Source organism: Nerophis lumbriciformis, linkage group LG28 (assembly GCF_033978685.3).
Source record: "Nerophis lumbriciformis linkage group LG28, RoL_Nlum_v2.1, whole genome shotgun sequence".
In the NCBI taxonomy this organism is placed as follows: domain Eukaryota; kingdom Metazoa; phylum Chordata; class Actinopteri; order Syngnathiformes; family Syngnathidae; genus Nerophis; species Nerophis lumbriciformis.
In genome coordinates, this window is record NC_084575.2 from 35,015,756 (window position 1) to 35,087,844 (window position 72,089).

At 42.4% G+C, this 72,089-nt stretch overlaps 3 protein-coding genes across 5 annotated transcripts in view; 2 read left to right on the plus strand and 1 right to left on the minus strand.

The window, feature by feature from the left end:
- rpgrb (retinitis pigmentosa GTPase regulator b) overlaps positions 1 to 13,533 on the plus strand; it is a 24,913-nt gene extending 11,380 nt beyond the window's left edge. Inside the window, exons 7-14 of the mRNA XM_061923518.2 lie at positions 2,173 to 2,331; positions 2,407 to 2,562; positions 2,637 to 2,761; positions 2,829 to 3,020; positions 6,289 to 6,475; positions 6,637 to 6,731; positions 6,825 to 6,884; positions 11,265 to 13,533. Of these exons, the coding sequence (XP_061779502.1) occupies positions 2,173 to 2,331; positions 2,407 to 2,562; positions 2,637 to 2,761; positions 2,829 to 3,020; positions 6,289 to 6,475; positions 6,637 to 6,731; positions 6,825 to 6,884; positions 11,265 to 13,142 (2,852 nt within the window). The 3' untranslated portion in view covers positions 13,143 to 13,533. The remainder of the gene's footprint in view (positions 1 to 2,172; positions 2,332 to 2,406; positions 2,563 to 2,636; positions 2,762 to 2,828; positions 3,021 to 6,288; positions 6,476 to 6,636; positions 6,732 to 6,824; positions 6,885 to 11,264) is intronic.
- Positions 13,534 to 21,774: 8,241 nt separating this feature from the next.
- Positions 21,775 to 36,319, plus strand: LOC133570780 (dynein light chain Tctex-type 3-like). Of its 3 annotated transcripts, XM_061923495.2 has the most exons (6): positions 21,777 to 21,875; positions 22,078 to 22,139; positions 25,378 to 25,419; positions 28,047 to 28,170; positions 35,887 to 35,964; positions 36,034 to 36,319. In XM_061923495.2, exons 2-6 carry the CDS (start codon positions 22,119 to 22,121, stop codon positions 36,105 to 36,107), a joined length of 339 nt encoding a protein of 112 aa, XP_061779479.1. In that variant the 5' UTR covers positions 21,777 to 21,875; positions 22,078 to 22,118; the 3' UTR covers positions 36,108 to 36,319. The 3 variants fall into 3 exon arrangements, with proteins under 3 accessions (XP_061779480.1, XP_061779479.1, XP_061779478.1); XM_061923496.1 differs by lacking the exon at positions 25,378 to 25,419 and having other exon boundaries at positions 21,775 to 21,875; XM_061923494.1 differs by lacking the exon at positions 21,777 to 21,875 and having other exon boundaries at positions 21,955 to 22,139.
- Positions 36,320 to 41,397: 5,078 nt separating this feature from the next.
- cybb (cytochrome b-245, beta polypeptide (chronic granulomatous disease)) lies at positions 41,398 to 58,479 on the minus strand. Its single transcript, XM_061924128.1, has 13 exons — positions 58,321 to 58,479; positions 57,983 to 58,075; positions 45,151 to 45,261; positions 45,009 to 45,093; positions 44,787 to 44,935; positions 44,545 to 44,726; positions 44,343 to 44,475; positions 44,177 to 44,269; positions 43,856 to 44,109; positions 42,676 to 42,838; positions 42,302 to 42,448; positions 42,110 to 42,234; positions 41,398 to 42,025 (listed from the first exon to the last, which is right to left on the minus strand). The coding sequence occupies exons 1-13, from the start codon at positions 58,363 to 58,365 to the stop codon at positions 41,908 to 41,910; spliced, it is 1,698 nt and encodes a 565-aa protein (XP_061780112.1). The 5' UTR covers positions 58,366 to 58,479; the 3' UTR covers positions 41,398 to 41,907.
- Positions 58,480 to 72,089: the final 13,610 nt, after the last annotated feature.

Genomic DNA, 72,089 nt, shown 5'->3' on the forward strand with positions numbered 1-72,089 from the left:
ACTGTTTAATGTTGCACTTTTTACATACCTGCCAACTACTCCGGTTTTCCCGTAATTAGTACGGTTTTCATCAACCTATTCCGGGTTACGGTTGCAGTGATAAAAAATACGGTTTTTCATTCATTAAAAAAAAAATTTTTTTTTTAAGTTTTATTCACGGAATCGCGTAACAACAATGACAATCGACACTGCTTCCCGTAACTTCCCGTCGAGCCATTCCGAATGCCATGCGCGAGGCTATTTATAGCACCGCTGCCAAGCACGAGGCACCAGTTGCCATTGTTTCCAAACGAGCGAACGATCATGGAATCAGCCGGAGAAAAATCGCAAACGAGTCTTAAACCGAAAAGAAAACTGCAGTCATTCCGTGAAGAATATTCAAAAGCCTATCCGGGAATAATTATCCGTTCCAAAAAGGGTGAAAACTACGCGAATTGCACCTTGTGCAGACAAGATTTTTCGATCGGACACGGAGGAATTAGCGATGTAAAAGACCACGTTGGGACAAAAAAACACAAGTCTAATGCCGTTGCTAGCGATACAAGTGGAAAACTTTCAACGTTTTTCGGATTTTAGCCACAAAAAGGTAATGACACCAATGTTATCTATTGGAATTGTTTAGTACTGTTATACTGTTAAAAGTGTTTATACTATTTATGCTTTCAAGTCCAAGTTGAAGAAATCTTGTTAAATGTTGACAGCATAACTACCAAAATACAGAAGTATGTCCTTAATATTTTTGCAGTGCTATTTCTGTTGAAAAGTTAAAATGATTACTCAGTGGCCTAGTGGTTAGAGTGTCCGCCCTGAGATCGGTAGGTTGTGGGTTTAAACCCCGGCCGAGTCATACCAAAGACTATAAAAATGGGACCCATTACCTCCCTGCTTGGCACTCAGTATCAAGGGTTGGAATTGGGGGTTAAATCACCAAAAATGATTCCCGGGCGCGGCCACCGCTGCTGCCCATTGCTCCCCTCACCTCCCAGGGGGTGATCAAGGGTGATGGGTCAAATGCAGAGAATAATTTCGCCACACCTAGTGTGTGTGTGACAATCATTGGTACTTTAACTTTTTAACTTTTTAGAGATGTGATGTGCCACTTTTCAAGTGTCTGATGGCTTAAATTAATTTTCATTAATTTTTCATATTTTGAATTCTTTTGAAAGGCTTACGAAAAAACTACATTTGAATTGTAATTCCATGCTATTGACAGGACTATTAATTTTAATGAAGTTAGCTTACCATGTTTACAGTATGATAATTGTGATAGAAATGTGAATTTTAGGCACAGAATATTTTTTACAATTGAACAAGGCAGTAGATTATACAAGCTTGGACAGAAAGTTAATAATGACACCAATTTTTTTTTTAATGGAATTGTTTAGTACTGTTTTACCATTTGTTTACTGTAAAAAGTGTTTATACTGTTTATACTTTCAATTAACAAATTGAAGTCTTGTGAAAGGTTGACAGGATAACTGGCATTAACTGTCAAAATAATTTCAAACTATTGAAGTTAGCTTACAGAATAAACATGTCAATCAACCCATATGATTTTTGCTGTAATATTTTTGTTTTGAAAAGTCACTGTGACTGATAGAAAAGTGATGGTTTTAGCAACATTTTAACCTGTCTGAATGCAATCAATCATTTTGCGACTTTGTCCTGGACCTACCGGGGCCTGCGGCCCCTGGACCCTGGCTACTAGGTTTTTCTGATTTCAAAAGTTGGCAGATATGTTTTTATATGTAGAAGAAAAGTTTTGTCATTTTATTTAATCTGAGCAACAACTTGAGGCATTTTAATGTTGATTAACGTGGGCAGAATTATTATAGTGTTCCCAATGTTAAAAGGATGAAGCCATTTGTTTACAAATTTGGTAAATAAATAACCAAAACATTTATATTTTGTTGTTTTCTTACTGTACCGAAAATGAACCGAACCGTGACCTCTAAACCGAGGTACGTATTGAACCGAAATGTTTGTGTACTGTTACACCCCTACTAAATGGTAACACCCGAATAAGTTTTTCAACTTGTTTAAGTCGGGGTCCACGTTAGTCAATTCATGGACCGTGCAGGATAGCCACTGTTACACTAGAACATCTGGAAACTGTCAGCATTTGAATAATATGCTGTTTTTCATGCTCTATCGGACCTTTGGGACCACCAGAGGATGGAGCTTTGTACACATTTGGGGAACGTGACAGCGGTAAACTGGGCCTGGGAACAGACCAGCTGCCCCGCCATCGAGTCCCTCAGCTGTTGAAGACCATCCCCGATCCTGTCACTCAGGTGGCCTGTGGTGGTGGGCACACAGTGGCCATCACAGGTAGGACACATCTCAGTTATGTGGTTTGAGGACTACTGAGTTGTACCAAAACCCGTTTTTATCCTTCCATAACAGAGAACGGCATCTACACCTTTGGCTTGGGTCAGTTCGGTCAGCTCGGCCACGGGACATTCATATTCGAGTCCCCGCGACCACGCCCAATAGAGCACTTTAAGAAAGGCAGAGTGTCCCAAGTGGCGTGCGGAGAAAACCACACAGCTGTCATCACAGGTCTCTGACACCTTTGCTTATTTCCAGTTCATCATGGGAAGTGACTCTGGGGTTTTTTTCTTTGCTTTTGTCAGACAGCGGTCTGCTCTACACATTTGGCGACGGGAGACACGGAAAACTGGGTCTGGGAGAAGAAAACTTCACAAACCAGTTCAAGCCAACTCTCTGTCCACGCTTCCTTAAGTGCCACGTCCAGGAAGTGGGTGTTTGCCTTCACGTTGAGTTGCACGTTTGTTTCAATTGCTTCATGACGCTGTTGTTGGCAGGCTGTTTGCGGTGGCTGTCATATGGTGGTGCTGGCTCGACCCAGGGATGCGAGCCACAGGAACGTGTTGCTGGAAGACAACGATGTGGCAGAGGATTACCTGGAGAGGCCATATGTGGAGCTACTGGGAGACACGACAGACACCTCCACCTTGCAACGCAGCGTCCCAGCCCGGGTCCGCCGGAGGGAGAGGGTGTGTTCATTAAATTGTGACGACCTAGGGCAGGGGTGTCCAAGCTACTCCCCGTACTTGCTTTGGCCCGCAAGATGTCACAGGTTTTTTTAGGGAATCAGGCCCGCGGGGTGAGTCCAGCTTAATTTTGAATATCTGCCGGTCTAATTGCTATAACTTTGCCGTCATTTTTTTTAGATTAGATTTATTGGTCCCCTTGGGGAAATTCATTGTCACTGCCGTACATTTAAACACTAGACATTACACATCACACCAAAAAAAAATAACAAAAAGACATCATACATGACTAACACACATTTACAGGCTTGTCAGACAGGTCGGCCGGGCCTGCTGTTAAGGGCGGCTATAGCTGCAGGGATCAGGCTAGTGGACTTCGTCAATAAATGCGATCAATGACCATGAATTTAATATTGAAGCGTTTACTTATATGACCCAATACAAACAACCTTTCCCACTCAGTGCAAAAAACCTGCAACCATTACAAAAAGGCAACACAAAAGGTCACGCATAACCAGTGTTGGGTTAGTTACTGAAAACTAGTTACAGTTACTATTTACTTTATTTCAAAAGTAACTCAGTTACCAACTCAGTTACTTACACCAAAAAGTAATGCGTTACTGTGAAAAGTAACTATTTAGTTCCTTTTTTTTTTTCTTTTTTTTTTTTGAAAGCTCTCATTAATGCCCTTTTAGCCTTCATTTCAGTACTGTTATTGCACTGGAGAATAATACAATGTGTTGATCAACTTGACATGCATTTGCATCACTGAACTCTGCTAAGCAATGTGCTCTACATTCAACGCACAAAGACAAAGATATGTTTTAAAGGGCCAATTTGTTTCAGGCCAGAACAAATTGACAAAACTATTTTAAATAGCTGTAACATAACATACATAAGTAACAAACAGCATAATAACAACATAGCTGTAAACCTGGCTTCACCTAAGGAAGGCACACGTGACATACACAGAGCCTAACCAGGCAGATTTGAATTGTTGTTTTGGGCAGTAGACGGGATCTTTGATCCAAGACACAACTTACATTTAACTAAAATGTTCTTTTCTTTGTGCTCGACAAAAGAAAAGAAGTGAGAATATCTCCATGTTAAGACATTGGACTGCGGCTCCGTTGTTAGTAAACACAAACACGCCCCCCCGTCGCCTCTCCTCCCCTCCCCACACCCACACCCAGACACACACAGAGCGCGCCTCCGGCTTGTGACACAAGAAGAATCAGAAGGACGACACTGCAACGCTCCAATAAAACACACTCAGATCTTCTGTTTCTAGCCGATACTACATAAAAAAATAACGTGAAATAACGCAGTAATGCATCATGTAGTAAAGGTAACTGAGTTACTGAATATAAAAAATAACGTGTTAGATTACTAGTTACCGCCGAAACTAACGGCGTTACACAGTAACGCGTTAGTCCCAACACTGCGCATAACACAACCTACTCATGGAACATTGTGGATAAGACAAAAAAAAATCCATGCGATATACATTTTTCAAAATTACATCAATTTAAATCCTTTACAATGCAGAATGCGAAAAATGCAAAACATTCTCTCCACACTTCTCTATGTTTGGTGCATTTTAGCTGCTTTAAATTTCTGATTTATTTACCAAACTTTAATGAGGTCGTCACGGAAGTAAACAAAGTAGGAGTCAAACTTTCACATACTCTAATAATCCAATTATATTAATTATATATCCATTACATTAATACAATATGTATGTATATATATATCTATATATAAATATCTATATATGTAAATATATACACGTATGTGTGTATATATATATATATATTTTTTTTTTAAATATATTTCTATATTTAAATACAAATATGTATACTTGTATAAGCTATATATATATGTGTCCATATATATTGTTACTTTACATCAGTGCTTCTCAAATATTTTATGTTAGGCCTTCCCTTCACCCCAGGAAGAAGAAAATATTTTGCGCCCCCCCCCCCCCCCCACTCTTAACCGTGACTATAAATAGTATAATTTGTCTATAAAATTGTTGTAACTATACCTTTGCAAAACATTGTAAGCTTATTAACATTAGTGGAAACCACACACCGGCCTTTCCTCGTCTTCCACCGTGGTTACAGTGAAGCCAAGTGCTACATACTGTCAAGACTTGCTCTTGGGTGTTTGCTTTTCCGGGATGCAACGGAAAGTTGGCACGGGTGAGACGGGAATGAAGGTACATGATTTATTTATTATATCAAAAAAAAGTGCAAACGAAAAGCCTCCCGTCCAAAGACAAAACCCAGTAACTCAATTTTGGTCAAAACTGAGCTGATAATAATTTTGGAGTTACTAGGTGATATGCTGAACATTCTGAACGAAAATTGCAGGCTGGAATTGCGGATACCAATTAACATCAACAAAGCAGAAATCAAATCTCTGTGAATGGATGGGACTTTAATATAAAATAGATTGGTTTTCGTTTGTTTTATCAAAATCAGCTAGAAGTGAGTTACTAGGTTCTGCTTTTGGACGGGAGAAGCGCGCACAGTGGCGGAGAATAAACTATGAAACCAAAAGACTATAGCAAAAAGTACAAACGAAAAATACGCACAATGGCGGAGAACAAACTATGAAACCAAAAAGACTATAAACATGGAACAAAAACGTACTTGGCTTGGACAAAAATAGTTGCATGAAGAATGGACATGGAAAGAAGTGTCAGGCATGGACAGAGCATAAATGTGGTGAGGTCGTCCGAAAGACAAACTGAAAAACACTGAACTTAAATACTACAGATATGATTAACGAAAACAGGTGCGTGACTCAAGACGTGAAACAGGTGCGTGACGTGACAGGTGAAAACTAATGGGTTGCTATGGTGACAATCAAGAGTGCACAATGAGTCCAAACGTGGAACAGGTGAAACTAATGGGGTAATCATGGAAACAAGACAAGGGAGTGAAAAGACAGAAACTAAAGAGTCCTATAACTAAACAAAACATGATTACACAGACATGACACATACGCTTCATCATATTAGATGTGGGGGGGTCAAACCCCCCCCCCCCTCTGGCATTGCGCCGCGCCCTGTGAGGAGGGCCCCACTAATTGAGAAGGACTGCTTTACATGCAGTCAGCTTTTGGCGACCGTCCACATTTTCTTTAGCCCAATGCGGCCGCCAAGTCAAACGTTTGGACACCCCTGCCCGAGGGCTTCCAGTGTACCTTCTGTAACACATTGGTTTTGACATTTTGTGATTTTTCAACCGCCTCCCCCTCAAAGGAACAATCACCGGACCAGTTTGGAACCATGTTCAGTACGCTAAACACTATGACATCAGGCTACCTGCAACCACCGCTTCCTGTCTCCGGCGACGCCATCTCACCCAGCCCGCCTTCATCAGAGCCGGCCCGCAGAAAGGTGCTCCATAGCGCTCATCAACACGGAAACGCTGGGTCGATCAGCAAGGGTAGCTACCTCACTTCATTGACTTAATAGACGTGCTCCGAATATTCTACCGGTGGCAGAATGGATTATTGTTTTCTATAATGTTTTCATCTCTCTGGCGACAATCCTCATGGTTCTTATAGTTAGAATGTCAAAGTAACATGTTGTGTTGTGTGTGATTAGAACTGGCTAGTGGCAAGTCTGACAACCTTGTGGAGAGCCTGAGTGACACAGACAGCGTGAAAGGTTTGGGAGAAACCACCAACTTTCTTAACATGGTAAGATCGACCCCCCGACCTGCCAATTGATTGTGTTTTAAACTGTGCTGGCTCTGCTCATGTCTCCTCTTGTCTCTTGTCTCTGGCTCATAGACACATGTGATGAAGATGGACCCTGGAAATAAAACCCTTATACTTTCTCCAGTTCACAAGGTATACAGTCAATGTATTTATAAATACTGCAGGGGTGTACAATCTTTTTTTCACCGAGGTGTGCATAGAGAAAATCATAGATTTCAGGGATCATTTTGATATTCAAGTGTTGTTTAAACACTAAAACCAAAGGTGTATATTTATGTACCGTATTTTCCGCACCATAAGGCGCCCTGGGTTAAAAGCCGCGCCTTCAATGAACGGCATATTTCAAAACTTTGTCCACCTATAAGCCGCCCCGTGTTGTAAGTTGCATCTAACTGCGCTAAAGGAATGTCAAAAAAACAGTCAGATAGGTCAGTCAAACTTTAATAATATATTAAAAACCAGCGTTCTAACAACTCTGTTCACTCCCAAAATGTACGCAAATGTGCAATCACAAACATACGTATATCAACATGGACAGAGCTGCGTGAAAAAAGCCACCCGGCCTCTTCGCGTAAACTTAAACTTACCTTAACCACTCGCTCATCTTTTCTTCATCCATCCCTTCGAGTTAGCTTTTATGATGACGCCGGCTGGAAAGGTCTCTTTTGGCAAGGTCTTCCTTTTGAATATCACCATGGGTGGAAGTTTCTGGCCATTAGCATGGCAAGCTAGAACCACAGTGAAGGATGACTTCTCATTCCCTGTGGTGCGAATATTCACCGTACGTGCTCCCGTTGTATCCACAGTGCGGTTCACAGGAATATCAGTTGCTGTGAAATAGTAATCCGTGTGCGGATGGAGAGATTGCGTCTTTTCATGAACCGGATCCCTGACGCTTAGTAGGAGCCATTTTGTGGTCTTTACAGATGTAAACACACAAAGGAAATGAAACGTACGGTATATCCGCGCTCTTTTTCTTCTTCTACGCGGGCGGGTGGTTGCTTACAGTAGAAGAAGAAGCGCTTCCTGTTCTATGGGGGCGGGTGCTTACCTTGGCGGTTGCTTGCGTAGAAGAAGAAGCGCTTCCTGTTCTACCGGGAAAAAAGATGGCGGCTGTTTACCGAAGTTGCGAGATCGAAACTTTATGAAAATGAATCGTAATATTAATCCATATATAAAGCGCACCGGGTTAAAAGCCGCACTGTCAGCTTTTGAGTAAATTTGTGGTTTTTAGGTGCGGCTAATAGTGCGGAAAATACGGTAAGCCTGCGAGTCAGCTTTGTGCTATGGGTGACGAAGCATATTATCATTAGTGTTGTTAGTTCAATCATTTAACTAATTCTCTAAGTTTTACTATGTCTGTTTGCTCTTATTTTAACGTTTGATAGTAATTGTTAGTTGTATTCTTAGAATGTGTCACAGGCCAATAAAAAGAACAAGTTGTGGGCCAAACTTGGGCCCCAGGCAACACTTGTGCATTCTTTGCATAAAGGCTGTGTCTCAATTCAAACTTGTCAGTACACCATACTTGCCAACCCTCCCGGATTTTCCGGGAGACTCCCGAAATTCAGCGCTTCTTCCGAAAACCCCCCGGGACAAATTTTCTCCCGAAAAACTCCCGAAATTCAGGCGGCGCTGGAAGCCACGCCCCCTCCAGCTCCATGCGGACCTGAGTGACGTCAGGTGCGCAACACCACGTAAATCGTTGGCCAACCAAAAAGTAACTCCAGTACGCTATAGCCAACATTCACCAGGAGATGGCAACAGACAAACATAGATCACTATTACATTCCTCCCCTTTTAGAAATGTATAGAAGTTACTCAAAATAAATAAACAACCCAACCAAAAAATGCAGCAGCTCAGTTAAAAAACTGTACTTAAGCCACATTCTTTTATTTTTTTTTTAGTACTGAACTCTTAACCCTTATTTGTAAAAAAAAATAACATGCTTATTATACAAACAGTATTTGTACACCTTTAACACAGATTTTTATACTGTCTTCAGAGATTCCGTTTTTTTGGTGGTACTCGAAACCTTTCTGGGTACCTGCGAAAGGGTGTTCAGCATGGTTGGAAAAATAGTGACAGAGAATAGAACAAGGATGGACAATTCAACCCTTAACTCAACAATGAGTAGATGAGTGTTATGTGTGTGTATATGTGTAAATAAATGAACACTGAAATTCAAGTATTTCTTTTATTTATATATATATATATATATATAATATATATAATAAAATAAATATATATATATAGCTAGAATTCACTGAAAGTCAAGTATTTCTTCTTTATATATATACAGGTAAAAGCCAGTAAATTAGAATATTTTGAAAAACTTGATTTATTTCAGTAATTGCATTCAAAAGGTGTAACTTGTACATTATATTTATTCATTGCACACAGACTGATGCATTCAAATGTTTATTTCATTTAATTTTGATGATTTGAAGTGGCAACAAATGAAAATCCAAAATTCCGTGTGTCACAAAATTAGAATATTGTGTAAGGCTAATACAAAAAAGGGATTTTTAGAAATGTTGGCCAACTGAAAAGTATGAAAATGAAAAATATGAGCATGTACAATACTCAATACTTGGTTGGAGCTCCTTTTGCCTCAATTACTGCGTTAATGCGGCGTGGCATGGAGTCGATGAGTTTCTGGCACTGCTCAGGTGTTATGAGAGCCCAGGTTGCTCTGATAGTGGCCTTCAACTTTTCTGCGTTTTTGGGTCTGGCATTCTGCATCTTCCTTTTCACAATACCCCACAGATTTTCTATGGGGCTAAGGTCAGGGGAGTTGGCGGGCCAATTTAGAACAGAAATACCATGGTCCGTAAACCAGGCACGGGTAGATTTTGCGCTGTGTGCAGGCGCCAAGTCCTGTTGGAACTTGAAATCTCCATCTCCATAGAGCAGGTCAGCAGCAGGAAGCATGAAGTGCTCTAAAACTTGCTGGTAGACGGCTGCGTTGACCCTGGATCTCAGGAAACAGAGTGGACCGACACCAGCAGATGACATGGCACCCCAAACCATCACCCAACCATGCAAATTTTGCATTTCCTTTGGAAATCGAGGTCCCAGAGTCTGGAGGAAGACAGGAGAGGCACAGGATCCACGTTGCCTGAAGTCTAGTGTAAAGTTTCCACCATCAGTGATGGTTTGGGGTGCCATGTCATCTGCTGGTGTCGGTCCACTCTGTTTCCTGAGATCCAGGGTCAACGCAGCCGTCTACCAGCAAGTTTTAGAGCACTTCATGCTTCCTGCTGCTGACCTGCTCTATGGAGATGGAGATTTCAAGTTCCAACAGGACTTGGCGCCTGCACACAGCGCAAAATCTACCCGTGCCTGGTTTACGGACCATGGTATTTCTGTTCTAAATTGGCCCGCCAACTCCCCTGACCTTAGCCCCATAGAAAATCTGTGGGGTATTGTGAAAAGGAAGATGCAGAATGCCAGACCCAAAAACGCAGAAGAGTTGAAGGCCACTATCAGAGCAACCTGGGCTCTCATAACACCTGAGCAGTGCCAGAAACTCATCCACTCCATGCCACGCCGACGCAGTAATTGAGGCAAAAGGCGCTCCAACCAAGTATTGAGTATTGTACATGCTCATATTTTTCATTTTCATACTTTTCAGTTGGCCAACATTTCTAAAAATCCCTTTTTTGTATTAGCCTTAAGTAATATTCTAATTTTGTGACACACGGAATTTTGGATTTTCATTTGTTGCCACTTCAAATCATCAAAATTAAATGAAACAAACATTTGAATGCATCAGTCTGTGTGCAATGAATAAATATAATGTACAAGTTACACCTTTTGAATGCAATTACTGAAATAAATCAAGTTTTTCAAAATATTCTAATTTACTGGCTTTTACCTGTATATATGAAATACTTGACTTGGTGAATTCTAGCTGTAAATATACTCCTCCCCTCTTAGCCCCGCCCCCAATCACGCCCCCACCCCCCACTGCCCACCTCCCGAAATCGGAGGTCTATGAAGTATGCAGTACACTTCAACAAGTATGCTGTGTACTTTGTTCCCGAGAGCGCAAATGTTGTGTGCTGTCCTAAATCGATCATTGTCAATGTGCAACTTTCTGGAAATGATGATTGAAATATTAACCCACTTCTTCTGCTATTCCTTTTGTAGACTAATTCTCAGCTCGGCTATTGTTATTTAGAGTTACTCCCATCCCAAGTTGGCCATTTTGGTTGCAATGTCTGGGTGCTGACGGTGCACTGCATTTTACTGTACCTCTCAGTGTGAGGGGGTACGGTAAGTGCACAAATTGAGACACAGCCACAGTGTTTTGTAAGCTGTCACCTGTCAGCTCTTCATTGTATCATTAGTTGAAATTCATAGTAGCATGCTAACTAACTTAGCCAGAAGAGAACCACTGAACCCTATTCTTCAGGTATAAAACTTAATGTCCATTATTCTGTACTTCATTACTACACTCATGCATGCCTCTTTTCTATCCTCTTGCCTTCTGGTTCCTGTGATAGAAGAAGGGTAAGGATGGTAAGACTTTAACCGTTCAGAAAGAGAAACCACTAAAAGATGGAAAGGCACCCACCAAGCTTCTGAGGAGCCCAAGCAGTCACTCCCAGCAGATGATGACGACCAAGCGGAACAAAGAGAATCATGCTGAGAAGCCCAGGGACATCAGGAAGGCACCATCCAGACAGCAGCTCCAGGCAGGGGCCTTCAGGAGTCGGCAAATTGATGCTGACAGGAAACTGGAACCAGACTGTAAAGCAAGTTCTGGAAAACGTATGCGAGGTCAAAGCAAACCGACCACAGTCACGAGTCAGTCACCAGTCTTCACTTTAGAAGATGCACTTGAAAGGAGTCCTCAGGTTAATAATAACTCAAAATCCAATAATATTTCCTCCAATGATGCCAAAGCATCAAAGAAGGAGAAAAACCAAAAAGAAGCCAAGTCCAATAACTGTGAAGAAGCACAAAGTTTGCACCTACTTGCTGGAGCTGCTTTGTTAGTCCAGGGGGTGGCGACGTTCAGCCACCCAGGAACCACAGACAGACTCACCCCATCAGCCAGCAGCAAATCTAACCAAAGCCTCAGCAGCAGTCCTGCCACGGAAAGTCAAAGAGGAAGACAACAAATGAAGGACTCTGTTACTCAGGATCAGAAGGAGGAAGACCAATATGGGCAGACAAGTACAGATGCAAGCGAGGAAGAGGAAGACCAGAAAGGGAAGGGATCAAGTGCGGATACAAGCGAGGAAGAAGAAGAAGAACAACAGGAAGGGAAGGGATCAAGTGCGGAAACAAGCGAGGAAGAACAGAAAGAGAAGGGATCAAGTGCGGATTCAAGCGAGGAAGAAGAAGAAGAACAACAGGAAGGGAAGGGATCAGGTGCGGAAACAAGCGAGGAAGAAGAAGAAGAACAACAGGAAGGGAAGAGATCAAGTGCGGAAACAAGCGAGGAAGAAGAAGAACAGAAAGCGAAGGGATCAACTACAGATGCAAGTGAGAAAGAGGAAGACCAGGACGAGAAGGAGTCATGTGCTAATGCAAGTGAAGACGAGGAGGAGGAGGTCAGTCAGAAGAAAGTGACAGATGAAGATGACAGCAACACTCTTCAGCCAGATGAAAAGTCAGGAAGTGATGACGAAGAAGAAGGCGAAAGTGCTCAAGAAGAAGAAGAAGAAGAGGAGGATGAAACATCTGTAAGGGAAAGTGAGAAAGAGAAGAAAGATAGCCAAGGGGGGACTATCACAGAAGAGACTGTGGACAATGAGGGAGAGTCCAGCCATGAATCAGAAAGTGAAGAGGAAGAGTCTGAAATTGATGGAAGTGAGGAAGAAAAGGACAGCAAAGAAGAAGATTCTGCGTCTTCGGCGGGCAGTGTTGAGGAGGAGGAAGAGGAGGAATGTACTGAGGAAGCAGAAAGCAAAAATGAAACTGAAGAAGAAGAGGAGGAGGAGGAGGAGGAGGAGACAGAAAAAGAAGAGCAGAGCGAGGAGGAAGAAAGTGAAGAAGAGGAGAGAGAGGAAGACGATGAAGAAGAGGAAGACGATGAAGAAGAGGAAGACGAAGAAGAAGAAGAGGACGAAGTAGAAGAAGAGGACGAAGAAGAAGAAGAAGATGAAAATGAAGAAGGCGAAGAAGAGGAAAATAATGAGGAAGAGAGCAAAGAAGAGCAAGAAAGTGAGCAAGATGAAGAAGATGAAGAAGATGATGAAGAAGAAGAAGAAGATGATGAAGAAGAAGAAGAAGAAGAAGAGGTTGTCAAAAAGAAAAAGTCTGCTGATGTCAGAAGTGTAAACAAAGCAGGGAGACCAAAGTCAGGGGTCAAAGGTCATGGAGGTGAAGAGTTCTGGGATGATGTTCTACCTCAGTACCTCAACCTGAAATAAGTACTCCTTCTTTTTGAGTGTACACACAGTACTAATGTACATGATATATGGAGTTTGTGATAAATGTTCTTTTCTTGTCATGTGACGTACAATCCCTGTTTAATAAATGCCACTAAGTCAGTCTGGAGTCACATGCTGGCGCTCTTAAGGTGAACACGTTTGATCAGCAGCAGGTGGGACTTTTATTTTGTCATCCTCCAACCAGATGTGTGTTAGTTATCCTAGCCCCCGTTTGTATCAGCACTGTACTGCTCCATCAGTCCTTGTCCTGTGCTTCTAGGAATATGTTTGCTCTCTCCGTCCTTCTGCGTGAAAGTAGCTTTAGCTCCGCCCCTCAAGACTGCTTGTGTGTATTAGATCAAACTACTCCTGCTTCTTAAATGTACCATTTTTGCAGGATTCCACCGAACAATCTGCTCAGACTGGCAGTGAAGGTGGGGAAGATGATGAAGAAGATGTTGCTCAGACCGATGATGATGACGAAGACGATGACGACGATGATGATGATGATGATGATGAAGAAGATGAAAAGAAGGATGCAGAGGACATGCCCACACAGAAGTTGGAGGAATGGCTCCAGAATGCTGACAGGCTGCCTGAAGAATCAGCCGATGACGGTGATGACCACGACGACGCACTGAAGAGGGCAGCGGAGGTCAATGAGGCTGACCCCTCAGCTGAAGAAAAGAGTGAGGGTGACACTCAACCAGCCAATGGGACAGCCGACGTCTTCTCAAAGAGTCAATCAGGCTCCACCAAAAAGGTGCAGAAATATAATACGTATCTGTGAATGCATCTTACAGAGGACCAACCAAAATGGTCAACGCTTGATTTCCGTTAGTGTTTAACTTTACGTTGACCTTTACTGAAGACTCTGGTTGGCAAAGAGAGCGATGAGTGGAGAGGAAGGAGGGCCTTTTGTACTTTGCTATGAGTTCAATAGTGTTTATTAAATATTTACACAAAATGGGGCATATGAAAAATGAGGTCCTACTGTACATACTACTGTACATACTACTGTACATACTACTGTACATGCTACTGTGCATACTACTGTACATACTACTGCACATACTACTGTACATACTATTGTGCATACTACTGTGCATACTACTGTGCATACTACTGTACATACTACTGCGCATACTACTGTACATACTACTGTACATACTACTGTACATACTATTGTACATACTACTGTACATACTACTGTGCATACTACTGTACATACTACCGTGCATACTACTGTGCATACAAATCTTACTGAGCACAAAGAGGGACGATTGTTGTGCTATGTCAGACCTGGGCAAATGAAGACCCGGGGGCCACATGCAACCCGTTAATCTTTTCAATCTGACCCGCCGGACATTCCCAAATAATAGTTTTAGATGTTTAAGATGTAAAGTGTAGCTGCACTCATCTTTCATAATGACCTTCAACTATACTAAGTCTTTACATGCTTGGAATCTGCATCATATACTAGTTACTATGCTCATCTAATGAGCTACTATGGTATTAGTTACTATGGTTTTCTAATTAGTTGCTATGGTATTAGATACTATGGTAGTATAATTAGTTGCTATGGTAGTATAATTAGTTACTATGGTTATCTAATTAGTTACTATGGTATTAGTTGCAATGGTCATCTAATGAGTTACTATGGTATTAGTTACTATGGTCATCTAATTAGTTACTATGGTCATCTAAATAGTTACTATGGTCATCTAATTAGTTACTATGGTATTGGTTACTATGGTCATCTAATTAGTTACTATGGTATTAGTTGCAATGGTCATCTAATTAGTTACTATGGTCATCTAATTAGTTACTATGGTATTGGTTACTATGGTCATCTAATTAGTTACTATGGTATTAGTTACTATGGTCATCTAATTAGTTACTGTGGTCATCTAATTAGTTACTATGGTATTAGTTACTGTGGTCATCTAATGAGTTACTATGGTCATCTAATGAGTTACTATGGTAATGCAATTAGTTACTATGGTAATGTAATTAGTTACTATGATCATCTAATTAGTTACTGTGGTAATATAATTAGTTACTATGGTATTAGTTACTGTGGTCATCTAATGAGTTACTATGGTCATCTAATTAGTTACTATGCTCATCTAATTAGTTACTATGGTAATGTAATTAGTTACTATGATCATCTAATTAGTTACTGTGGTCATCTAATTAGTTACTATGGTCATCAAATTAGTTACTATGGTCATCTAATGAGTTACTATTGTAATGTAATTAGTTACTATGGTAATGTAATGAGTTACTTTGGTAATGTAATTAGTTACTATGATCATCTAATTAGTTACTGTGGTAATAGAATTAGTTACTATGGTCATCTAATGAGTTACTATGGTCATCTAATGAGTTACTATGGTCATCTAATGAGTTACTATGGTAATGCAATTAGTTACTATGGTAATGTAATTAGTTACTATGATCATCTAATTAGTTACTGTGGTAATATAATTAGTTACTATGGTCATCTAATGAGTTACTATGGTCATCTAATGAGTTACTATGGTAATGTAATGAGTTACTATGCTAATGTAATGAGTTACTATGGTAATGTAAGTCACAGCAGCTCAGATGAGGTACCAAGCAGTGTGGGTGGGGAGTGTTTCCACAGAGTGTTTCCACAGAGTGAAATGTGGGTGTCAGGGACAGACGTGGAAGGAGATTTTGACAACAAAGTAGTAAAGCTTAGTGATATATCACATATATCAGATTGTAGCTGGGTTTGTTTACCCTTCATGTTCATATTTCACTGTGTTTGTTGCATTTTTCTTGTGTTTGGCTTGATTGTAAAATATGTGGATGGAGAGGGGGTGTGACGTTCATATGTTGTCAATATTCACTGTTTTATCCTTCATAGTTAATATTGTAACATTCTTTATTTTCATGTACATTCTGGCTGTCTCATTTAGTGAAAAAAAAGGTAAAATTCCATTGCGTTTTTAAGGCGGTCTGTCTTAACGTTTTTAGCTTTCAATCAGACATTATTGTGAGGTTTTGTATTAGTGTTCCTAAAGATAGGACCCAAGCACACCTACTGTACAGCAGATTTTCACAGCTTGTGTGTGTGTGTGTATGTGTGTGTGTGTGTGTCGTTCCCCAGACACATTTCTTTCTCTATATTTAGCCCCCTGAGTCAAAATAATTGCCCAGGTCTGTTCTATCTGAAAGTTTGATGGGTGACTCTTGTGTGGTCTGTTCCAGCTTTCTCTCTTCGGGCGGCTGTCAATCTCCAGGTCGCAGCAATCCCGGACAAATCCTCCATCCCTGGCTGAAGTCGCTGCTGGTGACTTGCACACAAACCCGGCAAGTAGACAATCTAGTAACAAAGACCCTCGCTCCGGCGCCTGCAACGTCCTCTGATAGAAAAAGTTTGAAGGGCAATTGTTGACCTCATACCAGGTTTGAACTTTATATCCAGCATCCTTACTTACAATTACTGTAACCACTCTCTCTCTCTCTCTCTCCACCACTCAGCCACCTTGCACATCAGGGTGGTCACATTGTTACTGGTGGCGTTTTTATTGTTGTGTGTGTGTGTGTGTGTGTGTGTGTGTGTGTGTGTGTGTGTGTGTGTGTGTGTGTGTGTGTGTGTGTGTGTGTGTGTGTGTGTGTGTGTGTGTGTGTGTGTGTGTGTGTGTGGTATGCTTGACAATGTTTTTGAGCACATTGCACTTTTAAGCTGTAAGCCAACAATTTTAAACAACCTGACTAAAGATTCTCAAGCCATTTTGCTCAATGTGGTTTTATTTTCACTTGTAATATTACCAAGCGACTTTGAGAGCATTTTATAGAGTATATGTACTAGAGATGCGCGGATAGGCAATTATTTCATCCGCAACCGCATCAGAAAGTCGTCAACCATCCGCCATCCACCCGATGTAACATTTGATCAGAACCGCACCCGCCCGTTGTTATATATCTAATATAGACGATGCAAGGCATAAGTGAGGTTATAAAGCTTTTGCCTGTTAAAGTTAAAGTTAAAGTACCAATGATTGTCACACACACACTAGGTGTGGCGAGATTATTCTCTGCATTTGACCCATCACCCTTGATCACCCCCTGGGAGGTGAGGGGAGCAGTGGGCAGCAGCGGTGGCCGCGCCCGGGAATCATTTTTGGTGATTTAACCCCCAATTCCAACCCTTGATGCTGAGTGCCAAGCAGGGAGGTAATGGGTCCCATTTTTATAGTCTTTGGTATGACTCGGCCGGGGTTTGAACTCACAACCTACCGATCTCAGGGCGGACACTCTAACCACTAGGCCACTGAGTAGGAGACTGATCCAATGCAGCACAGACATTCGCGTGCCACGCTGTCACGACCCAGACGCACACCAGTGCGCAATCATCTGGGAGCCGCGCTGAGCGCACCTCCAAGCGCGTCTCGCTGCCGGCGACGGCCGGGTATGGGGTTAAGCAGCTTACCTGCCCGCCACCCCCGTGGCCGGGGGCTCGTAACAGGGGTCACTCCGCGCGCTCCGCCCGCGCAGCTTACCTGCCCGCCACCCCTGTTGCCGGGGGCGCGTAACAGGAGTCATTCCGCGCGCAGTGCGCTCACGAAAGGGGTGGGGCTCACCCTGGTTGATATAGACAGCAGGACGGTGGCCATGGAAGTCGGAACCCGCTCTTCTGTTGTGGCATATGCAGCAGGTGCCTGCTCGTTTTTCGTATGTGGGTAACAACATTTAACTATGTATATATATTTACCAATTGGTTTAACTGCCACCCGCCTGAATCTATTTAAAATCTAATTTTTTTTTATTTCAACCACCCGACCCGACCCGACCCGCGGATAAAATCTAATTTTTTTTAATTTCATCCGCCCGATCCGCGGATAATCCGCGGACTCCGCGGTTGTGCCCGCAAACCGCGCATCTCTAATATGTACTAATATTATTATACAGTGCTATCTCGGTTTTTATGTGCCACACTTTTTACATGACTTGCTTTTTGATGAAAAAGTTTGCGTAAAGCAGACCTGGGCATTCTGCGGCCCGCGGGCCACATCCGGTTCTTTGTGCGTCCCTGTCCGGTCCGCGTGAGGCCAATCGTAAATTACAAAATACATTTAAAAAAGTATCCATGTCGAGTGTGCAATACAACGGTGCTGCTTTTGTTTTGAAAACCGTGTGGATGTATGCTCGTGCGCAGAGGTGGGTAGAGTAGCCAGAAATTGTACTCAAGTAAGAGTACTGTTACATTAGAGATGTATTACTCAAGTAAAAGTAAGGAGTAGTCACCCAAATATTTACTTGAGTAAAAGTAAAAAGTATGTTGTGAAAAAACTACTCAAGTACTGAGTAACTGATGAGTAACATACACACACATATCATATATATATATATATATATATATATATATATATATATATACACACACACATATATATATATATATATATATATATATATATATATATATATATATATATATACATTGATATATACAGTATATAATTTATATTTATTTATTTTGCCGTTTTTGTTTACATGTTAAAGGTGTTTTAATGAATATACATGCATGTTTAACACATATAGATTCCTTTCTTTCATGAAGACAAGAATATAAGTTGGTGTATTACCTGATTCTGATGACTTGCATTGATTGTAATCAGACAGTAGTGCTGATAACGTCCTCGTTTTCAAATGGAGGAGAAAAAAAGTTCCTCCTTTCTGTCTAATACCACATGAAAGTGGTTGGTTTTTGGCATCTTATTTGTCCAGCTTCCATATTCGTTTTTATACACTTTACAAGAAATACATTGGCGGCAAACTCCGTAGCTTGCTAGCTTGTTTGCGCTGGCTTTCGGAGACTCTTATTTTGAAAGCGCAGGCGCGATGGAGCGGCACTTTTATTGTGAAGACAGGAACTATACAGTCAGTCTTTAGGCTTTTGACGGGATGGACGGTTGAAATAAAAAAGGGTCTTTTTTCCTTCACACTTTTGATTGATTGATTGATTGGAACTTTTATTAGTAGATTGCACAGTACAGTACATATTCCGTACAATTGACCACTAAATGGTAACACCCGAATATGTTTTTCAACTTGTTTAAGTCAGGTCATGTGACCGCCTGGCTCTGTTTGGTTGGTCCAACGTCACCAGTGACTGCATCTGATTGGTGGAACGGAGTGAACGTCACCAGTGACTGTATTTGTTGAAACGCAGGCACTATGAAGGTCTGTCTGACAGACCAAAACAAACAAAGCGTGCATTAACAGATCGATTAAAATTAGTAGCGAGTAGCGAGCTGAATGTAGATAAAAGTAGCGGAGTAAAAGTAGCGTTTCTTCTCTATAAATATACTCAAGTAAAAGTATGTTGCATTAAAACTACTCTTAGAAGTACAATTTATCCCAAAGGTTACTCAAGTAGATGTAACGGAGTAAATGTAGCGCGTTACTACCCAAATCTGCTCGTGCGTGATAGTGAGTGAATGTGAACAGCGGCAATCATAAATTTAAAAAAACATCTATGTCGTGCATGCAATACAACTGTGCTGCTTTTATTTTGAAAAGTGTTATTTATGGGCGTATGTCCGTGTGTAACCTGTGAGTGAAGATGCACAGCGACAAGTGATGCACGGTTACCGCCGATACGCTAAAAAGAGAAAAGTTGATGAGGAATGGCGTGTTTTCAACAAGACATGGACTGCCAAGTATTTCTTTACAGAAATTAAAGGTAAAGCCGTGTGCTTAATTTGTGGTACACAGGTTGCTGTGTTTAAAGAATATCATTTGAATCGCCACTACACCACGAAGCACGAGGAAAAATACCGGAATCTGTCTGATGAAGCGCGCGCAAGGGAGGCTGATGCGTTGATGGTAAAACTGCAAACCCAACAAGGACTTTTTGCCAAATTTCACACCCCCAGAGATGCAGCCGTCAGGACAGGTTTCGTCATTTCTCACAAAATCGCCAGAAAAAGTAAGGTGTTTTCTGACGGAGAGTTTATTAAGGAGTGCTTATTGGACTCTGTTGCGCTAACATGCCCGGAGAAGAGGGGCGCATTTCAGAACGTGTCACTCTCCCGACGCACTGTAACGAGGCGGGTTGAGACCATCGCTGGAAACTTGGAGCGTCAGCTGAAGAACAGAACGGCCGACTTTGACTGTTTTTCTTTGGATGAGAGCTGCGATGTACGTGACACCGCCCAGCTGCTCATCTTCTTACGTGGGATAACTGCAGACTTTCAAATCACGGAGGAGCTGGCAGCCATGCAGTCAATTAAAGAGACAACCACAGGTAATGACTTGTTCACAGAGGTAAATGCGTGTTTGGACATGTTAGGACTGAAATGGGACAAGCTGGCAGGTGTGACAACAGATGGTTGTCCAAATCTGACGGGGAAAAATGTTGGACTTTTAAAGAGGATGCAGGATAAAGTGGCAGAAATGGACATTTTTGCATTGTATTATACATCAGGAAGTGTTGTGTAAGACAGTGTTAAAAATAAAACCATCAAAAGCAATCTGCTTTTGTATAAAGTTAAGTTAGGTTAAATGAAATTATTATTATCATTAATATTTATCTTACGGTATATCAAAAATAATTTGAGCAAAATTGAATTGAAATATTGTCGGTGTGGCCCTCCAGCAGTGCTCGGGTTGCTCATGCGGCCCCCGGTAAAAATGAATTGCCCACCCCTGGCGTAAAGTCTGGTTCGGTTTTTGTTGATCCATTTTATTTGTCCTTTGTTTTTTTCATTGTTGACTGCAGGTAAAACGATGAGTATTCTCTATGAAATGTGTGCTGTGTTTATATTTGTGGGTGTCTGAAATGAATTAAAGTTAAAGTTAAAGTACCAATGATTGTCACACACACACTAGGTGTGGAGAAATTATTCTCTGCATTTGAATTGAGTACATTCACCTGATTTCTTAGGGTAAACATTTTTGAGGGTTTTCATTGGGCCTTTTGGAACGCACAACTGACAAAAACATTGTCGTCCACCATCGTGTGCAAAGTTTTTTTTAAGAGAAAATAAATGACGGCTGTAGGGGCCACTTTGATACATAGCATTACAGATGCTGATATCAGCAGTGTTCTCCTTAGTCAATGGTAAGCTATCTGTCAACTGTCAGTTTAGCATCTTTGTTTTCTACCCGTCAACTGTCAGTTTAACATCTTTGTTTTCTACCCGTCAACTGTCAGTTTAGCATCTTTGTTTTCTACCCGTCAACTGTCAGTTTAGCATCTTTGTTTTCTACCCGTCAACTGTCAGTTTAGCATCTTTGTTTTCTACTTGTCAAGTATCAGTTTAGCATCTTTGTTTTCTACCTGTCAACTGTCATTTTAGCATCTTTGTTTTCTACCTGTCAAGTATCAGTTTAGCATCTTTGTTTTCTACCAGTCAACTGTCAGTTTAGCATCTTTGTTTTCTACCCGTCAACTGTCAGTTTAGCATCTTTGTTTTCTACCCGTCAACTGTCAGTTTAGCATCTTTGTTTTCTACCCGTCAACTGTCAGTTTAGGCTGCTCGCCGGCTCCTCATCACCACTTCAAGATGGCGGCCCAATTTCTCGCGTCACAGCAGCCAATGCTGCCTCTACTTAGAACATGTCTATGGATTCGAGACACTGGCAACACGCATGCGCAAACCGACCGGGACTTGCGCCTCAGTAAATGTGCGACACGCTCGCTAGAAATGTTTGTCTCTGACTGTGGCGACACATGAAGACAACACAATACCAGTAAATACTAACAATATTCGTTTAACAGCAGAGTCTTGACATACGTGTCGTAAAGAGTGAAAGGAAGGTTGAAACGACACTTAATGACGTTCTCCACTAGATGGCAGTACTGAGCATGTGTCCTGCTTCACCGCGGTCTCGTTGACTGTTTGCAATACTCTTCTTTTCTCACATCTTATATCCTCCTTTTTTCTCCTAACAGCGAATTGTTTCACTTACATTTGAACTGCCGAAGAGGACAGGATGGACGAATATCATAACGAGGTTCGTATTTGTCTGTATTCTCCCTCACGGTGGAAAAGCTAATAGCTTGCTCGATAATTGAAGCTAATGTCGCTAGCCATCAAAGTTGATGTATTAGCTCGCTATCGGCGTGAAAAAGACATCATTTTAGGTGTCAGCTCGCCATCAACATCATCTGTCTGCAATCTACATCATGTCAAATGCACACTCTTGTGATTAAAACCGTACTCTACCTCAGCGTTTTTCAACCACTGTGCCGCGGCACACAAGTGTGCCGTGAGATATGATCGAATTTCACCTATTTGGGGTAAAAAATATTTTTTGCAAACCAGTAATTATTGTTTGCAAATGATGTGTTGTTGCTGAGTTTCTGTGCTGTCTAGAGCTCGGCGGAGTAACCGTGTAATACTCTTCCATATCAGTAGGTAGCTAATTGCTTTGTAGATGTCGGAAACAGCGGGAGGCAGTGTGCAGGTAAAAAGGTATCTAATGCTTAAACCAAAAATAAACAAAAGATGAGTGACGCTAAAAAAAAGGCATTGAATCTTAGGGAAGGCTATGCAGAACAAAACTAAAACTGAACTGGCTACAAAAGTAAACAAAAACAGAATGCTGGACGACAGCAAAGACTTACTGTGGAGCGAAGACGGCGTCCACAATGTATAACCGAACATGACATGACAATCAACAATGTCCACACAAAGAAGGATGAAAACAACTGAAATATTCTTGATTGCTAAAACAAAGTAGATGCGGGAAATATCGCTCAAAGGAAGACATGAAAACTGCTACAGGAAAACACCAAAAAAAGAGCGCAAGACAAGAACTAAAACACTACACACTGGAAAACGGAAAACAACTCTTACGGCGTGATGTGACAGGTCATGACAGTACTTTGAGACAAGAGCTATAGTGATGCATGCTTGGTTATGCTTTAAAGTCATATCCGACAATTGCGACGACGACTTTTTACTGTCAACCGAGTTTCGTTTTTTTAATGATTTCTGCTGGTGGTGTGCCTCCGCATTTTTTCAACGCAGAAAATGTGCCTTGGCTCAAAAAAAGGTTGAAAAACACTGCTCTACGTGTCAATTATCCATCCGTCCATCCATTTCCTACCGCTTGTCCCTGTTGACGTATTCGTGTCATCCGGAGCCAGAAGATGTTTTTATTTATTTATTTATTTTATAAACCTTTATTTATAAACTGCAACATTTACAAACAATCGAGAAATAATAATAATCAAAATAAGTACAAAAACGGTACAAATCAGTGCCAGGGGGTTGTAAACTCAATAAAGTAACTAAAATAGAATGCAATATATATATATATATATATATATATATATATATGTATATATATATATATATATACATGTGTGTGTGTTACAAAGTGCAAAGCCATAGGCTCACACAAGTTCAATAAATAATTTAATTTGTAACACAGCATCATAGTTTTCACAGCTTTTTGGTTGTTAGAGGTAGAGAGTGTTTTAATGTAGAGCATACTTGCCAACCTTGAGACCTCCGATTTCGGGAGGTGGAGGGTGGGGGGTGTGGGGTGGGGCGGGGGGCGTGGTTAAGATATATATATATATATAAGAAATACTTGACTTTCAGTGAATTCTAGCTATATATATATATATATATATATATATATATATATATATATATATATATATATATAAATAAAATAAATACTTGAATTTCAGTGTTGATTTATTTACACATATACACACACAACACTCATCTACTCATTGTTGAGTTAAGGGTTGAATTGTCCATCCTTGTTCTATTCTCTGTCACTATTTCAGAACACACACATTATACAAATATACATTATAAAATCAATAAGAAAACGGGAGCTCTAATTTGGGAGTCTGAATTAGAATCAGAAGTTCCTATATAAACATTGCGCACTCACGTCGCCTTTTTGTATTGATTACTGCAGCTGTGCACTGGGTTCATTCACAAATACAAACTACAACTCACAAGCACTTTAGAGTTAGGCTCCACCATCAGAATGTGTACTTAAACTTATAAAGATCACATGGATATTATTCAGTGAGTTGATTCACCAAAACTAACCTGTTATACAGGAGGAAAAAGCACACAGGATGTTTCAATTGTTCACAGACTGGTCGCGCTCATCAGAATGACAAGACACTTCCGGTCTGCAGGTGATAGCATTCAATTGGGAAGAAACGCCATACTGCTCCCTACTGACCAATGTGAATACTGATAAATGTGGAACGACAGCTCCAAAAACGAATTCAAACCACAAAATAAAATAAATAAATCAACACAAAAATGTGACACATTATGGGTGGGTCACATATGCATGTACAGTAGATGGCAGTATTGTCCTGTTTAAAAGTGTCACAACATTGCTGTTTACGGCAGACGAACTGCTTTACGGTAGACAAAATTTGACTGCTGTTGTTGTGTGTTGTTGCCGCGCTGGGAGGACGTTACTGAAACTGCCTAACAATAAACCCACATAAGAAACCAAGAACTTGCCCTGATGATTAGCTGTTTATATTGTGGGAAAGCGGACGTGTGAACAGGCTGTCAACACGTCATTCAGGTCCGCATGGAGCTGGAGGGGGCGTGGCCTCCAGCTCCGCCTGAATTTTGGGAGATTTTCGGGAGAAAATTTGTCCTGGGAGGTTTTCGGGAGAGGCGCTGAATTTCGGGAGTCTCCCGGAAAATCCGGGAGGGTTGGCAAGTATGATGTAGAGTTCTAATTCTTTTTTTAAAGGCACAAAAAAAAACAGGTCGGGTATTGAGAAACTTACATTTATGAATATAAAACTTAGCCAATAGTATCATGAGGTTGCAAAGGTAAAATTCCTTTTCAAATTTGTTTTCATACAGTGTAAAACCAAATAGCACATCTTTAAAACAAAGCACACGTTTGTCATGAATATTGTCCAGGATGAAGAGCCAGAAGATGTTTAAAGAGGACAATGGCAGGCATATGTCGCTTCATCCTATCTCAGCTCCGTGCGGGCGGAAGGCGGGGTACACCCTGGACAAGTCACCACCTCATCGCACAGATAGACAACATTCACACACTAGAGACCATTTAGTGTTGCCAACACTGACTTATAACTACCACTACCGGCTACATTCCTCTATGAGTTTAGCTTATGACGTTTTACTTTTGCTGTGTCCTTCGTCGTGCATAAAGAAAAGCCATCCGTAAGATCCTATCAGAAACATCTATTTTTATTCACCTGATGTCTTGCTTTCCTCAGGCTTCGTTCAACGCAGAAGAAGCTGACAATGTTGTCAAAGAGGTAACTTCAGCCTACTATATTGCATGTTGCTGGTGTATACATAGATGCATTTATACATTTCAAGAGCCATATTGAATATTTAATCAATAAATTATGTAAATATGTCAGTCTACTCTCAAAATTGAGGCACTTTCTTCCTCTTAACGCTCTCCTAATTCTGTATCAGACTCTATTAGAACCACATATCAACTATTTCAATGTCATATAATGTAACATGTGTCCCAGTTATCTTTAAAAAGTGAGGATTCTTCAGAAGAAAGTCAAAGGTGTTATATCATGGGCAAACTTTAATGCTTCCATCATCTTTTTTATGGGTACAATCTCCTGGAGCTTGCACAGTGCTTGTACTATGTAGGGTTGAGTTCTAGACTCTGCCAGCTCATTCCAGTGACCACTACTTCTCATAGATACATACCTGCCAACTACTCCGGTTTTCCCGTAATTAGTACGGTTTTCATCAACCTATTCCGGGTTACGGTTGCAGTGATAAAAAATACGGTTTTTCATTAATTAAAAAAAAATTTTTTTTTTAAATTTTATTCACGAAATCGCGTAACAACAATGACAATCGACACTGCTTCCCGTAACTTCCTATCGAGCCATTCCGAATGCCATGCGCGAGGCTATTTATAGCACCGCTGCCAAGCACGAGGCACCTGTTGCCATTGTTTCCAAACGAGCGAACGATCATGGAATCAGCCGGGGAAAAATCGCAAACGAGTCTTAAACCAAAAAGAAAACTGCAGTCATTCCGTGAAGAATATTCAAAAGCCTATCCGGGAATAATTATCCGTTCCAAAAAGGGTGAAAACTACGCGAATTGCACCTTGTGCAGACAAGATTTTTCGATCGGACACGGAGGAATTAGCGATGTAAAAGACCACGTTGGGACAAAAAAACACAAGTCTAATGCCGTTGCTAGCGAAACAAGTGGAAAACTTTCAACGTTTTTCGGATTTTAGCCACTAAAAGGTAATGACACCAATGTTATCTATTGGAATTGTTTAGTACTGTTATACTGTTAAAAGTGTTTATACTATTTATGCTTTCAAGTCCAAGTTGAAGAAATCTTGTTAAATGTTGACAGCATAACTACCAAAATACAGAAGTATGTCCTTAATATTTTTGCCGTGCTATTTCTGTTGAAAAGTTCAAATGATTACATTAGAGATGTGATGTGCCACTTTTCAAGTGTCTGATGGCTTCAATTAATTTTCATTCATTTTTCATATTTTGAATTCTTTTGAAAGGCTTACAAAAAAACTACATTTGAATTGTAATTCCATGCTATTGACAGGACTATTAATTTTAATGAAGTTAGCTTACCATGTTTACAGTATGATAATTGTGATAGAAATGTGAATTTTAGGCACAGAATATTTTTTACAATTGAACAAGGCAGTAGATTATACAAGCTTGGACAGAAAGTTAATAATGACACCAATTTTTTTTTAATGGAATTGTTTAGTACTGTTTTACCATTTGTTTACTGTAAAAAGTGTTTATACTTTCAATTAACAAATTGAAGTCTTGTGAAAGGTTGACAGGATAACTGGCATTAACTGTCAAAATAATTTCAAACTATTGAAGTTAGCTTACAGAATAAACATGTCAATCAACCCATATGATTTTTGCTGTAATATTTTTGTTTTGAAAAGTCACTGTGACTGATAGAAAAGTGATGGTTTTAGCAACATTTTAACCTGTCTGAATCCTAATAATCATTTTGCGTCGGGGGGCGAACCTGAACACCCCACCAGGACTTTGTCCTGGACCTACCGGGGTCTGCGGCCCCTGGACCCTGGCTACTAGGTTTTTCTGATTTCAAAAGTTGGCAGGTATGTAGATATAACATTAGAAGTAAACCTTTATTAGGAGGGAAAAAAGGTCATCGGAGGTGTACAAGCTTTAGTAGAGCCTGTAGAGGCTTGGTGAACTGGAATGAGATTGATAGCTTTATAAAAGAATCAAATTCTTTAAAGATTTTTAAAAAGCATTTTAAGCTAAATTTATGTCGACGTTATGCTTAGTACTTTCAACACACCGCTTATGGTTGAGGAATTTACATTAGTCACATAATTTTGGTCTTGACCTCTGTATTTATGATGAGATTATCGCAGATCTTCAAGAAGCAAACCTTTTAATCACATTTCAATAATAGAATATTGAAACTGATTTGGTGGATTTAAAGATTCATTTTTTTATTTTATTTATAAATGAAATTGTTAATGGGTATTTGGTGGGTAGATGTTGAAATGTATTGTATTGTATTTTGTACATTATATGATGATGTGTATTTTAACTGTCCATAAGCTGTGTGCTTCTAGGGATGACCTTTTTGCAGAACGGACTCTGATATTAACAAAAGAAAATAATGAAATACAAAACTGTCTGTCTGTAAATAAATAAATATTGTGGTCCTCTGGAGCTCACTGTATATAAGAGAGGTAATCACCAGGACTATACATTGTGTTAAAGGGAGCATAAAGATGGGTTAAAAGTCCACAGATGATGGAAGAATGAATTGAGTGTTGGGACTTCATGCAAAGCCTGTGGTGAAATGCACCCTGTGACTCTTACATGATGCTGTCATGTGACTTGTGTGTGTGTGTGTCTGTTTCTTTCAGTGTATCGAGAATGTAGTGGGTGGCGACGACTACAACCAAAATCTGGTGAATAAATGGACCTCGGCTATAGTTGAGCGCTGCCTCACACAGCTGGTCAAACTGGGGAGACAGTACAAGTTCATTGGTATGTTTTGATTGATTGATTGATTGATTGAGACTTGTATTAGTAGATTGCAGAGTACAGTACATATTCCATACAATTGACCACTAAATGGTAACACCTCAATAAGTTTTTCACATAAATCAATTCATGGTACAAATATATACTATCATCATAATACAGTCATCACACGAGTTAATCATCCGAGTATATACATTGAATTATTTACATTATTTACAATCCGAGGGGTGGGATGAGGAGGGTTTGGTTGATATCAACACTTCAGTCATCAACAATTGCATCATCGGAGAAATGGACATTGAAACAGTGTAGGTGTGACTTGGTAGGATATGTACAGCGAGCAGAGAACATAGTGAGTTCAGATAGCATAAGAACAAGTATATACATTTGATTATTTACATTTGATTATTTACAATCCGGGGAGGTGGGATGTGGAGGAGGGAGGGTGTTAGTCAAGGGTTGAAGTTGCCTAGAGGTGTTCTTTTAGTGCGGTTTTGAAGGAGGATAGAGATGCCCTTTCTTTTCCACCTGTTGGGAGTGCATTCCATATTGATGTGGCATAGGAGAATGAGTTTAGTTTGATTATGAATACCTTGGTACCTGGGTTCTGTTGCGTTTTGGACCAGTTGTTCCTCCCAGGGAATTCAAGTCACAATTCGCTCCCAAGTTCTTTACGACACTTTAAAGCTGAGTTGAAAAACCACCAGAGACAGAATAGGTATTTTGTTGTATATTCTCAAAGCTTTGCCAATATACATTTTGAGACCAGTCTAACCCTAGAACATTCTATTGCGCCTCCCAAAATGGTCTGTGCTCCCAACGCCAAAAAACCCCTCTTTCCTTCCCCCTCCCTAGCCATAATACAAGCACAACGTCTCCCTAGCCATAATACATTCCAAAGAACTCAAGGTTAACACACACAGTATACTTGCTGACAGAGCGTCAAGAGAAGAAATGGAAAACACGAGCTGTTTTCAAATATGACAAAGAAATGGAAGAAGTACAACTTAAATTCGGATATACCGTATTTTCCGCACTATAAGCCGCCCTGGGTTATAAGCCGCGCCTTCAATGAACCGCCCTGGGTTATAAGCCGCCCTGGTTATAAGCCGCGCCTTCAATGAACCGCCCTGGGTTATAAACCGCATCTTCAATGAACGGCATATTTCAAAACTTTGTCCACCTATAAGCCGCCCCGTGTTATAAGCCGCATCTAACTGCGCTAAAGGGAATGTCAAAAAAACAGTCAGATAGGTCAGTCAAACTTTAATAATATATTAAAAACCAGCGTTCTAACAACTCTGTTCACTCCCAAAATGTACGGTAATGTGCAAATGTGCAATCACAAACATAGTAAATATCAATAACTTAATGTTGCTCGAACGTTAATGTCACAACACACAAAATAAACATAACGCTCACTTTCTGAAGTTATTCTTCATTCATAAATCCCTCGAATTCTTCTCCTTCGGTGTCCGAATTAAAAAGTTGGGCGAATACGGGATCCAAAATGGCCGGCTTATGTTATATTCTCTTGCTGCTGCTCTATTTCCGTGTTCTTCGGCATGACTTATTGCCTTAAGTTTAAATTCTGCGTTATACGCGTGTCGCTTAGTAGGAGCCATTTTGTGGTCTTTACAGATGTAAACACACAAAGGAAATGAAACGTAATACCCGCGCGCTTCTTCTTCTACGGGGGCGGGTGGTTGCTTACCGTAGAAGAAGAAGCGCTTCCTCTTCTACGGGGGCGGGTGCTTACCTTGGCAGTTGCTTACCATAGAAGAAGAAGCGCTTCCTCTTCTACGGGGAAAAAAGATGGCGGCTGTTTACCGTAGTTGCGAGACCGAAACTTTATGAAAATAAATATTTATATTAATCCATATATAAGGCGCACCGGGTTATAAGCCGCACTGTCAGCTTTTGTGAAAATTTGTGGTTTTTAGGTGCGGCTTATAGTGCGGAAAATACGGTATGTAAATATCTGCCTCCGACAGTTCTCAGCCGTAATCCGTTCCAAAAGGTCAGATGAAAACCACCACAATTTTTCCCTTAACAAATAATAACATTGAATTAATCTTTTCCTGATACTTACAACTATGAACACAAAACACATTTTATAGAGTATAACAATAATTCCACAGGAAAAAATAGTGCAAAATGAATAACGAATACAATTGCTAAATGAGCATTTAAAGTGTAACTCTTGTTGGCCAAGACAGTGATAAGTGGAGAGACCCTATTTACTACACCCCACACCAAGTCACATGTTTTGCCCTCAAGTGACACAGATCAAATATTTTTTGCCAGTCTAAATGCTCCAATGTTCTTCAAATCTGATCTTTTTGGATCAGATTTGAGCCACATCAGGACCAAGTCCTCCGAATTCCATTGGAGTTTCAACTGAGGACATCAAAGACACCATAGATAAAAATCCCAACTCAATGTTCCTTACGAAAGGGACACAAGATAAAATAGTTAAAATCGTGACAAAATGCAAATCCAAGACTTCAAACGATTGTAATGGAGCTGATATGAAAACAAAACAAAAAAAGTTATTAAAGAGATCTCAGGACCATTAATGTATTGTAATTAGTAACCTAGCATTTCAAACAGGACAAAATGAAAATAGCTATAGTTGTACCAATTGATAAGACTTAAAACAAATACCAATTTACAAATTATAGACCTGTTTCTTTACTTCCACACTTTTCTAAACTCATTGAAAAACGGTTCAATACCAGATTGGAGAGTTTCATGAACAAGTATAGAATACTCGCTGATAATCAATATGGATACCGAACTAATATTTCAACTCCGATACCTTTAATTTTAATAATAGAAGAAATGAGCAATGCAACAGATGGTAAACAATGTGCAGCAGCAGTCTTTATGGATCTAACTAAAGCATCTGACACAATTCATCAAAACATTAGAACGGTATGGCATCAGAAAGTTGGGTCTTGGATTAGAAGCTATTTAACCAACAGGAAACAATATGTAAAGCTAAATATATCATGTGGCGTACCTCAGGGATCAATACTGGGACCAAAATTGTTCAATCTTCATATAAATGACATTTGTAAAGGTACAAAAGATTTTAAGTTAGTATTATTTGCGGTCGATACAACTGTGTTTTGTTCAGGAGAGAACACACAGAAGATAATACAAATAATAGCAGAAAAAAATGAACATATTAAAAAGATGGTTTGACAAAAACAGACTATACTTAAACTTCAATAAAATAAGTAAAATAATGCTATTCAGTAACAGTAAAAGGGGAAATCAAACCCAAATACAAATGAGACGTAGTAGAAATTGATAGAGTAAATGAACTCACATTTCTAGTTATAATGATTGATAATAAAATGAACTGCAAGTCTCATATAACAAATATACAACATAAGGTGGCAAGAAACACGTCAATAATGAATAGAGCTAAATATGTATTGGACCAAAAAACACTCTCCATATTCTCTACTGCTCACTAGTGTTACATATCTGAATTATTGTGTAGAAATATGGGAAATAACTACAAAAGTACACTTCATTTATTAACCGTGTTACAAAAAGATCAGTTATAATAAGCTGTGGCGCAGGCAAAACAAGGGCAGTGGATGACATGGGAAGGAGTAGAGAAGAGGAAGATCTCCTGGAAAGAGCTGTGGGAGATGGAGGCATTTAGGGCAAGCTTTACCATCAGGGCTGCCTACGATGTCCTGCCTTCTCCAAAAAACCTCAGCCAGTGGTATGGTGAAGACCCCACATGCCCTCTGTGTCCGAGTCCAGCAACACTGAAGCACATCCTGGTGGGCTGCAAGACCAGCCTCACCCAAGGCCGTTACACCTGGCGGCACAACCAGGTGTTAAAGTGTCTTGCAGCAGTGCTGGAAAGTCGACGGACAAGTGTCAATGCCCTTCCTCCCCCGTCATCCCGTTGGCAAGCAACAACATTTGTCCGGGAGGGCGAGGGTCAAGCCAACCTCACCCCCACAAGACCAGACACTGGACAGTTAGGCGGGGCACGGGACTGGAAACTGCTGGCAGACCTGGGCCAGAGACTCTGCTTCCCAGTTGAGATTGCGTCCACCAACCTGCGGCCAGATCTTGTTCTGTGGTCAGCTTCGCTCAGGCTCGTGTACATCATAGAGCTCACGGTGCCCTGGGAGAGTGCAATGGAGGAGGCCTACGAGCGCAAGAAGTTGAGGTACACTGAGCTTGCAGCCGATGCGCAACAACAAGGCTGGAAAGCGAGGGTACGCCCAGTGGAAGTAGGCTGCAGAGGGTTCGTGGCCACCTCAACATCCAGGCTCCTCAGGGAAATGGGAGTGCGAGGGAAGGCCCACCGGCAGGCAGTGAAAGACCTCTCAAAAGCCGCTGAAAAGGGGAGTCAGTGGCTGTGGGTCAAGCGAAGGGACTCCACCTGGGCTTTCAAGTGAGTGATGGCATCTAGGGAGTGATCCTGGGACGCTGGGACTCACTGCTGAACCCTCTGGAGGTGTCGTGGGCCTATCAGCGAAACACTGAGGAAGGGGGGCGCCCACTTGATAACCCAGAGGGTTATCAAGTTATCACTCACTTGACCATCCCACAAAGTCACATAGGTGTCTCAAGTATGCATTAGGGGATTGTAAAATCTAGTCCTACACAACAGATCATGTTGGATATAGAGAACATACAAACACTTTATTTATTGAATCAAAAATACTGAAATTCCACCACATAGTGAATTTGCAAACAGCTCAAATGATGCACAAAGCAAACTATAACCTGCTAGCCAAGAATGTACAACAATTCTTCTCAACAAAAGAGGAGAAATATAACCTTAGAGGAAAATGTAATTTAAAACATTTGTATGCACGTACAACACTTAAGACCTTCAGTATATCAGTATGTGGAATTAAATGATGGAATGGATTAAGCAAAGCAATCAATGTACTATTATGATCCACTTCAAGAAACTCTTCAAACTTAATAATAATAATAATAATAATACCTGGGATTTATATAGCGCTTTTCTAAATACCCAAAGTCGCTTTACATGTGTGTGTGGGGGGGACGATAAAAACAACTTTATTAGAAAAATAAAAATAAATAAATAAGAGACACCTAGGGCAGGGTCAGTTTGGAAAGGCTAATGTGAAGAGGTGAGTTTTTAGGGTGGCTTTGAAGGTAGGGAGGGAGGGGGCATCTCTGATGTGCCTGGGGAGAGCGTTCCAGAGAGAGGGGGCAGCCACGGAGAAGGCCCTGTCGCCCCAGGTTCGGCGCCTGGTCTTGGGGACCTCAAGGAGGCCGGCATCACTAGACCTGAGGGAACGGGACGGGACGTGTGGCTGGAGGAGGTCAGAGAGGTAGGGTGGTGCCAGGTTATGGAGTGCCTTGTAGGTGGTGAGGAGTATTTTAAAGGTGATTCTGTATTTGACAGGCAGCCAGTGGAGGTCATGAAGGACAGGTGTGATGTGCTCTCTGGAGCAAGTTCCGGTGAGCAGGCGGGCAGCAGAGTTCTGGACGTATTGCAGTTTGTTGAGGGTTTTGGAGGTGATGCCGTAGAGGATGCTGTTGCAGTAGTCTAGCCGGGATGAGATGAAGGCGTGGATGAGGGTTTCGGCAGCAGAGGATGTGAGGGAGGGCCGGAGACGGGCAATGTTTCTGAGGTGGAAGAATGCAGTTTTGGTGATGTGGTTTACATGGGGGAGGAGTGAAAGGGTAGGGTTGAAAATTACACCTAGATTGCGGATGTGGGTGGAGGTAGTGACAAGGGAGCCGTCGATGTTTAATGAAAAGTCCTGAGTGGAGCAAGTGAGGGAGTCGGGGCCAATGATAATTATTTCAGATTTGTTGCAGTTGAGTTTTAGAAAGTTTTTTTGCATCCAGGTTTTTATGTCTGTGAGGCAGGTGGTGAGGGTGGAGTGGGTGGCTGTGGTGATGGTCGTGGTGGAAATGTATAGTTGTGTGTCGTCGGCATAGCAGTGAAATTGAAGGCCGTGGTGTCGGAGGATCTGACCGAGGGGTAGGAGGTAGATGGTGAAGAGTAGGGGGCCAAGTACTGAGCCCTGGGGGACGCCGTGGGTGACTGGGGCAGTGGAGGAGGTGCAGTTGTTGGTTGAGATGAATTGCTGACGGTCAGAGAGGTAGGATTTCATCCAGGAGAGGGCAGTGCCGGATAAACCAAGGGAGGAGTGGAGGCGTGTTAGGAGGATGGAGTGGTTGATGGTGTCGAAGGCAGAACTGAGGTCGAGGAGGATGAGGATGGAGAGGGAACCAGAGTCGGCGGAGAGGAGGATCTCATTGGTGACCTTGAGGAGGGCAGTTTCTGTGCTGTGGAGTGAGCGGAAGCCGGATTGGAACTTTTCGTATAGGTTATTGTGGTGAAGGTGGGATTTGATTTGGGAGGCAACTGCACGTTCGAGAATTTTAGAGAGGAAAGGGAGGTTGGAGATGGGCCTGTAGTTGTTGGGGCAGTTGGGGTCGAGACCGGGTTTCTTGAGAATGGGGGTGATGGCAGCCAGCTTGAGGGCAGGAGGGACAGAGCCAGTGGATAGGGAGGAGTTAATTATAGTGGTGATGAGAGGTGAGAGTGAGGGGAGGCAGGCTATGACTAAAGTGGATGGGATTGGGTCGAGGATGCAGGTGGAGGCTTTCATACCAGAAGTTATGGAGGATAGGTCAGTTGTGGTGATTTCGGAGAAGAAGTTGAGTGGGTGGTTGGAGAGTAAAGGGGGGGCATGATCAGGGGTAGTGGAGAAGGTGGGAGAGGAGGCGGCCAGTTCAGAGTGGATGGTGTTGATTTTTGATTGAAAAAATGATAAAAATTCTTCACATTTGCTGGTGGTGAATGAGGTGGTGGTGGTGTCCATGGGTTTGAGGAGTTTGCTTACGGTAGAGAAGAGTATCTTGGGGTTGTTGCTGCCGGATTGTATGACGGAGGAGTAGTGGGAAGTGCGTGCATTGTTGAGGGCATCTCTGTATTCCTGTTGGTGTAGTGTGTAGATGTCCAGGTGAACAGTGAGACCGGTTTTCTTTGAGAGCCGTTCAAGCTGCCGGCCCTTGGCTTTTAGGTGACGGAGGTGGTCAGTGTACCAAGGGGCGGTGTGGGTGTAGGAGACAGTTTTGGTTTTTATGGGGGCGAGTTGATTGAGACAGGAGGAGAGTGCGCTGTTGTAGCTGTTAACCAGTTCAGTGGGGGAGGCGTTCAAAGTGAGGGTGTGATCGGAGGTAGTGTCAGTCAGTAGGGCAGAAAGAGAGGGGGGGTGGATTGATTTCATGTTCCGGTATGATATGGAGCGTTGCTTAAACTTAAAAGTATGTGTGTGCGTTTATCCTGGCGTCTGATAAAGATCACATTTTACTTGTAATCTGTCAGCTAGAAAAAATCAGATTTTTGGTCCACTTTGGTGTGCAGAGTAAACATAGTCACCTTCATACTTTGCCACCATTTGTTTCTTGAATTCAATAATGTTTCTCACCTTTCTCTGGCCCCATGTTGTTATTTTGCAGTCGTACCCAATTAAGGTCACCAACAAGTGGACTATTTCATAATTGTATAATCTGGCTGGTGTATGAAAACGGGGAAATATGATGAAAAATTCAGTCTAAAAGCAAATGGTATAAAACGTGGGGCGTACTGCTAAAGTGTAATACTTGAATGATCCTGCTTCATACTTCCTTGCAGGGTGTACTGAATTCAATGTTTGACTTTTGTATTTGTCCACGGGTGTGCAGTCACGTGCGCCCTGATGCAGAAAACTGGTGCCGGGCTCCACACAGCAAACTCCTGCTACTGGGACACGACCATGGACGGTACTTGAGGAGAATCCGACATGCTGGTGAAACCATACATGCATTTCTAACAAGCACCTGTTTCTACAGGGAGTTGCACCGTGAGGTGGGAAAGCCGCACCATGTACTGTGTGGTCAGTGTGTTTGCTGTGGCCATCGTCTAACGCTGCAACTGAACAAGAGTGGGCTGTGTTGTGTTCCTGCGAACAGTAGGGGGCGTCTATGTTCCACTTCTGTGACCTTACACCCACAATGCAGCAACTGTCTTGTTATTTTTAAAGCATGCTGCAAATTTGTCATTGAAATGTTTAACAAAATATCCGTGCCTGTATTTGTGAGCAACTCATCTAATTATTAAAATAATGAGCATCTCTAATTTATGTTTGATTTCACTGCATGTGACAGGAACATGCCCCACTCAGTTAGTAGCTTAAGTGGACAAATGTTTCAAATTTAGTGCCACTGCATTTTTAACAAATAGTTTTGCACTTACTGGAAATCAAACATTTTAAAAGTTTTGTAGACTTACTGAAAAAAAATACAATTCCTCAAAGTCAACGTAGGCGTTGTTGAACATAGGCAATTTGCTTAGATTTAGGACCAGAGGTGGGTAGTAACGCGCTACATTTACTCCGTTACATCTACTTGAGTAACTTTTGGGATTAATTGTACTTCTAAGAGTAGTTTTAATGCAACATACTTTTACTTTTACTTGAGTATATTTATAGAGAAGAAACGCTACTTTTACTCCGCTCCATTTATCTACATTCAGCTCGCTACTCGCTACTGATTTTTATCCATCTGTTAATGCACGCTTTGTTTGTTTTGCTTTGTCAGACAGACCCTCAAAGTAGGCTCTATCGCATGGGTCTGCAACCCGCGGCTCCGGAGCCGCATGCGGCTCTTTGATCACTCTGATGCGGCTCAGCTGCATACTTGCCAAAACTTCCGGATTTCAGTGCCTCTCGCAGAAAATTACCGAGATTCATATTCTCCGATTTTCACCCTTACAATAATATTAAAGTCGTGCCATAATGGTACAGCATTTAGCACCCTCTACCAGAGGTGTGGACTCGAGTCACATGACTTGGACTCGAGTCATGAATTTGATGACTTTAGACTCGACTTGACAAAATGTAAAAAGACTTGCAACTCGACTTAGACTTTAACATCAATGACTTGTGACTTCACTTGGACTTGAGCCTTTTGAATTGACATGACTTGACATGACTTGCTACTTTCCCCAAAACCCAAAGATGAAAAAGTTATTCGGGAGCGCTCCGTATTTTTCATTGTGTACTTGTCTATCAGCGTTGCGTGTGTCAGCTGGTGTGCTCTCAGTACAACAGCCAATCAAATTACATCTACTTTGTTTTCATCACACAGCATTCATCCAATCAAATTGCAGGACAACCAACGAAGAAGACATGTCCAAACCACACGCCAGTGAACAAAAAATGATACCTAAAATAATTTTGTTTGGGTATAAAAATTACGAGGTGGTCAACACAAAACGGTTTGCAGTATGCAACACATGCGGTTCCAAAATGACTGATGGAGAGGCAACAACTTCCAACTTCGTCCGGCATTTGAAGTTGCACAAAGAACGGTAAGTTTTGAATGTAAGATAACGTTTATTGGCTAAGTAACGTGACTTTTATTTGCTGTGTAGTTAAATCAGTGAGGCTGTAAACTCACTGCTAACGTTATAACGTTATTGCAAACACGGGAATCTGTTGCAGTTCACTACCTTATTCATACTTTTTGTTCAGTGATTTTTTTCAAGCAGGGTTAGGTTAGTCAATATATCACACGTAACGTTAGACGGCGGTCAGCAGCACCGCGTATTTTAGCCACCTAAAAAAAGACAAAAATAGTAAAATAAAGGTCAGTTAAAATGTATACTATATTATGAATATGTGTACCGTTTTAGCTAGCTTTCTGACATACTGTTGGTTGTTTACCTCAGTGGTCCCCAACCACCGGGCCGCGGCCCGGTACTGGTCCGTGGATCGATTGGTATCGGGCCGCACAAGAAATATTTTTTTATTTTCTTTTTTTAATTAAATCAACATAAAAAACACAAGATACACTTACAAGTAGTGCACCAACCCAAAACAACTCTCTCCCCCCTTTTGTTCTGGGCATTGAACATGAAGACTCTTCCTTCACTGTTCCGAGTGGCCATGAGAGTCTTGGCAGTGCCTGCCTCCAGTGCTCCAGTGGAGCGAGTTTTCAGCCATGGTGGCATCATACTACGCCCCCATCGTGCACAAATGACTGACAGACTCTTGGCTAATTTGGTCTTTTGCAAATGCAATGCAGCATAGGGCCCTGACATATAAAAAGTACAACTTTTTTGTTATGTTCACGTGTATGTCATGTTTTTTCAATGTTAACACTTTTGTACAAATAAGTACATTTGCACTTTATTTTTCAATGTGTTTGTTCTGTAAAGGAATGAGTTAATGTTTAAAATGACTGGTTAATAGTGCTATTATAAAGTGCAATGTCAGCACAATTTTCTTTCCTGCAATTTAAAATGCACTTGTTTTAATAAATAAATACAGCGTTTGAAAAGCATACACAATCTGTGTTAATATATTAGTCTGTGGTTAAAAGGACTTGAAAGGACTCGAAACTCAAAATGCAGGACTTAGGACTTGACTTGAGACTTTCCAGTCTTGACTTTGGACTTGACTCGGGGCTTGCCTGTCTTGACTCTGGACTTGACTCGGACTTGAGGGCAAAGACTTGAGACTTACTTGTGACTTGCAAAACAATGACTTGGTCCCACCTCTGCCCTCTACAATCTATATTAACTGCGTGCCAGCCCAGTCTCTTGTTTTATGCATCTTCTGCTTGCACACGTAAGTGACCTTGCTCAACAGCCTTTATGCATCTTCTGCTTGCACACGTAAGTGACCTTGTTCAACAGCCACACAGGTTACACTGACGGTGGCCATATAAAACAACTTTAACACTCTTACTAATAATGCGCCACACTTTGAACCAAACAAGAATGACAACCACATTTCGGGAGAACATCTGCACCTTAACACAACATAAACACAACAGAACATATACCCAGAATCCCATGCAGCCCTAACTCTTCCGGGCTACATTATACACCCCTGCTACCACCAAACCCAGCACCCACCCCAACCCTGCTCCCTCACACATCACCCCCCCCCCCCCCCCCCCCTTCCGTGCGTCGGTTGAGGTGGGTGGGGTTTGGTAGCGGGGGTGTATAATGTAGCCCGGAAGAGTTAGGGCTGCATGCGATTCTGGGTATTTGTTCTGTTACGGTGCAGATGTTCTCCCGAAATGTGTTTGTCATTCTTGTTTGGTGTGGGTTCACAGTGTATTCAATTTTCATATTAAGGTGTGGGCCGCGTGTCTGAGACTCTTGGTTTGTACATAGCACAAAGCAAAAAAAAAACTTTGAATGCAGCGTCATTTCATTTTAAATTTCAAAAGATTTTTGTGGCTCCCATTGTTTTCTTTAATTTGTGAAACTGGTCAAAATGGCTCTTTGAGTGGTAAAGGTTGCCGACCCCTGATCTATCGCATGCCTGCGTTTCACCAATCAAATGCAGTCACTGGTGACGTTTGACTCCGTTTCACCAATCAAACAGAGCCAGGCGGTCACATAAAGTTTCAGCGGCAAAACAACAACAAGCTTAAGCTTACATGAACTCAACGTCAAATTTGAGGAAGCACATGGCGGTAAGTAACGTTAGTAGATATTTTGGCTGTCACCGTAGGCTGATGTTAGCTTCCCTGCTATGAATCACTGTCAAATGTACATCGTGTGGGGACATTTATTAACGCACTGCAGCCTCTTAGACAGACACACACACACACACACACACACACACACACACACTCACGCATGCATAGAAACACCAATCAGAAGTGCACAGTGTGTTCTCAGGTGCAGCCCACACCTATCAGTTTATGGTTTGCGTAAAGGCTAACTTGTTATTTTCCTTTGTAATCTCTGCCTACTGAGCCTATGGTGCTGTTAATTTTTTCATGTTAATGTATTATTATTTAATATATATTATTGTTTTAGTTGCTTAAGAGATATTCCTGGCTCTGAATTTGCTCATTGCTATTTTTATGTTTTTGTGCATTATTTGTTGCCGTCATCATTAAACGAACAGGTTACTCATCAGTTACTCAGTACTTGAGTAGTTTTTTCACAATGTACTTTTTACTTTTACTCAAGTAAATATTTGGGTGACTACTCCTTACTTTTACTTGAGTATTAAATCTCTAAAGTAACAGTACTCTTACTTGAGTACAATTTCTGGCTACTCTACCCACCTCTGGATTTAGGGATGTCCAAAGTTGAAGGATGCTGGGGGACCACTTAGTTTTTCTGCATCATGAACATGGCACCCCAAACCATCACCCAACCATGCAAATTTTGCATTTCCTTTGGAAATCGAGGTCCCAGAGTCTGGAGGAAGACAGGAGAGGCACAGGATCCACGTTGCCTGAAGTCTAGTGTAAAGTTTCCACCATCAGTGATGGTTTGGGGTGCCATGTCATCTGCTGGTGTCGGTCCACTCTGTTTCCTGAGATCCAGGGTCAACGCAGCCGTCTACCAGCAAGTTTTAGAGCACTTCATGCTTCCTGCTGCTGACCTGCTCTATGGAGATGGAGATTTCAAGTTCCAACAGGACTTGGCGCCTGCACACAGCGCAAAATCTACCCGTGCCTGGTTTACAGACCATGGTATTTCTGTTCTAAATTGGTCCGCCAACTCCCCTGACCTTAGCCCCATAGAAAATCTGTGGGGTATTGTGAAAAGGAAGATGCAGAATGCCAGACCCAAAAACGCAGAAGAGTTGAAGGCCACTATCAGAGCAACCTGGGCTCTCATAACACCTGAGCAGTGCCAGAAACTCATGGACTCCATGCCACGCCGCATTAACGCAGTAATTGAGGCAAAAGGAGCTCCAACCAAGTATTGAGTATTGTACATGCTCATATTTTTCATTTTCATACTTTTCAGTTGGCCAACATTTCTAAAAATCCCTTTTTTGTATTAGCCTTAAGTAATATTCTAATTTTGTGACACACGGAATTTTGGATTTTCATTTGTTGCCACTTCAAATCATCAAAATTAAATGAAATAAACATTTGAATGCATCAGTCTGTGTGCAATGAATAAATATAATGTACAAGTTACACCTTTTGAATGCAATTACTGAAATAAATCAAGTTTTTCAAAATATTCTAATTTACTGGCTTTTGCCTGTATGTTGATTGACAATATAAGATGGAATGTGAATCACAAAGATGAAATCTAGATCAGAAATAATTTGAAGTGAGGGTCACCAGTGTCAACCGCACAGTCTGCAGGCTATTGACCCTTGGTTTGTTGTCAAATCTGCTGTTCATTATATTCATATAAATATTGTAAAACTAATATAACCAATATTTGATATTAGCATTCTTTAATGTGGACAAAATGTATTAAAAGGAGCCTCGCATCCTGGCCCCTTTTAATATTTCTGTATGTCTTTCGCTGGAAGAAGTTTGACTCTGACTAGGTCACTGGAAGGTACATACCGTACATGTCCTTTGATAAGGCTCTTTCACTTCAAAGTATATACATTCAGTTAAATCACACTTTGGAGAAGTGAACGTTCTCCTCTTTGCATACGAACATTGGTAACTGTGACTTGTGAGAGTGGATGAGAGAATATTAACTGAAAAAGAAAAACAGAAGCAAGGTTGTGAAACCAACTACTGATACACCGCTAAAGCAGAACAATGCCCATGTGGAAAGTACCACATAGTTAATTTATCTGCTTTTGTGCAACAGCGGCACTTTTGTAAACAATCCGAGGAGATGCAAATGTCCGAGTCTTCCGTTCCAAGTTCTCAGTCTTTCTAATGTCTTAAAAAAAAGGTTTATTTATTCAGGTTGCTGCGTTGGACCCAAGGTTAAAAGTTTTCCTTGTTAAAAATGAACTTGACGTCAGCTTCTGAGTGTGACAGACACTGAGTCTCCAGGGACTTCCCCAATTGCGGTGGCCCGCACAAGAAGACTCCAACTTTGGTTCTGTGAAGGCACAAAAGTGAGTGAGTGGGCTAGTAACTGTCAAGTCATCCTGGGTAAATGAGTGGATTTTGCATGCCATCTCACCCGGGATGCTTGGACGCAATGCTGGTGAACTCAGTGTCCCAGTTAGGCTTCCCATAAAGAGTCTTCTGCTTGAGCCCTGTGATTGGGTCGTTCTCCGCCTCGTGGTGCACCCAAAAGTGGGCTGCCTATAGAACAACCAAAGTTATAAAGGGAGATGTTCCTGCCTGGGAAAATGTGCCGCATGTTGGCCACCTCTGCTTCCTTCCAGCGGGTGAGGTAGATGTTGTAGCTCAGGAAGTCTGTCACGTTCTTTTCCGCCATTTGTCCCTCCAGTGACTGCAGCAGGTCTGCAAACCACTCAAAGGCCTGCGTCTCGGGGCACAGCCAGTAGAAGTAGATCTAGACAAAACCACAGTGGAAATGATTGGGGTTCCTGTTGATTCTCTCTCAAAGTCATGTGTTCACCTGCTCCTGTTTAGACCATTTCTGGTGGCAAATCAATCGTACAATAATCACACTACTCATGAACTTCTTGTTAGCTTTCCTCAATATTTAAAACCATCTCAAGCAAGGATTCAGGTTGTGAAAGTGTTCCATCACGGTGGATGTTCAGTATGTGGTTTCACCTTCTTGGTGAAAACGTCCTGGTTGTTCTGGATGCGTTTGTACCACACAGACTTGAGGATGGATGCGAAAGGTGTCACGCCGATTCCCGCCCCGACGAGCATGACTACCTCGTACCGAAACACGTCCTCGCTGGCTGTGCCAAATGGCCCATCGATGGCCATCCTGTAAACGTCAAGGAAGTCCTGAATCATCAAGGTCAAGGTCAAGGTTCAACTTTATTGTCCCCGCGGGGAAATTTGTCTTGGGCACAGTGCATCATTGCTCTCTTAACATACCCAAAAACAACAGAACAAAAACACAAGCACAGACACAACCACAACCATACAACTAACATTTAAACATCAGAACATGGAGCTTGATAGACATAGGTGGCACTTTGATGTAGGCATAAAATCTACAGTATGGAGATAAAGATAAAGTACCAATGTGCATTGCACTAGAGCTCATGGATAAAGTGCTGTGTGCTAAAGTGCTTAGTTCTAAAGTGCTATGTGCTAAAGTGCTATGTGCTAAAAAAGTGCTAACCTATGTATTAAAATTCTATTGCACATTGTTGGTCAGCTTAATGGAGGCTGGAACAAATGATAATTTAAGGCGGTTAGATTTGCATAGTGGGACCCGGAGTCTTCTCCCTGATGGCAGGGTTCCATATTCAGGAAAGAGTGGGTGTTGTGAGTTGGAAATAATTTTCTTAGCTTTTTTCCTAACTGCCTGCTCATAGATGCTCTGTATAGGCTCATATTCTTTCCTCCCTACGATTTTCATTGCCGTTTTATGCATGCCGGCCAGTTTGCTTTTTAGCTTAACGGTTAGGTTGCCAAACCATGAGGTGATCCCGTATCTAATGATGCTCTCTACATGTGTGTTTTTGTGACATTTCAAGAGTTTTCAAAGAATCATCGTGTTATCATGCATTGCACAAATTGTTGGTATTTTCTGGCTGCTAAAAAAAAACTTTTCATATAATGTAGCTGGCAGGATTGCAGCGGGAAACCTATTGGATGGCGCTCAGATTTCCTTGTTCCTATTGATGGAGGCTATGGTCTGTATCGGAGAATTACACCGACACAATAGGCCACCCAGCGTGAAAATAAACCCTGCGTGTCTTCTCCAACAACTGCTGGTTGCTGCAATCAAACATAATCAGTGACAATTTCAAGAAGAAGAGTGATTTCCTACTTGGGCAGTTTCCAGGCCTCCTGAGGCTCAGTTTTGTCTCCCCCGCAGGCTTCATACAAAGCTTGAGTCCAGTCCCCAACAATTCGAATATGGACACTGAAGTAGTCCTCCTCTGGGGCTGAGGTCATGGTAAAGGGGTGCCATTCCAGTCTGGAGACAGACGGACATTGGATGAAGACGTACTGACCCACCTCCATGCGGAAACCTTTCTTCCTCATCTGCAACTCCAGAGTTTTGGAGGGATGCATCACCACCTGCGGTCCCCATTTGGTAAGATTCATTTGTCTGTTGTCACATTTCTTATTAGACCAGTGCACGAACCTTGGTGATCACCACTTTCTGGTGTGACCGATAGATACGAACTAGCCTTTCGCATACATAGAGGATCATAGGTCCCACAATCCACTTCCAGGTCTGAAAAAAAAAATAATGTGAGATGTAATTATGCACACAAAGCTAACTAAGACCATCTAGCTTAGAGGTATACCATTGGTGGGTTTCCCGCAAACTCTGGAACCGCACAGTATGACTCGTTTTTACCCCAGTCCTCAAACTTTTCAGCACAGACATCTGGGTCATTGGTGATCATGCTGCTTGCCGTCTGTCCTCGCACAATCCTCCTAAAACGTAAAGGCACATACTGATTAGCATCGCTATGGTGATCGAAGACAGTGAATATGATTTCCTACCCAAAGCCGTGGAACACCAGTCCAATGAAGAACAGGACAAAAAGATGATGTGTGTACCAGAACACCTCAAAGTATGACCTGCGGATGACTTCCATTGAGGAAGTGATGATGAGGATGAGGGCTAGCGTAATGATCACACCCGTCACACCGGCGATGGTTGTACACATGACGAGGGTCGGGTTCTGCAACAAAGTAACCATTTAGGACGGGGGAGCCACCTCTTATGACACATTTCAACTCACAGTCTCATTGGACCTGATGGGGTTGAGGAAGGACGCGTTGTCACCGTGGCCAATTTCCGACAGGATGTAGGGCAGGAAGCTGCTGTTGCGATTGAGCTGCGCGTCCATGAAATACTCAAAGTTGAACAAGTGTGCAATGATATGCACGGCTAAAAGTCCAGGACAGGTCTATGTCAAATAGGTGACATTGGATGTCCTATTAGCGGTTTGCAACGACCATACCTGTGTGAAAGGCGATCATATAAGCCACCAGCTTGTGGAAAGTGATGTTCCGGTCCAGTTGGCGAGCGGCTGTGCGGCTGCAGAACTGAACACGTATTCAGTTAGAAGGAAAACTACCTGAACCGGTTGTAAGGTTGGGCACCTGGATGGAGCCGCGCAGGAAGGAAAGAAGATTCCTGCAGACGGGCAGCAAGATGAGCATGCAGTTGAAGTTGAGGCAGGCGGCCGGCGCTCGAGCCCATGACAGAGCATGCTGAAAGAAACAACGGTTAGAAGATAGTCACACCATCCTCTCTAATTTCAAGCCCTTAGTGCAAGAATAGGCAAACTATGGCCTCTGGTCGGTTTAATTTGGGCCCACCCAACTTTTATAAAATGACTTTTCTTTAAAACTCTCAGCAACGAAGCTGTCGCCGGCAACAGGAGTTGCATTGCTATTTTTTATAATACCATAAGTCTTAAACCAAGTCCATCCATCCGTTTTCTACCGCTTGTCCTTCTTGGGTTCGCGGGGGTGCTGGAGACTATCCCAGCTGCACTCGGCCAGTGTATGCAATAAATCATTAAAATGGTTTCTGAAATCAGGGGCTCTTTGCAGTCATATTATGGTAATCCAAGGGATCGCGTCACAGCAGCTCAAGGCATACTTGCCAACCCTCCCGGATTTTCCGGGAGACTCCCGAAATTCAACGCCTCTCCCGAAAACCTCCCGGGACAAATTATCTCCCGAAATTCAGGCGGACTCAGGTCCGCCCACAATATAAACGGTGTGCCTGCCCAATGACGTTATAACTGTAGAATGATCGAGGGCGAGTTCTTAGTTCCTTATGTGGGTTTATTGTTAGGCAGTTTCATTAACGTCCTCCCAGCGCGGTAACAACACACAACAACAGCAGTCATGTTTTGGTCTGCCGTAAAGCAGTTCGTCTGCCGTAAACAGCAATGTTGTGACAATCTTAAACAGGACAATACTGCCATTTAGTGCATTTGATGAAAGCACTTTTGTGCGTGCCACACAGCAATGCATCATCAGAGAGGGTGTTCAGCATGGTTAGAAAAATAGTGACAGAGAATAGAACAAGGATGGACAATTCAACCCTTAACTCAACAAGTATATGTGTAAATAAATGAACACTGAAATTCAAGTATTTCTTTTATATATATATATATATATATATATATATATATATATATATATATATATATATATATATACAATAAAAAGAAATATATATTTATAGCTAGAATTCACTGAAAGTCAAGTATTTCTTATATATATATATATATATATATATATATATATATATATATATATATATATATATGTATACATATATATATATGAAATACTTGACTTGGTGAATTCTAGCTGTAAATATACTCCTCCCCTCTTAGCCACGCCCCCAACCACGCCTCCCGAAATCGGAGGTCTCAAGGTTGACAAGTATGGCTCAAGGAAATGACAGAATCCTGGTAAAGAAATGCTTCAGTTCAAAGTTCACTTTTTGATGTTCAATGTTTTATAGTTCACAGTTAAAATTTGGAACTGATTTCCTTCTACTTATAAAATTCTGTTCCATTTTCTGAGTTAGGTTTTTCGTGATACCTAAAGTATGCAGGTTTGAGAAAATGGACAGCAATGTTATTCACACATGCCTTTGTGCCTGAAGGTATTTTTAAAACCTAATAAAATATGCATTAATTTGTGGCGTTTGCTTTAAGGCAAATGCAAAATGAAGTGGCGATTGTAGCACACATTGGACTTGATTTTGTTACGGCTCAGGCTCCTGCCAACGCCGCTCATCCGTCTGTGCGCACCTCGGGACACGCCCACGGGTGCGCACATCCAGGGACGCGCCGCGCGCGTCCCCGCCCTGCAGCAGCCACCAGCTGCAATCACTCACCGGCAATCTACACTCCTGGGTCTGATGAGGGCAAGCTCAATAAAGGACCAGTGGACCCAAGGATCGGGGCGGGAACTTAGTTTTCTCATGGTGTACCGTAAGCAACAAGCTTTATGCTCGATTCATGTTTCCTCTCCGTGCCTTGATTTGTCCCTTGTCTTCTCCCGTGTCCCCGCAGTACCCTCCGTCGCCTGTAAAGTGAGCTGTGCGTCTCACTTTCGCCTGGATCTCCCTCTGGACTCTGACTGCCTCCTTCGTTCCTAGACCTTTCTCTCGCCCCTGGATTCTGATGCCTCACTCTCGCCCCGGATCATCTGCCTGCCTCTTGGACCCCTTTTGCCTTGCCCTCTTTGGACTTGTCTGCTCCCTCATCCAACAGAACGGTAATACACAACAGCTAACTACACACATAGTCTAACACCACTCACTCTAGGGTTTTGTCACACACTCCATTTCATTAGTTTAGTTTATATTAGTATTGTTTGTTATTATTATATATACCGGTATTGAATATACAATATATATATATAATAAATAATTGTACATACTTCCCCCTGGTGTCTGTTTGCCGTCACCTCCCCTCAGTAAAACACAACAGATTTACTAAGATCCAAACACCACACGGTAAACAGCGTGAGCAATCTATAAAATAGCGAGTGCTATTAACGGGCGTGTGTTGCGTGCGATTTACTAACGCAGCATGTGCTATTGTAAAGTTGTGCAGATGTTGTGTGTACTATACGGGCCATCACCACAGAGACACTCATTTACTGCACATTCATGTTCTCATGCTCTCACCTCTGGCATTTTGCCATGTTTTAAAACAAAGCAGGGAACATGGACCACTTTATGACCATTTTAGAAGCAGCCATGCAGTGCTTCTACCAACATTCACAACACTTTTACACTATTACAGGAGCTAGTAAAGTTACAGACATTATGTGTCATGTTTAAGGGCTAAAAGTAAAACATTACCAGCAAATTTACAAAAAAATGTTTGTCATGACTTGTGAGAATGAAGAGCATAGAAGAAAAGGTCATTTCCAACATCAGTATTCAAGGACAAGTTTAAAATAAATGTGTGGTGGAGGTTCAACTATGGAATTCTCTTTACAATGAGATAAAAGATTGTAAAAATATATTCCAATTGAAAAAAATATATAAAGACAGACGAATAAGATTGTGCAACCCGAGGGTCCCTGGTTCAATCCCCACCTAGTACCAACCTCGTCATGTCCGTTGTGTCCTGAGCAAGACACTTCACCCTTGCTCCTGATGGGTGCTGGTTAGCGCCTTGCATGGCAGCTCCCTCCATCAGTGTGTGAATGTGTGTGTGAATGGGTAAATGTGGAGGTAGTGTCAAAGCGCTTTGAGTACCTTGAAGGTAGAAAAGCGCTATACAAGTACAACCCATTTATCATTTATTTATATGGACAGCCATAAGTGTTTACATTTTGCTTTATATTTATTATTAGGGCCCGCATGGCCCATTGTATAAGGACTCCCTTTGGGAGTCCTTATGCAATGGGACATAAGGACCTATTGAATTTGTAAGGTTGGCCTCGCCGCGCTCTCCGGGGGTGGGGGGTGGGCTCGTGGGGGCCCGGTTGCCGGTGGGGCGGGGGCGGTCTTCCCGTCCGGTTGCGGGGAGTCTCTGGGTCCTTCGGGCGGGGCGTCTCGCCTTTCTGCCCGTGTGGGGTGTGGTCTCTCGCTGGCTTGGGGTCTGGCTGTCCCCTGCTTTTCTCGTGCCCTGTCCTCCGCCGGGTGCGTCTGTCTGCGGCCTGCTGCTGGCCCTTGTGGGCGGTACGGTGGGTCGGGCTCTGGGGTTCCTGTCGCTGGCCGGCTTGGCTGCGTGGGGGCGGTGGTCCCTGGTTCCCTGGGCACCACGCCTCCTGTTTGTGGGTTGGGCTCTCGGGGGTGATGGGGCCGTGCTCTGGCTCCCACGCACTCTGGGAGTCGAATGTATTGTACATGCAAATTCACGTATGCTCACATACGTACATAGGTACCTACGCTCCCACATACATACACAAATACAGTACATATTTACCTACCTAATGTTCGTACATCCACACGCACATTCAATATACAAACATACACATACACATACTGTACATATACATTCACTGTACAAACACATATACACATTCTGTACATATACATTCATTGTACAAACACATATACACATTCTGTACATATACATTCATTGTACAAACACATATACACATACTGTACATATACATTCACTGTACAAACACATATACACATTCTGTACATATACATTCATTGTACAAACACATATACACATTCTGTAAATATACAAGTACATATGCATACTTACACTCATGCACATAATCACGTTTCATCAAACATATATTAACGTTGTTGCCCTAGGGTAAACTGGGTGTAACACATGGCACACTGACAAAGCTTAACCTATTGTGACTATAACAATCTACAAGGTTAATGTAGGTTGCTTCTCTTTCTCCCCCTCCATTTTTCTGCATTCTTTCGTATCTCAAGTTATCATTACGTATATGTATTGTTGCATTTAAACAACTGTATTGTTGATAATAAAGGTAAATTATTGGTATTGTTCATTATCAATAGCGCTATTTCTATTGGTATTTGTATTGATCCATTTGTAGTGTAATAATGCTCATTGTCATTTCCGTATTATTTTTTATTTTTCGCTAACTGCTTATTTGCTATTACTTTTACCATCATATTTGTACATGTCATATTTGCTGATGTTGCTCTATTGTTGTTGTTGTTGTTGTTTGCTGTTGTTGTTTTTGTCTCTCTGTCTAATCCCCCTCTTGTCCCCACAATTTCCCCCTCTGTCTTCTTTTTTTTTCTCTTTCTATCCCCTCCTGCTCCGGCCCGGCTGCACTAAATGATAATATAAATACATTTAATAAAGTCAAATACAAATAAGGCAACAAGAGAAGTATCCTACACTTCTCTTTTGTAAAGTAAATCTGAACAGCCGACATGGGCATCTACATCAATTATATGATTTGCCTGAGAAGCTGGACAGGACATAAAAAAAAAAAAAAAAAAAAAAAAAAAAAAAAAAAGAATTTGTAAGGTTTTATTATTATTCTTTCTTATTCCGCAGCTTTGCGCGGTACTTTGACCCTCTTAACATCCTTCAAAACTCACCAAATTTGACGCACACATAAATAAACTCGAACAAAACTCTTTGGTGAAAAAACCAAACCCCAAAACTCAAAATTGCGCTCTAGCGCCCCCTACAAAGTAAACTTTTTCTAACTCCCAGTACGAATGTCGTAGAGACATGAAACCTCTATGTAGGTCTCACTTAGACTTAAATTTTATTAATTTATTTCCTCGGCCAAAAATCTACAGGAAGTTTGCTATTCCCCCTTCAACACAAAATTTTAGTAAAATCAGTAACTTTTGCCTCTTTGAGCTTTAATTTGACCCCCTTAACATGCTTCAAAACTCACCAAACTGAACGCGCACATCAGGACTGGCAGAAATTGCTATCTAATAAAAAACCTAACCTCAAATCTCAAAATTGTGCTCTAGAGCAATTTTTGAATAAAACGCAGAAAAAAACTGCTCCTCTGAAGAAAAAAATGACAAAACTGCCTGTAACTCCCACTGGGAAAGTCGGAGAGACATGAAACAAAAACCTCTATGTAAGTCTCACTTAGACCTACATTTCATAAATTGACAACCCCCAGCAAAAATCAACAGGAAGTTTGCTATTCCCCCTTCAAAACAACATTTTTGTAAAAACCGGTCACCTTCCTTCAAAATCTATCTCCTCTGAGTGCGTTTGTTGTTTAGGCTTCAAACTAACACAGGAGAGAGATTGAACCCTTGTGTATAAAAGTATAGAACAGCTTTTTAATACCTGCTCCGGTTTTGATTTTATGACCCTTCAAAGACCCGCTGCACTGATGCTGCTGCGCTGCTGTTTTTTTAAGATGGCTGCTCAAAAGCAGGAAGCACCAACGTGCCCACACAATGCAGACAAGGTAGGTACACTAGACAAAAGTCTTGGGACACTTCAGACTAAAAGTAGACAAAAGTATTGGGACACTTAGGACTAGCACCTGCCAAATACGCGGGCCCGACCAATGCTGCTTGCAGCTGTAATTTTACTTATTTTTTGTCTGGTTTTGTATTTGTTTTGTATCATCCCGTGAGGTGTATATTACTCTTTTTTTTGTTTTGTTTGTTTGGTTTGTACTTCATGAAGTTTTGCACTTGTTGTGTTTTTTTGTATGTTTTTTTGTTTGTTTTCGTTATATTTGGATGTTACTGTTGGTTTATATGATATCATTAAGTAAGACTACGTATTATGTTGAAGGGGGCAGAAAAATATAAGATTTTTCTTCATCCTGCTCCTTCTCAGGCATTGCTGTGTAAATGTATAATTTAATAATTGTGGTATAATTGTCAATTGTCGGAGGCAGATATTTACATATATCCGAATTTAAGTTGTACTTCTTCCATTTCTTTGTCATATTTGAAAACAGCTCGTGTTTTCCATTTCTTCTCTTGATGCTCTGTCAGCAAGTATACTGTGTGTGTTAACCTTGAGTTCTTTGGAATGTGTTTTGACTAGCATTTGTTTTGTCTACAGAGATGGGACGAGAGAGAGGGTGGTGGGATCGGGAAGACAGACCATTTTGGGGAGGCGCAATAGAATGTTCTATGGTTAGACTGGTCTCAATCAATGTATATTGGCAAAGCTTTGAGAATATACAAGAAAATACCTATTCTGTCTCTGGTGGTTTTTCAACTCAGCTTTAAGTGTCGGAAAGAACTTGGGAGCGAATTGTGACTTGAATTCCCTGGGAGGAACAACTGGTCCAAAATGCAACAATTTGGGGGCTCGTCCGGGAAAACGCAACACTATCGATCAAAGATGCACATCAATGAAGGAGATAAATAAAAATGAATGAATGAATTAATGAACTTTTATTTATTTTTTTTACTGCTTAAGGTGTGCTCATTGGAGAGAGGCTGCACGTTATTCTGCTCAAGACGCAAAACAATACATTCTTAAAGAAGTTTTTTTTCATATACAAATTATTTTGATGATATATATACAGGTAAAAGCCAGTAAATTAGAATATTTTGAAAAATTTGATTTATTTCAGTAATTGCATTCAAAAGGTGTAACTTGTACATTATATTTATTCATTGCACACAGACTGATGCATTCAAATGTTTATTTCATTTAATTTTGATGATTTGAAGTGGCAACAAATGAAAATCCAAAATTCCGTGTGTCACAAAATTAGAATATTGTGTAAGGCTAATACAAAAAAGGGATTTTTAGAAATGTTGGCCAACTGAAAAGTATGAAAATGAAAAATATGAGCATGTACAATACTCAATACTTGGTTGGAGCTCCTTTTGCCTCAATTACTGCGTTAATGCGGCGTGGCATGGAGTCGATGAGTTTCTGGCATTGCTCAGGTGTTATGAGAGCCCAGGTTGCTCTGATAGTGGCCTTCAACTCTTCTGCGTTTTTGGGTCTGGCATTCTGCATCTTCCTTTTCACAATACCCCACAGATTTTCTATGGGGCTAAGGTCAGGGGAGTTGGCGGGCCAATTTAGAACAGAAATACCATGGTCCGTAAACCAGGCACGGGTAGATTTTGCACTGTGTGCAGGCGCCAAGTCCTGTTGGAACTTGAAATCTCCATCTCCATAGAGCAGGTCAGCAGCAGGAAGCATGAAGTGCTCTAAAACTTGCTGGTAGACAGCTGCGTTGACCCTGGATCTCAGGAAACAGAGTGGACCGACACCAGCAGATGACATGGCACCCCAAACCATCACCCAACCATGCAAATTTTGCATTTCCTTTGGAAATCGAGGTCCCAGAGTCTGGAGGAAGACAGGAGAGGCACAGGATCCACGTTGCCTGAAGTCTAGTGTAAAGTTTCCACCATCAGTGATGGTTTGGGGTGCCATGTCATCTGCTGGTGTCGGTCCACTCTGTTTCCTGAGATCCAGGGTCAACGCAGCCGTCTACCAGCAAGTTTTAGAGCACTTCATGCTTCCTGCTGCTGACCTGCTCTATGGAGATGGAGATTTCAAGTTCCAACAGGACTTGGCGCCTGCACACAGCGCAAAATCTACCCGTGCCTGGTTTACGGACCATGGTATTTCTGTTCTAAATTGGCCCGCCAACTCCCCTGGCCTTAGCCCCATAGAAAATCTGTGGGGTATTGTGAAAAGGAAGATGCAGAATGCCAGACCCAAAAACGCAGAAGAGTTGAAGGCCACTATCAGAGCAACCTGGGCTCTCATAACACCTGAGCAGTGCCAGAAACTCATCGACTCCATGCCACGCCGCATTAACGCAGTAATTGAGGCAAAAGGAGCTCCAACCAAGTATTGAGTATTGTACATGCTCATATTTTTCATTTTCATACTTTTCAGTTGGCCAACATTTCTAAAAATCCCTTTTTTGTATTAGCCTTAAGTAATATTCTAATTTTGTGACACACGGAATTTTGGATTTTCATTTGTTGCCACTTCAAATCATCAAAATTAAATGAAATAAACATTTGAATGCATCAGTCTGTGTGCAATGAATAAATATAATGTACAAGTTACACCTTTTGAATGCAATTACTGAAATAAATCAAGTTTTTCAAAATATTCTAATTTACTGGCTTTTACCTGTATGTATAAAAAACGAACTTCATTAAAAAAAATCACATCACATCACATCACATGAATGATAATCAGCCTATTAAGTCTTCTAGCAGCAAAATGATGTTTCTGAATAGATATGTCTAATATTTTTTATTTCTAACTGCCCAAAATGTTGCCACACACAGGACGGAGGATTGTCATCTAAATAAAATGCGAAATAGTGCTCGCAACACAGTGACGAGTGTTGATAAATCACATTGCGTGTGCTAGACAATTGTATTTGCATTTTCTCCAACCAGCGTTTTGATGATTAGTATATATTTTGCAAATGAGAGACACACAATGGATTGCACGCCTTATTCTGATCACTTAACAGATACAAACCACATAAAGTAAATCAGCTTTGTGTGTGCTATTAGGTTTGCACACATTTTAGTACATTCAAACCTTTATTAAATCAGGCCTTTTGCACTGACGCAGAATATTCTGCACAGCATGTTTGGACTATGTACCAACTGGCATGAGTTAAATATACAGCGTATGCCACCTCAGTTGAAATCAGACAAAGCTGAATTAAAAATGTGATAGTTATCTACAAAACTGACATTTTAGCATGTGCAGTTTGAAGAAGTGCAGTGCTAGTAAATGATAAATGATAAATGGGTTGTACTTGTATCGCGCTTTTCTACCTTCAAGGTACTCAAAGCGCTTTGACACTACTTCCACATTTACCCATTCACACACACATTCACACACTGATGGAGGGAGCTGCCATGCAAGGCGCTAACCAGCACCCATCAGGAGCAAGGGTGAAGTGTCTTGCTCAGGACACAATGGACATGACGAGGTTGGTACTAGGTGGGGATTGAACCAGGGACCCTCGGGTCGCGCACGGCCATTCTTCCACTGCGCCACGCATAAGGTGAAAAAGAGATGTGAGGATCCTTACAGATGCTTAAGTGGATCCTTACCAGATGCTTAAGTAGATCCTTACAGGTGCTAGGGTTAGGGTTAGGGTTAGGGTTAGTGTTAGGGTTAGGGTTAGGGTTAGAATGGAGAATTACTCTGTGTCATGAGATAAGAAGTCCCCCATCATAAGGTGAAAAGACATGTGAGGATCCTTACAGATGCTTAAGTGGATCCTTACCAGATGCTTAAGTAGATCCTTACAGATGCTTAAGTGGATCTTTACAGGTGCTAGGGTTAGGGTTAGGGTTACGGTTAGTGTTAGGGTTAGGGTTAGAATGGAGAATTACTCTGTGTCATGAGATAAGAAGTCCCCCATCATAAGGTGAAAAGACATGTGAGGATCCTTACAGATGCTTCAGTGGATCCTTACAAATGCTTAAGTGGATCCTTACAAATGCTTAAGTGGATCCTTACCAGATGCTTAAGTGGATCCTTACAGGTGCTAGGGCTAGGGTTAGGGTTAGGGTTAGGGTTAGGATGGAGAATTACTCTGTGTCATGAGATAAGTCCCCCATTATAAGGTGAAAAGAAATGTGAGGATCCTTACAGATGCTTAAGTGGATCCTTACCAGATGCTTTAGTAGATCCTTATAGATGCTAGGGTTAGGGTTAGGGTTAGGGTTAGGGTTAGAGTTAGGGTTAAGGTTACAGTTATGGTTAGGGTTAGGATGGAGAATTACTCTGTGTCATGAGATAAGAAGTCCCCCATCATAAATAAATAAATAAATGATAAATGGGTTGTACTTGTATAGCACTTTTCTACCTTCAAGGTACTCAAAGCGCTTTGACACTACTTCCACATTTACCCATTCACACACACATTCACACACTGATGGAGGGAGCTGCCATGCAAGGCGCTAACCAGCACCCATCAGGAGCAAGGGTGAAGTGTCTTGCTCAGGACACAACGGACATGACGAGGTTGGTACTAGGTGGGGATTGAACCAGGGACCCTCGGGTCGCGCACGGCCACTCTTCCACTGCGCCACGCCGTCCCAGTATGTATGCAAAAAGTCAGTGTTCAAAAACAAGAAAAAAAAAATACAAAAATGAGGGGTATTTTATTTGAACTAAGCAAAATTATCTGCTAATAGAACAAGAAAATTTGCCTTGTCAAGACTTTCCAAAACAAGTCAAATTAGCTAACCTCAATGAACCCAAAAATACCTTAAAATAAGTATATTCTCACTAATAAGAGTACCTATTTTCTATTGTTTCATTGGAAATAAAACAGCAAAGTCCATTTGGCTGTCATCTGTTTTAATTATGAGACACAATTGTGTCAAAGTCATGATTTTATTTTTTCATGCTTGAAATAAGAAATTATTACTTTAAAAAAGTAGTTTTATACTTGTGAGTGTTGATGACACAGCTTTGCAACACTTGATATTCTAGTTTCAAGCATGTTTTACTCAATATAGGTCATCAAATCTCAGCAACAAGCTGTAATATCTTACTGAGATCCAGAGGTGGGACCAAGTCATTGTTTTGCAAGTCACAAGTAAGTCTCAAGTCTTTGCCCTCAAGTCCGAGTCAAGTCCCGAGTCAAGACAGGCAAGCCCCGAGTCAAGTCCAAAGTCAAGACTGGAAAGTCTCAAGTCAAGTCCTAAGTCCTGCATTTTGAGTTTCGAGTCCTTTCAAGTCCTTTTAACCACAGACTAATATATTAACACAGATTGTGTATGCTTTTCAAACGCTGTATTTATTTATTAAAACAAGTGCATTTTAAATTGCAGGAAAGAAAATTGTGCTGACATTGCACTTTATAATAGCACTATTAACCAGTCATTTTAAACATTAACTCATTCCTTTACAGAACAAACACATTGAAAAATAAAGTGCAAATGTACTTATTTGTACAAAAGTGTTAACATTGAAAAAACATGACATATACGTGAACATAACAAAAAAGTTGTACTTTTTATATGTCAGGGCCCTATGCTGCATTGCATTTGCAAAAGACCAAATTAGCCAAGAGTCTGTCAGTCATTTGTGCACGATGGGGGCGTAGTATGATGCCACCATGGCTGAAAACTCGCTCCACTGGAGCACTGGAGGCAGGCACTGCCAAGACTCTCATGCCCACTCGGAACAGTGAAGGAAGAGTCTTCATGTTCAATGCCCAGAACAAAAGGGGGGAGAGAGTTGTTTTGGGTTGGTGCACTACTTGTAAGTGTATCTTGTGTTTTTTATGTTGATTTAATTAAAAAAAGAAAATTAAAAAAAATTATTTCTTGTGTGGCCCGATACCAATCGATCCACGGACCAGTACCGGGCCGCGGCCCGTTGGTTGGGGACCACTGAGGTAAACAACCAACAGTATGTCAGAAAGCTAGCTAAAACGGTACACATATTCATAATATAGTATACATTTTAACTGACCTTTATTTTACTATTTTTGTCTTTTTTTTAGGTGGCTAAAATACGCGGTGCTGCTGACCGCCGTCTAACGTTACGTGTGATATATTGACTAACGTAACCCTGCTTAAAAAAAATCACTGAACAAAAAGTATGAATAAGGTAGTGAACTGCAACAGATTCCCGTGTTTGCAATAACGTTATAACGTTAGCAGTGAGTTTACAGCCTCACTGATTTAACTACACAGCAAATAAAAGTCACGTTACTTAGCCAATAAACGTTATCTTACATTCAAAACTTACCCTTCTTTGTGCAACTTCAAATGCCGGACGAAGTTGGAAGTTGTTGCCTCTCCATCAGTCATTTTGGAACCGCATGTGTTGCATACTGCAAACCGTTTTGTGTTGACCACCTCGTAATTTTTATACCCAAACGAAATTATTTTAGGTATCATTTTTTGTTCACTGGCGTGTGGTTTGGACATGTCTTCTTCGTTGGTTGTCCTGCAATTTGATTGGATGAATGCTGTGTGATGAAAACAAAGTAGATCTAATTTGATTGGCTGTTGTACTGAGAGCACACCAGCTGACACACGCAACGCTGATAGACAAGTACACAACGAAAAATACGGAGCGCTCCCGAATAACTTTTTCATCTTTGGGTTTTGGGGAAAGTAGCAAGTCATGTCAAGTCATGTCAATTCAAAAGGCTCAAGTCCAAGTGAAGTCACAAGTCATTGATGTTAAAGTCTAAGTCGAGTTGCAAGTCTTTTTACATTTTGTCAAGTCGAGTCTAAAGTCATCAAATTCATGACTCGAGTCTGACTCGAGTCCAAGTCATGTGACTCGAGTCCACACCTCTGCTGAGATCATTTAGGACCAAAACACTTAAAACAAGTAAAACACTCTAACATAAAATCTGCTTAGTGAGAAGAATGATCTTATCAGACAGAAAATAAGCAAATATCTCCCTTATTTGACATATTTCATCTTACTTAGATTTCAGTTTTTGCAGTGTAGTGGAGGCTCAACTCCACTGACTTAAGTCAACAAAGTGAAGTGAAATGTTGATTGACGGAGCTGACACTCACCCCGAGCAGAACCCGTGTGTAGAACCACTTGTGGACAAGAAAAGCCATGTAGAAGTGGACGAAGAGGAAGGCGTTAATCCCCAGCCAAACAAGCTGCAGCAGAAAAATGACAGAAGCGTTTAGTCCATCTGATAAAACTGTTCACTACAATATTTTTAATTAATCAGACTGTTGAATTATGTTCCCTGATGACTTATACAATCAATCAATTAGTCCCAGCTGAAGAAAAAGTCTCTCCACCACACAAGTTGACATGGTTTAAACTAACTGAACAAACATACACCAAGGTCGTTAATGTGTTAAAATGATCTGGAATATGAAAAGTGAAACATTCTCACAATGACAAAGATGGAGAGTCCCTCGTTGGCTGCGAAGTTGCCCATGCTGAATGTGACGCTGGACGCAAGCAGAACAGTGAATGCACTCTGCTTTGAACGCTTCAAACTTTTGTTTGAACAAATAGGGAAGTGGACTCTTGTCAGTTAATTGACGTCATGTCTGCATCTTTGTGTCTCAGCGCGGGCATTTCTTCATGGAAAGCCACTGCTAGCCGATGAAGCATCTCCATGTTATCGTCCACTGACATTTACAGTATATACAGTTGTGAATGTTGACATTATGGACTTTGTCAACCACACAGATCGCGACTGACAACCACACAGGTCGCGACTGACAACCACACAGATCGCGACTGACAACCACACAGATCGTGAGTGACAACCACACAGATCGCGACTGACAACCACACACAGATTGCGACTGATGACCACACAGATCGCGACTGACAACCACACAGATCGCGACTGACAACCACACAGATCGTGAGTGACAACCACACAGATCGCGACTGACAACCACACACAGATTGCGACTGATGACCACACAGATCGCGACTGACAACCACACAGATTGTGACTGACAACCACACACAGATTGCGACTGACGACCACACAGATTGCGACTGACAACCACACACAGATCGCGACTGACAACAACACACAGATTGCTACTGACAACCACACAGATTGTGACTGACAACCACACAGATTGCGACTGACAACCACACAGATCGCGACTGACAACCACACACAGATCGCAACTGACAACCACACACAGATTGCTACTGACAACCACACAGATTGTGACTGACAACCACACAGATTGCGACTGACAACCACACAGATTGCGACTGACAACCACACAGATTGCGACTGACAACCACACACAGATTGCGACTGACAACCACACACAGATTGCGACTGACAACCACACAGATTGCGACTGACAACCACACAGATTGCGACTGACAACCACACACAGATTGCGACTGACAACCACACAGATTGCGACTGACAACCACACAGATTGCGACTGACAACCACACACAGATCGCGACAGACAACCACACACAGATCGCGACAGACAACCACACACAGATCGCGACTGACAACCACACACAGATCGCAACTGACAACCACACAGATCACGACTGACAACCACACAGATTGCGACTGACAACCACACACAGATCGCGACTGACAACCACACACAGATCGCGACAGACAACCACACACAGATCGCGACTGACAACCACACACAGATTGCGACTGACAACCACACAGATCACGACTGACAACCACACAGATTGCGACTGACAACCACACACAGATTGCGACTGACAACCACACACAGATTGCGACTGACAACCACACAGATTGCGACTGACAACCACACACAGATTGCGACTGACAACCACACACAGATCGCGACTGACAACCACACACAGATCGCGACAGACAACCACAGACAGATCGCGACTGACAACCACACACAGATCGCAACTGACAACCACACACAGATTGCGACTGACAACCACACAGATTGCGACTGACAACCACACACAGATCGCGACTGACAACCACACACAGATCGCGACAGACAACCACACACAGATCGCGACTGACAACCACACACAGATCGCAACTGACAACCACACACAGATCGCAACTGACAACCACACACAGATCGCGACTGACAACCACACAGATCACGACTGACAACCACACACAGATCGCGACTGACAACCACGCAGATCGTGACTGACAACCACACAGATCGCGACTGACGACCACACACAGATCGTGACTGACAACCACACAGATCACGACTGACAACCACACACAAATCACGACTGACAACCACACAGATCGTGACTGACAACCACACAGATCGCGACTGACAACCACACACAGATCGCGACTGACAACAACACACAGATTGCTACTGACAACCACACAGATTGTGACTGACAACCACACAGATTGCGACTGACAACCACACAGATTGTGACTGACAACCACACAGATTGCGACTGACAACCACACAGATTGTGACTGACAACCACACAGATTGCGACTGACAACCACACACAGATCGCGACTGACAACCACACAGATCGCGACTGACAACCACACAGATTGTGACTGACAACCACACAGATTGTGACTGACAACCACACAGATTGTGACTGACAACCACACAGATCGCGATTGACAACCACACAGATCGCGACTGACAACCACACAGATCGCGACTGACAACCACACACAGATTGCGACTGACGACCACACAGATCGCGACTGACAACCACACACAGATTGCAACTGACAACCACACACAGATCGCAACTGACAACCACACAGATCACGACTGACAACCACACACAGATCGCGACTGACAACCACGCAGATCGTGACTGACAACCACACAGATCGCGACTGACGACCACACACAGATCGTGACTGACAACCACACAGATCACGACTGACAACCACACACAAATCGCGACTGACAACCACACAGATCGTGACTGACAACCACACAGATCGCGACTGACGACCACACACAGATCGCGACTGACAACCACACACAAATCGCGACTGACAACCACACAGATCGTGACTGACAACCACACAGATCGCGACTGACGACCACACACAGATCGCGACTGACAACAACACACAGATTGCTACTGACAACCACACAGATTGTGACTGACAACCACACAGATTGCGACTGACAACCACACAGATTGTGACTGACAACCACACAGATTGCGACTGACAACCACACAGATTGCGACTGACAACCACACACAGATCGCGACTGACAACCACACAGATCGCGACTGACAACCACACAGATCGCGACTGACAACCACACAGATTGTGACTGACAACCACACAGATTGTGACTGACAACCACACAGATTGTGACTGACAACCACACATATCGCGATTGACAACCACACAGATCGCGACTGACAACCACACACAGATCACGACTGACGAGCAAAGCAAGCGAGTATCCACTGCCCACTTGGAACAGGCCGAGTAAGCAACACCTTTCAGATGACCGTTGAGAAGGAACTTGACACTGGATGATGACACTATGGAGGAAGTGGCACATTTCTAAACTTGAAGCTAAACCGAGCATTGCCTCACAGTTCCTGTTTCAACCATTGCAGGCAGAGCTACAACTGAACTACAATGTAATCCAACGAATCATTATTATTTGCCGTCCCCGGCGTGGCGGTGTTGGGAGAGTGGCCGTGCCAGCAACCTGAGGGTTCCTGGTTGGATCCCCAGCTCCTACCAACCTAGTCACGTCTGTTGTGTCCTTGGGCAAGACACTTCACCCTTGCTCCTGATGGGTGGTGGTTAGAGCCTTGCACGCTATCAGTGTGTGAATGTGTGTGTGAATGTGGAAATAGTGTCAAAGCGCTTTGAGTACCTTGAAAGTAGAAAAGCACTATAGAAGTTGTTGCGTTTTGGACCAGTTTTTCCTCCCAGGGAATTCAAGTCACAATTCGCTCCCAAGTTCTTTCCGACACTTTCCGGCACCCCAAACCATCACCCAACCATGCAAATTTTGCATTTCCTTTGGAAATCGAGGTCCCAGAGTCTGGAGGAAGACAGGAGAGGCACAGGATCCACGTTGCCTGAAGTCTAGTGTAAAGTTTCCACCATAAGTGATGGTTTGGGGTGCCATGTCATCTGCTGGTGTCGGTCCACTCTGTTTCCTGAGATCCAGGGTCAACGCAGCCGTCTACCAGCAAGTTTTAGAGCACTTCATGCTTCCTGCTGCTGACCTGCTCTATGGAGATGGAGATTTCAAGTTCCAACAGGACTTGGCGCCTGCACACAGCGCAAAATCTACCCGTGCCTGGTTTACGGACCATGGTATTTCTGTTCTAAATTGGCCTGCCAACTCCCCTGACCTTAGCCCCATAGAAAATCTGTGGGGTATTGTGAAAAGGAAGATGCAGAATGCCAGACCCAAAAACGCAGAAGAGTTGAAGGCCACTATCAGAGCAACCTGGGCTCTCATAACACCTGAGCAGTGCCAGAAACTCATCGACTCCATGCCACGCCGCATTAACGCAGTAATTGAGGCAAAAGGAGCTCCAACCAAGTATTGAGTATTGTACATGCTCATATTTTTCATTTTCATACTTTTCAGTTGGCCAACATTTCTAAAAATCCCTTTTTTGTATTAGCCTTAAGTAATATTCTAATTTTGTGACACACGGAATTTTGGATTTTCATTTGTTGCCACTTCAAATCATCAAAATTAAATGAAATAAACATTTGAATGCATCAGTCTGTGTGCAATGAATAAATATAATGTACAAGTTACACCTTTTGAATGCAATTACTGAAATAAATCAAGTTTTTCAAAATATTCTAATTTACTGGCTTTTACCTGTATGTAAATATCTGCCTCCGACAAAGTATAACCCATTTATCATTACAAGTTGTCCATGCACGTCCCATCCTTCTTTGTTATTTAATAGTTCCGACTATCAGTCAATGGACGCCTCAGGCAGAATGCTTTAATTTTCTATGTAATTGCCGGAGCTTATCTTCGAGAGCGTTTCACTTCATTTCTGCATGACTGTCATTCAGATGGAAGATATTTGGAAAGAAAATATTCAACTCCGACCATCAGCCTGCTGATGTTTGTCTTGTTCTAATGGTGAAGGTGGACACATTGAATTGACTTGAATCCAGAGATAGCCTCACCATGCACATACTACACAAAACAATAATGGTGTCATGGCGCCCTCTGGCACAATGACCTTGTATTGAGATGATTAGAAGCAAGTACTGAACACTACAGTCCATAAAGTCATCAGTTTAACTGCGTTCCAGCTTTCTACATGATCATTTATGAGCTCCGGTTTCTTCTGTAAACCATGGGGTGCACCTTTTAGGGGCCCTTTTTTGCTTTAGCGGTGCTATACTATCAATGGTTTGGCGCAGGGCGTCGTCAAAGTTGTTAGTGAGGTTATCAATAGAGCCGACATAATTTGGGAATGGTGCCATTACCGAAGGCAGTAGGTCAGCAAGAGTCATCGTTGTGACAGCATTAATGTTGCGGCTGCTATTGTTATGTTTACGGAGGGGGTGACGGCAAACAGACACCAGGGGGCGGTATATACAATTATTTATTATATATATATAGTCAACATATATATATATATAAATAATAATAAACAATATTACTAAACTAAGGAAATGGAGTGTGAACTAGAATACAAAAGGGAATGGTGTAAGACTATGTGTAGAATTTAACTGAAGTGAGTGTTACCAACGTGTTGAACGAGATACGCGGAAGTCCAGGGGGCAGGCAGATGATCCGGGGCGAGAGCGAGGCGTCAGAATCCAGGGGCGAGCAAGAGGTCGAGGAACGAAGGAAGCAGTCGGAGTCCAGAGGGAGATCCAGGGGAAATTGAGACGCAGGCGACGGAGGGGACACGGGAGAAGACAAGGGACAAATCAAGGCACGGAGAGGAAACACGAATATAGCATAAAGCTTGTTGCTTACTGTACACCATGAGAAAGCTAAGTTCCCGCGCCGATCCTAGGGTCCACTGGTCTTTTAACCAGCTCGCCCTCATCAGTTTCAGGTGTAATGATTGCCGGTGATTGATTGCAGCTGGTGGCTGCTGCAGGGCGGGGACGTGCGCGGCGCGTCCCTGGATGTGCGCACCCGTGGGCGTGTCCCGAGGTGCGCACAGACGGATGAGCGGCGTTGGCAGGAGCCTGAGCCGTAACAGCTATAGCAGTTATTATTATTAGTAGCTTGTTGACAATGAGTCAGAACTTCGAATTTTATAAGGTAATGATCGGACATTACTTTAGTACACGGGAGTATTATACCTTTGGAGGTGGTGACACCCCTGACCAGCACAAGATCTATTGTATTACCATTGCGATGCGTAGGTTCATTTATTATTTGTGTAAGACCACAGCTAGCAATTATAGTCTGGAGCGCCACGCACTGAGGGTCCGATGGGGTATTCATATGGATATTAAAGTCCCCCATTTAATGGGGGACTTTAATGCATGCATGGCATGCGTCACTAGATCAGCAACGAACTCTGAGAATTCACTGATAAAGTCCGAATAGCTCAGATCCTACATCAAGGCAAGGAAAAACTCAACCCAATGGGATACAATGAGAAACCTTCGAGGGGACCCCCCTGGGTGACCGGTACAATGGACGTAGAGTGGATCTAGTTAATAGTGTGAGAGTCTAGTCCATAGTGGATCTAACATAATAGTGTGAGAGTCCAGTCCATAGTGGATCTAACATGATAGTGAGAGTCCAGTCCATTGTGGATCTAACATAATAGTGTGAGAGTCCAGTCCATAGTGGATCTAACATAATAGTGTGAGAGTCCAGTCCATAGTGGAACCTAGTTAATAGTGTGAGAGTCCAGTCCATAGTGGATCTAACATAATAGTGTGAGAGTCCAGTCCATAGTGGATCTAACATAATAGTGAGAGTCCCGTCCATAGTGGATCTAACATAATAGTGAGAGTCCAGTCCATAGTGGATCTAACATAATAGTGTGAGAGTCCAGTCCATAGTGGATCTAACATAATAGTGAGAGTCCAGTCCATAGTGGATCTAATTAATAGTGTGAGAGTCCAGTCCATAGTGGATCTAACATAATAGTGAGAGAGTCCAGTCCATAGTGGATCTCACATAATATTGTGAGAGTCCAGTCCATAGTGGATCTAACATAATAGTGTGAGAGTCCAGTCCATAGTGGATCTAACATAATAGTGTGAGAGTCCAGTCCATTGTAGATCTAACATAATATTGTGAGAGTCCAGTCCATAGTGGATCTAACATAATAGTGTGAGAGTCCAGTCCATAGTGGATCTAACATAATAGTGTGATAGTCCAGTCCATAGTGGATCTAACATAATAGTGAGAGTCCAGTCCATAGTGGATCTATGGTCATATTGACATAGGTTCAACTTTATCCTTGCGGTTCTTGAGACAAAACATTTTCCTTTGATTGGACCAAATGTAGAGAAGGTTAGTTGAAAGTGTTGCACAGTGACCGTGACATCACTGCTCACCATTCCACAACTCCTTCAATGCTTGTTGTGTTTTGCGCTTAGTATGTCTGAGTTCCTCACAAGCTGGTAGCTGTGAGCCCCAAAGAATGACTTTTCACCCTCGCACATGTTCATATGCACGGGACCATGTCCCAGCTTTGATTTCCCGCATCCCAGCATGCACCACACATGTGTGCTCCGACATGGACTATCTTCATTACTGCATCAGCAAACACCCTGACTGACTTGTAAAACTGACATTACAACACTGATAGCCGCTGATTAGCCGCCAGTTCTTTGTTCTTGCCATTTTATACATTTGACTCTAATAACTAGTTTCACTTTTAGCCACTAATTTAGTTTTTGAATACAAATTAAAAGCAGCTTGCGTTCAGGATATTACTAACTTGAAAGCACAGGTAAAGAAAGTAACTTAGTATGAGTAGAACAAGCATAGAACATATCTACTGACTTACCACCAACTGACTTTGTCATTCACTCACAGAATGGACTTTCAACAAGAGTTTTTATTTGAAGGAAAAGTGTTCACACAGATAACAAGTTGTGCCATGGGAACTAACCATAGTCCCTCATATGTACAGTACATATGTACAGTACATATGTACAGTACATATGTACAGTACATATGTACAGTACAGGCCAACAGTTTGGACACACCTTCTCCTCATTCAATGTGTTTCTTTATTTTCATGACTATTTACATTGTGGATTGTCAAAAAAGGTGAAATAACTAAAAACACGTTTTGTATTCTAGTTTCTTCAAAGTAGCCACAGCTAACGTTACACATGTCTCTACCTCTCTGCTCAGCGAGGGCGTATACGTATGTAAGAAGGTGCGTGTCAGGTTCAAACACTGATGACATCTATTACACAAAACAAGAGGCAAAGAATTAAACGGAGACAGAATTCAATTTAGACTCAATTGAGGAGACACGCCTGGACACTGTACCCTTGTACAGTATCTCAGCACGCTCTGCCAAAAGATTGCATGCCTCCTTCTTTTATTTTGGACCCTCCCCAACCACATGGCCATCTTTGTTTCCAAAGGACAAAAGTTGCAAAAAGTTCACAGAAAAGATGGTAAACAATTCACAGGAAAGGTCAGTTCAAACAGAGTTTGTAAAATACTTCAAAAAGAGTTCATCTGGAAATTGGGCAGATCCTGTCATCTCCCCGCTCTGAAGTCCTTGGGCCAGAACAACATCCTTCTGTTGATTACCATACATGAGAGAAAACAGAAAACCCTTCATGTGGCTCCCCCCCTTACACAGTGGAGTTTCTCGAGCCTTACTCTTGGTAGGTTTCAAAGACAGCTTTTGTCTTCTCACCTGACAGAACTCAATGTAACACAAAGTTTTTTTGTGATAATTTACAATTATTCTAACAGTGCGTTTGTTTTATGTCTGTAAGAAGGAGAGACAAGAAAGAGTGAGAAGAGCCTGTAGTGTAATGCCCGCAACTAAAAGCAACTGCGTGAGAACGTATACTCCAATATCCCCATATAGTCATTTTCTGTATCACACAGAGACAAACCCGCGATATATCCAATATATTCCATATATCACAGATATTTACATATATCCGAATTTAAGTTGTACTTCTTTTATTTCATAGTCATATTTGAAAACAGCTCGTGTTTTCCATTTCTTCTCTTGCTGCTCTGTCTGCAAGTAAACTGTGTGTGTTAACCTTGAGTTCTTTGGAATGTGTTTTGACTAGCATTTGTTTTGTCTACAGACAGGGCCGGCTCGTGGCATAGGCCGTATAGGCAAATGCTAAGGGCGCCGTCCATCAGGGGGCGCCACGCCAGTGCCACAAATGTTGGAGAAAAAAAAAAAAAAAAAGTTGCAAAGTAAAGCCTATTTAATAGAAATATTATTTGTTACAACATTACGCCCCCCCCGCACGGTGCGCCCCCTCCCTTCCCGTATCATGACTCTTTTTGGATGTCACCACATCAAAAAAATCAACACAAGATGTCAAAACGGCCAAAACTGTCAGGTGCCCAGGGAAGAAAAAAGAGAAAAGAAGAGGAGGAGAAACGAGAAAAGACAGAGGTAGCAGGTAGGTAACGTTAGCCTACATGAAATTATTTGTCTGTTACAGAATGTGATAGTAACCTGGCTTTTTAGCATTAAGCTAATGTTACAGGATTCGGCAATAGCTAATCAATAAATAGCTAGTTCTGTTTTAACGTCGGGTTAATATTGTGGAGGGCGCTAAATTGTTATGGAAAATAATAATGTAACGTTAGGTCATTCCAGTACTCCCACCTTACATTCCTCAGGGACATTTGTATTAGATCTTTTAAGCAGGTGTTTTTTGTTTACATTGTTATTGCCTTCTGGTTAGCTAGTGTTTGCCCTGCAGGTAATAGTCACTTTTCCACCCCTTTATATATTCGGTATAGGCACGGGACGGCATGGCGTAGTGGGTAGAGCAACCGTGCCAGAAACCTGAGGGTTGCAGGTTCGCTCTCCGCCTCTTACCATCCAAAAATCGCTGCCGTTGTGTCCTTGGGCGGGACACTTCACCCTTTGCCCCCGGTGCCACTCACACCGGTGAATTGAATGATGAATGATAGGTGGTGGTTGAAGGGGCCGTTGGCGCAAATTGCAGCCACGCTTCCATCAGTCTACCCCAGGGCAGCTGTGGCTATGAAAGTAGCTTACCACCACCAGGTGTGAATGATTGATGGGTTCTACATGTAAAGCGACTTTGGGTACTTAGAAAAGCGCTATATAAATCCCAGTTATTATTATTATTATTATTAGTTGTAAGTAAAAAAAAAAAAAGGTGGGGGGTGGGGGGGGGCGCCACCTAAAACCTTGCCTAGGGCGCCAGATTGGTTAGGGCCGGGCCTGTCTACAGAGATGGGACGAGAGAGAGGGTGGTGGGATCGGGAAGACAGACCATTTTGGGAGGCGCAATAGAATGTTCTAGGGTTAGACTGGTCTCAATCAATGTATATTGGCAAAGCTTTGAGAATATACAACAAAATACCTATTCTGTCTCTGGTGGTTTTTCAACTCAGCTTTAAGTGTCGGAAAGAACTTGGGAGCGAATTGTGACTTGAATTCCCTGGGAGGAACAACTGGTCCAAAACGCAACAGCGTTTGGACCAGCCCTATGTGCTAGTATGTACTGCAGTGTAGTGGAGCCTCAACTCAACTGACTTAAGTGAAGTGAAATGTTGATTGAGGGAGCTGACACTCACCCCGAGCAGAACCCGTGTGTAGAACCAGTTGTGGACAAGAAAAGCCATGTAGAAGTGGACGAAGAGGAAGGCGTTAATCCCCAGCCAAACAAGCTGCAGCAGAAAAATGACAGAAGCGTTTAGTCCATCTGATAAAACTGTTCATTACAATATTTTTAATTAATCAGACTGTTGAATTATGTTCCCTGATGACTTATACAATCAATCAATTAGTCCCAGCCGAAGAAAAAGTCTCTCCACCACACAAGTTGACATCCTTTCAATTAATTGTCACACGCTCCAACCTTTTGTTTTCTAACAAACTGGGAAGTGAACTTTTAACCATTTTCCTAAATGTAAGACAATGTTTGTTGTTAGTTGGGGACGGCATGGCGCAGTTGAGGGAGAGTGGCCGTGCCAGCAACCTGAGGGTTCCTGGTACGATCCCCACCTTCTACCAACCTCGTCACGACCGTTGTGTCCTTGAGCAAGACACTTCACCCTTGCTCCTGATGGGTGGTGGTTAGCTCCCGCCATCAGTGTGTGAATGTGTGTGTGAATGTGAAAATAGTGTCAAAGCGCTTTGAGTACCTTGAAGGTAGAAAAGCTATACAAGTATAACCCATTTACCATTGACTAGAATGCCATATCCTCATTTCTTTCTGTATTGGAATAATTAAAATACATGAAACAACCAGACATTTTTTGGCTCTCAATAATAAAAATCTATGAGCGTATGGAATAGACCGGGTTTTCTGTCAGGTTCAAACACTGATGACATTTATTAAACAGACAAGAAGCAAGGAATCATGCCGAGACAGAATTAAATTTAGTTAAATGAGGAGAGACGTTTTGGACTGTACTCTTAGTTACAGATCCAACCTACGCTCTAATGTCCAGACCCCTGTGCCATCCATCCATCCATCTTCTTCCGCTTATCCGAGGTCGGGTCGCGGGGGCAGCAGCCTAAGCAGGGAAGCCCAGACTTCCCTCTCCCCAGCCACTTCGTCCAGCTCTTCCTGTGGGACCCCGAGGCGTTCCCAGGCCAGCCAGGAGACATAGTCTTCCCAACGTGTCCTGAGTCTTCCCCGCGGCCTCCTACTGGTTGGACGTGCCCTAAACACCTCCCTAGGAAGGAGTTCGGGTGGCATCCTGACCAGATGCCCGAACCACCTCATCTGGCTCCTCTCGATGTGGAGGAGCAGCGGCTTTACTTTGAGTTCCCCCCGGATGGCAGAGCTTCTCACCCTATCTCTAAGGGAGAGACCCGCCACCCGGCGGAGGAAACTCATTTCGGCCGCTTGTACCCGTGATCTTGTCCTTTCGGTCATAACCCAAAGCTCATGACCATAGGTGAGGATGGGAACGTAGATCGACCGGTAAATTGAGAGCTTTGCCTTCCGGCTCAGCTCCTTCTTCACCACAACGGTTTGATACAGCGTCCGCATTACTGAAGTAAGTCGGACACGTTTCCAGTGAGGGTTGGACTGCGCCAAGGCTGCCCTTTGTCACCCATTCTGTTCTGAACTTTTATGGACAGAATTTCTAGGCGCAGTCAAGGCGTTGAGGGGATCTGGTTTGGTGGCTGCAGGATTAGGTCTCTGCTTTTTGCAGATGATGTGGTCCTGATGGCTTCATCTGGCCAGGATCTTCAGCTCTCACTGGATCGGTTCGCAGCCGAGTGTGAAGCGACTGGGATGAGAATCAGCACCTCCAAGTCCGAGTCCATGGTTCTCGCCCGGAAAAGGGTGGAGTGCCATCTCCGGGTTGGGGAGGAGATCTTGCCCCAAGTGGAGGAGTTCAAGTACCTCGGAGTCTTGTTCACGAGTGAGGGAAGAGTGGATCGTGAGATTGACAGGCGGATCGGTGCGGCGTCTTCACTAATGCGGACGCTGTATCGATCCGTTGTGGTGAAGAAGGAGCTGAGCCGGAAGGCAAAGCTCTCAATTTACCGGTCGATCTACGTTTCCATCCTCACCTATGGTCATGAGCTTTGGGTTATGACCGAAAGGACAAGATCACGGGTACAAGCGGCCGAAATGAGTTTCCTCCGCCGGGTGGCGGGGCTCTCCCTTAGAGATAGGGTGAGAAGCTCTGTCATCCGGGGGGAGCTCAAAGTAAAGCCGCTGCTCCTCCACATGGAGAGGAGCCAGATGAGGTGGTTCGGGCATCTGGTCAGGATGCCACCCGAGCGCCTCCCTAGGGAGGTGTTTAGGGCACGTCCGACCGGTAGGAGACCACGAGGAAGACCCAGGACACGTAGGGAAAACTATGTCTCCCGGCTGGCCTGGGAACGCCTCGGGATCCCCCGGGAGGAGCTGGACGAAGTGGCTGGGGAGAGGGAAGTCTGGGCTTCCCTGCTTAGGCTGCTTCCCCCGTGACCCGACCTCGGATAAGCGGAAGAAGATGGATGGATGGATGGACTGTACTCTTAGTTACAGATCCAACCTACGCTCTAATATCCAGACCCATGTGCTCCTCTATTTATTTGGTTACATCATTGAGGCTGCTTCTGAAGGAACGGGGGTAATTTCAGCAGCCCCAGTAGACACATGATGATATGATTATTCAGAAATGCAAATGTGCTGACACTCGTGATATCGCCCAGTCTCTGCTTTGTCTGCGTCACGGTACTCGATGTTTGGCCTTAGCAGTCAGCAGGCGGAGTCTGGACACAAACACTGATACGAGACGACTCGCAATCTTTGGATTGCGAGTTGTCCCTTTGCACAGATAGAAAAATAACAACTTCAGCACAATTGATAATAACTATAGCAACAGCCCTTAAGTATAAGAGTTGTGTGATCATTTATACATAATTATTCTGACAGTTTCTTAACCAGGGTCGCCGAAGACGACATTGGTTCATGAACACATCTCCTTGTGCGAGTGTAATGGTCAACTTCCAGAATTATGCTGGCGCACAGGGAGATTTCCTGACATTTTAGCTTTGGCCGTCAAGGCGCTTGTCTCTCACACCAGCGATGTGAGTTGGCGTTGAGCTCGGAAGGTAAGAAAGAACCAGGCAGGCAAGAGAGAGATGAGACAATCCTTACAGGAAGCAGAGCTGTGAAGGACACTGTTGGAATAATTGTTTGTAAGTTATCACAAAAGAAACGTTGTATTATGAATGCTGTCTTTCGAGGCCTAACAAGAGGAAGAATGCTCGTGAAACGCCACTGTGATTTCAACACGGACAGATGGCAGGATCTGCTCAACTTCCAGAGGAACTCTCTTTGAAGTGTTAAACGAACTCTCTCTGAAGTATTTCACAAACTCTCTTCCAACTATTTGGTAACCGAGGTCAACGCTATTTACGACCCGCTGCCCTCTTGAAGTCGCTGTGGTCAGGAGACGGGAGGGGTTATCCATTGTCCTCCAACACCTGCCCCAGCTGGATCCAGGAAGAGCCCAAGCCCGAGAAATCCTCTTCTTGGGTCTTCAAAGCGACCGAAAACATACTTGCATACTT

Excerpts from the sequence above, each read along its gene's own strand:
- LOC133570780 (XM_061923495.2), top strand. The coding sequence starts at position 22,119 with ATGGACGAATATCATAACGAG. Across the intron at positions 22,140-25,377 it reads TGGACGAATATCATAACGAG|GCTTCGTTCAACGCAGAAGA; the intron begins GTTCGTATTTGT and ends TGCTTTCCTCAG. Across the intron at positions 28,171-35,886 it reads GAGACAGTACAAGTTCATTG|TCACGTGCGCCCTGATGCAG; the intron begins GTATGTTTTGAT and ends ACGGGTGTGCAG.
- cybb (XM_061924128.1), bottom strand. The coding sequence starts at position 58,365 with ATGGGCAACTTCGCAGCCAACGAGGGACTCTCCATCTTTGTCATT. Across the intron at positions 42,839-43,855 it reads GAGGCCTGGAAACTGCCCAA|GATGGCCATCGATGGGCCAT; the intron begins GTAGGAAATCAC and ends TGACGTTTACAG. Across the intron at positions 42,449-42,675 it reads AGGACGTTTTCACCAAGAAG|ATCTACTTCTACTGGCTGTG; the intron begins GTGAAACCACAT and ends GGTTTTGTCTAG.